This window comes from Bufo gargarizans, chromosome 1, assembly GCF_014858855.1.
Source record: "Bufo gargarizans isolate SCDJY-AF-19 chromosome 1, ASM1485885v1, whole genome shotgun sequence".
In the NCBI taxonomy this organism is placed as follows: Eukaryota; Metazoa; Chordata; class Amphibia; order Anura; family Bufonidae; genus Bufo; species Bufo gargarizans.
The window spans coordinates 332,862,836-332,934,924 of record NC_058080.1 but is presented as its reverse complement, the minus strand read 5'-3'; positions in this window follow the sequence as shown (position 1 = coordinate 332,934,924).

Sequence of the window (72,089 nt, the reverse complement as noted above, 5' to 3'; positions counted from 1 at the left end):
TAAATATCTTGGTCAAATGCCAACTTTGTATAAAAAAAAATGGGAAATGTTGTCTTTTGCCAATATATTTCTCTCACCCAGCATGGGTATATGTAAAATGACACCCCAAAACACATTCCCTGAGTACTGCGATACCGGATGTGTGACACTTTTTTGCAGCCTAGGTGGGCAAAGGGGCACACATTCCAAAGAGCACCTTTAGGATTTCACCGGCCATTTTTTACAGATTTTGATTTCAAACTACGTACCACACATTAGGGCCCCTAAATTGCCAGGGCAGTATAACTACCCCACAAGTGACCCCATTTTGCAAAGAAGATACCCCAAGGTATTCCGTGAGGGGCATGGCGAGTTCCTAGAATTTTTTTTTTTTTGTCACAAGTTAGTGGAATATGAGACTTCGTAAGAAAAAAAAATAAAAAATAAAAATCATCATTTTCCGCTAAGGCTACTTTCACACTTGCGTTCGGGGCTCCGCTTGTGAGTTCCGTTTAAAGGCTCTCACAAGCAGCCCCGAACTGATCCGTACTGCCCCAATGCATTCTGAATGGATAAGGATCCGCTCAGAATGCATCAGTCTGGCAGCGTTTGGCCTCCGTTCCGCTCAGCAGTCGGACACCCGAACGCAGCTTGCAGCGTTTTGGTGTCCGCCTGGCCGTGCGGAGGCGTGCGGATCCGTTCATAGTTACAATGGAAGTCAATGGAGACGGATCCGTCTGTCCTGGCTCCGCTTTGACACGGATCCGTTCGAAAACGTTCATGTTTCTGCGCATGCCCAGTAACTTCCCTCATCGTCGGCCATTTTGGATCATCGACATGGTTAGACTGGTTAGTGTATGAAGTTTTGTCTGTTTGTCTATCTTTCTTTTTTTACTATCTATCTATCTATCCATCTATCTATCTATCTATTTCTAGGGTGGGGGGCTGCTGGCTCTTGGGAAGGGGTGTGTGTGTCTGGAACAGTGGGAGCCGCTGGCACTGGTGGTGTGGGCTGCCTTTATGGGGGGCTTCTAGCACTGGGGGGGTGTGTGTGTGGCTGGAACTGTGGTTGCTGCTGGCACTGCGGGGGTGTTTGTGGCTGGAACTGTGCGGTTTGCTGGCATTGCAGGGGTGTTTGTGTCTAGAACTGTGCGGTGCTTCTGGAACTGCAGGGGTGTTTGTGGCTGGAACTGTGCGGTGCTTCTGGAACTGCAGGAGTGTTTGTGGCTAGAACTTTGTTTGCTGCTGGCATTGCAGGGGTGTTTGTGGCTGGAACTGTGCGGTGCTTCTGGCACTGCGGGGGTGTTTGCGGCTAGAACTTTGTTTGCTGCTGGCACTGCGGGGGTGTTTGTGCCTGGAACTGTGCGGTTTGCTGGCATTGCAGGGGTGTTTGTGTCTGGAACTGCAGGGGTGTTTGTGGCTGGAACTGTGCGGTGCTTCTGGCACTGCAGGGGTGTTTGTGGCTAGAACTTTGTTTGCTGCTGGCATTGCAGGGGTGTTTGTGGCTGGAACTGTGGGGGCTGCTGGCATTGGTGGTGCTGAGGGCACTGTGGGAAAGTTGTTTGGAACTGGGGGCCTGATGTCATTGCGGGGGGCTGCTGGCACTTTGCGGGGCTGCTGTCTCTGGGGGTGTTTATGGCACTTGGGGGGATTATGGCTCCTGTCGGATTTTTTTTTTTAATCATTTTATTATTAGGGTCGTTCCAAAAAAATATATATAATTGAAAGAGACATCTGCGGTGGGGAAGCCCAGATCTATATTTTAAAAAGTAAGTATTAAAAAAATAAAAATAAATTGTTGATATATGAGGAAATAGTGCTCTACAAGTTACTTTAACGTTATCTGCATTTTGTCTGGTATTCTGTTGCGTACAGATGTCAACAAAGAAGACAATAGACTGGAGTAACCCACCCAGAAGGCGCCGCCGTATTCAGTGGCCGTTAAGTATAAAATCAACACTTGGAGTTTTTACTGTTTGATTCGTTGCATTAATCAGTATGTGCTCTTATTATAGATTTCTTCATCATCATCTGCGGAGGGCTCTCCCGAAGTGGGCGGCGCTGCCGGGGGCAGCTCACCTGCTGCATCACCAGCATCCAGGGGAGGTGGACCAAGCCCGGACCGGGGCTGTCAAGTAGTAAGTATATATATATATCTATATATATATATACAGACGTGGACAAAATTGTTGGTACCCTTTGGTCAATGAAAGAAAAAGTCACAATGGTCACAGAAATAACTTTAATCTGACAAAAGTAATAATAAATTAAAATTCTATAAATGTTAACCAATGAAAGTCAGACATTGTTTTTCAACCATGCTTCAACAGAATTATGTAAAAAAATAAACTCATGAAACAGGCATGGACAAAAATGATGGTACCCCTAACTTAATATTTTGTTGCGCAACCTTTTGAGGCAATCACTGCAATCAAACGCTTCCTGTAACTGTCAATGAGACATCTGCACCTCTCAGCAGGTATTTTGGCCCACTCCTCATGAGCAAACTGCTCCAGTTGTGTCCGGTTTGAAGGGTGCCTTTTCCAGACTGCATGTTTCAGCTCCTTCCAAAGATGCTCAATAGGATTGAGGTCAGGGCTCATAGAAGGCCACTTTAGAATAGTCCAATTTTTTCCTCTTAGCCATTCTTGGGTGTTTTTAGCGGTGTGTTTTGGGTCATTGTCCTGTTGCAAGACCCATGACCTGCGACTGAGACCAAGCTTTCTGACACTGGCTAGTACATTTCTCTCTAGAATTCCTTGATAGTCTTGAGATTTCATTGTACCCTGCACAGATTCAAGACACCCTGTGCCAGACGCAGCAAAGCAGCCCCAGAACATAACAGAGCCTCCTCCATGTTTCACAGTAGGGACAGTGTTCTTTTCTTGATATGCTTCATTTTTTCGTCTGTGAACATACAGCTGATGTGCCTTGGCAAAAACTTCGATTTTTGTCTCATCTGTCCACAGGACATTCTCCCAGAAGCTTTGTGGCTTGTCAACATGTAGTTTGGCATATTCCAGTCTTGCTTTTTTATGATTCGTTTTCAACAATGGTGTCCTCCTTGGTCGTCTCCCATGTAGTCCACTTTGGCTCAAACAACGACGGATGGTGCGATCTGACACTGATGTTCCTTGAGCATGAAGTTCACCTTGAATCTCTTTAGAAGTCTTTCTAGGCTCTTTTGTTACCATTCGGATTATCCGTCTCTTAGATTTGTCATCAATTTTCCTCCTGCGGCCACGTCCAGGGAGGTTGGCTACAGTCCCATGGATCTTAAACTTATGAATAATATGTGCAACTGTACTCACAGGAACATCTAGTTGCTTGGAGATGGTCTTATAGCCTTTACCTTTAACATGCTTGTCTATAATTTTCTTTCTGATCTCTTGAGACAGCTCTTTCCTTTGCTTCCTCTGGTCCATGTCGAGTGTGGTACACACCATATCACCAAACAACACAGTGATTACCTGGAGCCATATATATAGGCCCAATGGCTGATTACAAGGTTGTAGACACCTGTGATGCTAATTAGTGGACACACCTTGAATTAACATGTCCCTTTGGTCACATTATGTTCTGTGTTTTCTAGGGGTACCATCATTTTTGTCCATGCCTGTTTCATGAGTTTATTTTTTTACATAATTCTGTTGAAGCATGGTTGAAAAACAATGTCTGACTTTCATTGGTTAACATTTATAGAATTTTAATTTATTATTACTTTTGTCAGATTAAAGTTATTTCTGTGACCATTGTGACTTTTTCTTTCATTGACCAAAGGGTACCAACAATTTTGTCCACGTCTGTATATATGTATGTATCTCTATATAGATAGATAGATAGATATAGATATATAGATTTCGTAAAATTCTTTTTTTATTTAAGTACAGTCTTCTAAATTTTTTAATTTGTATTAGCAATCTGCACCTAGAGCCACCAGCGAGGATCCCCCAGTCGCCTCCAGAGTCCACGGGAATGAGCGTGGCGGTCGTAGACGTGTAAGTATTGAATTTAGTAGTTTTAATTAGCATTTTGTATTACGATTTACATTAAATTTTGTATTTCCTTTTTTTCAGGGTTCCCTAGGCTCCACCAGGGAAGATGAGGAGTTCGGGGTTCCGAGCATAGATAACCTGCTCCTCATCCAACTGGTGGAGGCGCGTCCAGCATTATGGGACCACTCCGACCGCCACCACGCCGATCATCGCCGTACCCAGCGGCTCTGGAGCGACATCTCTGCTGAAGTTTTTGAGACCTGGGGGGATCTAGATGCGGCGGCTCAGGAGAAATATGGTAAGTAAAACAATATGTATTTTAATACATTAAAATATTGTTGTTTTCCTTTAATCATGCTGATTTTAGTTTTTATAGTTTTTTTCGATAGTCAAACTGGTTATAACGCGTTGGCAATCTATCCGAGACTGCTTCAGGAGGGATTACAACAAGGAGGTTCAGGCCCCGAGTGGCTCCGGAGGAACCTCAGGGGCCACCTACATCCATACGGCGCCCCTGGGGTTCCTACGAAAGGCAATGGCACCAAAAAGGTAAATATTTGTAACAACTGTTTAAAAAATAAATTGTAAAGGGGCTGTCTGAGACAGGGTAGCGTTTGGCTCCCCTGTTTTGGCCAGCCCCCCACAGTCAGATGGACAACTGTTCTCTCCGTCTGAGTGAAAGGGGCTGTCTGAGACAGGGTAGCGTTTGGCTCCCCTGTTTTGGCCAGCCCCCCACAGTCAGATGGACAACTGTTCTCTCCGTCTGAGTGTAAGGGGCTGTCTGAGACAGTGGAGCGTTTGGCTCCCCTGTTTTGGCCAGCCCCCTACAGTCAGATGGACAACTGTTCTCTCCGTCTGAGTGTAAGGGGCTGTCTGAGACAGTGGAGCGTTTGGCTCTCCTGTTTTGGCCAGCCCCCTATGGTATACGGTAGACATAGCATAGAACATGGATGTTTTATTTAAAGAACAATTCCTAACTTTCCTTTTTTATTTCTACAGAAGTGCCAGCAGCACTCGGTAGCCTGACCAACCTCCTGAGGCGGAACCGGAACAGATCGCCAGCCCTCCTGTCCCTCATGCATCGGCTCAGGATAATCTGGGTCCCCTACCGGGTCCCTCCGCTCAACAGAGGCTCTTGGGTTTCCGTCAAAATTTGAGAGCCCTGGTGAGCGGGCAGAGATCCGGTAGGCCAAGTCGAGCCGATTATGCGAACCTTGTAGAGGTCGTTTCCGACGCTCTAGAAGGTTTTGCCCAACATCAGATGGAGTTTGGTGCTGACTTGATTCGCCGCTGGGAGGGGGCGGAGTTGGCGTATCAATGCAGCCCAAACTACCATTATGGGCTAAACATGATCGGTTTGATGGACTCAATGACGCCCGAGCAGTTGCATGAGTTTAAGATCATGGTAGAGAACGGGTCATGGGAAATCATGCACCACCCCCAACCCCCACACCTACCCCCCATCCCACACCAGTGGCCAGTACCGCCAACCTTTCCCTTTCCACCCCCCGAGCATGTGTTTCCTTCTTCTTCTTTTTCTTCTCCTGCCCCTTATTTTCCTCCTATTTCTTTTCAAACTCCCTCCTCCTCAGACCCTTCCTTTCTCCACACCCCGAAATTACACCCTGCATCCTTTCCTGTGGCCCGTAGTTTAACCTCAGTGGCTCGCCAGGACAGGGGGGCTACCATTGCCAGCCCCAGACCATCAAGCCCACGACAGTCCACCTCCCCTACCAGTTATGAAAATTTATAAATAAAAAAATAAATAAAAAGTTTATATTTATTTACAGTAAAAAAAAAAAAATTATACTTTACTGCACTGTGTCTGTGTTTTTATTGTCCTGTACAGGGAACCTTGGCACTATAGCTGTGTTGAAATAAAAACTACCCTAGTCTCACTACTGTGCGTTTATTACAACACCCTTGGTAGTTTTTATATCAAAACAGCATTAGTGCCAATGTCGTAAGATCCATTAAAACCTGACCATCAATAATGAGCTAAATTTTGGCTCTATTGATCGTAGACCCTATGATTGGCACATGAACAAGCAAATGCTTGTTCTTTGTTCAATCTTGTGCCCTTTCATATGAGCCCTTGTGGGAGTCAGGGTCCGTCAGCATCATCAGGCATTCATAAATAAATTGTGATTTTAACGTTTAATGATTTCCCGATTACGCTAATATAACTAGTGTGATTACCACAAGGGACACGCAAGGGATATACAGTTTTTAAAGGGGTATTCACATAGACAATGGGGGGATTTCACTTGAATATGCCCCCATTGTCTGATAGGTGTGGGTAACATTGGTAGGACCCGCACCTATATTGAGAACGGAGCGGGGAGCACTGTTGCTGTAGGACACATTTCCCATGGTATGTCCACGCCAAGCGCTAATCCCCGCCTCAACCATAGAAATGAATGGAGGGCGGCAGCGCAGTGCGACCTCATCTACTTTCTTGGCTTCGTTCTCAATATATGTGAGGGTACCAGCCGTGGGACCCGCGCCTATAAGACAATGTAGGTATATCTTAAAGTGGTATGCCCCCATTGTATGAGATGAGAAAACCCCTTTAAGGCCTCTTGCACACGACTGTATGCCACAAGAGACATACGGTCCGTGAACGGGCCATATGTCCCATAGTGGCATTGATCGTGCACACGAGAGTACACAGCATCATAGTGTACAATCCTCCTGTGCAAGTAGAGCTGCCCACAAGGATATAGTCTTGCACGAATAGATCATATGAGTGCAGGACAATAGCCCAGTTTGCGGCACAACATGGTCAGCATCATGATGCTCTGTACTCCTGTAAGCACGATCATTGACGATCAGGGACATATGGCCCTCTAACCAACACTATACATCTTTAAGTGCATGTAGTCGTGTACAAGAGTCCGAAAGGTGTGGTCCATTATCAAAGTTGGACCAGCTTTGGAACTTCAACAAGAAATATAGGAGCATTACAACCCTATAGATCTCAATACATGAAGATGGAACCTAGAGATGCTTTTCCTTCCAAAACGGATCCGCTAAACGGATGCCAAACGGAAACCAACGTGACAAACGGATCAGTAATACAGACTGATCCGTGCAAACAGATCCGTCTGAATGGCTTCCGTTTGGCTCAGTTTAGTCAGTTTATTGACGGATCCGTTTGAAATGCCCTTCAAACGGATCCGTGGAACGCTAGTGTGAAAGTAGCCTTACTTGTGATAAAAAATTCTAGGAACTCGCCATGCCCCTCACGGAATACCTTGGGGTGTCTTCTTTCCAAAATGGGGTCACTTGTGGGGTAGTTATACTGCCCTGGCATTCTAGGGGCCCTAATGTGTGGTAAGTAGTTTGAAATCAAAATGTGTAAAAAATAACCTGTGAAATCTGAAAGGTGCTCTTTGGAATATGTGCCCCTTTGCCCACCTAGGCGGCAAAAAAAGTGTCACACATCTGGTATCGCCATACTCAGGAGAAGTTGGGGAATGTGTTTTGGGGTGTCATTTTACAAATACCCATGCTGGGTGAGAGAAATATCTTGGCAAAACACAACTTTTCCCATTTTTTTTATACAAAGTTAGCATTTGACCAAGATATTTATCTCACCCAGCATGGGTATATGTAAAATGACACCCCAAAACACATTCCCCAACTTCTCCTGAGTACGGCGATACCACATGTGTGACACTTTTTTGCAGCCTAGATGTGCAAAGCGGCCCAAATTCCTTTTAGGAGGTCATTTTTAGACATTTGGATCCCAGACTTCTTCTCACGCTTTCGGGCCCCATATAAATCCAGGGCAGTATAAATACCCCACATGTGACCCCATTTTGGAAAGAAGACACCCCAAGGTATTCAATGAGGGGCATGGCGAGTTCATAGAATTTTTTTTTTTTGGCAGGCACAAGTTAGCGGAAATGTTTTTATTTTTTTTTTGTATTTTCTCACAGTGTCTGCCTTTACGCTAACTTGGGACAAAAATTTCAATCTTTCATGGACTCAATATGCCCCTCACGGAATACCTTGGGGGTGTCTTCTTTCCGAAATGGGGTCACATGTGGGGTATTTATACTGACCTGGCATTTTAGGGGCCCGAAAGCGTGAGAAGAGGTCTGGAATATAAATGTCTAAAAAATGTTATGCATTTGGATTCCGTGAGGGGTATGGTGAGTTCATGTGAGATTTTATTTTTTTGACACAAGTTAGTAGAATATGAGACTTAGTAAGAAAAAAAAAAAAAAAAAAAAAAATCGGATCCGATCCATGTTTCTGTGGATGCGTAAAAAAACATACGGACGTCTGAATGGAGCCTTACAGGGGGGTGATCAATGACAGGGGGGGCGATCAATGGCAGGGGGGTGATCAGGAAGTCTATATGGGTGATCACCCCCCCCCCCTGTAAGGCTCCATTCAGACGTCCGTATGTGTTTTGCGGAACCGATCCATGTATCTGTGGATGCGTAAAAATCATACAGACGTCTGAATGGAGCCTTACAGGGGGGTGATCAATGACAGGGGGGTGATCAGGAAGTCTATTGGGGTCATCACCCCCTTGTCATTGATCACCCCCCTGTAAGGCTCCATTCAGACGTCCGTATGTGTTTTGCGGATCCGATCCCTGTATCTGTGGATGCGTAAAAATCATACGGACGTCTGAATGGAGCCTTACAGGGGGGTGATCAGGAAGTCTATATGGGTGATCACCCGCCTGTCATTGATCACCCCCCTGTAAGGCTCCATTCAGACGTCCGTATGTGTTTTGTGGATCCGATCCATGTATCTGTGGATCCGTAGAAATCATACGGACGTCTGAATGGAGCCTTAGAGGGGGGTGATCAGTGACGGGAGGGGGGTGATCAGGGAGTCTATATGAAGTGATCAGGGGTTCATAAGGGGTTAATAAGTGACGGGGGGTGTAGTGTAGTGTAGGTGGTGTTTGGTGCTACTTTACACAGCTACCTGTGTCCTCTGGTGGTCGATCCAAACAAAAGGGACCACCAGAGGACCAGGTAGCAGGTATATTAGACGCTGTTATCAAAACAGCGTCTAATATACCTGTTAGGGGTTAAAAAAAATCACATCTCCAGCCTGCCAGCGAGCGATCGCCGCTGGCAGGCTGGAGATCCACTCGCTTACCTTCACGCGTTCACACAAAATCTCGGGTATCGTGAGATGACGCGCCGATGCGTCGTTGAGCGCCCAGCTGCCGCCTCTGGACCGCAGATCTGCGTTAGGTGGTCCGGAGGCGGTTAAATATGCGCCTGGTGTTAATATCAGCTTTAATAACACATGCAATTTCATAATTATTCATGTCTATTGAAAATCATATAATACCTCCCGACGGTTATTTATTTCAATAATATTTTCATGAATATTATTTTCTTTACGCATACAATCATATTAATTGTGTTCGCAATCAGTTCGGCAAATCTAATTTCAGCTCGCAGATTGCCAGTTTTTACTAGAGAGAAATGACCGCCGGGCTCTTGATCCGGCGATAAATCAAAAGCGAACAAAGTGTAACCGTTCAAAAACTTGTGTTGATCGACGGATAAAGCGTTGTCGGCCTTGTGTTTCCCCGAAATATGTAATAGGGACATATATTCACGAACAGCTGATTCGTCATGGAAGTTAGGTTGAAAAGGTTTTGCCGGTATCTGTTGACCATCCAAATATAAGGCTGCATAATTCACATTATAGTGGTTGAAGCACAAAGGATTTCTTTGGTAACACCCGGAAAATGATTTGTTATCCACAAACGCTAGTATTACTGTTTTTGGTAGGTTTCCGAGGAAAAGATTCTCGTGGTTACATATGCGAGTACCGGCGGGTACGCTATACACTTTAAACGACGCCCGATCGATCGAGTACTTTGCGTTAGCTGTTAACAGAGAGCGACTGTGACCGATTCTTACAGCGGGCGATACTTGTACTCTTTTGACAAACAGGGAAGCGTGCTGTATTTGTACTTTAAAATGGGCCGCCTCGGCCGACATAAGGCAGAAAGTGTCTTTGTTTCTTGTCAAGTTTATCTTTAGATCTAAACCGTTCAGTATTAACTTCGGTTGATTAAATATATCGGCGTAAATGGGGCCCATTAATTCAACACTCCTAGATCGGGCTGAATACTTTGCTCTCTTGCTGAAGCCGTCATTACGCCCATCGAGAACCCGGTCATCATGATGTCCCGCTGTGTCTTTATAGAATAAACCGGCTGTAAATTGGGACGCTAAAGTTTGTGAATTATAATTTATTAGGGACTCTATATACGCTCTATACGTATAAAGGTTGTCGCTTCTTGAAATCAACGTGTCGCTGAGCATTATATCCAGTTGATTAAAAAGACTCGCTCGCTATAGGGTAGTTAATAAGGGCAACGCGGGATCCTTCTGGTATGGGTGTGTTATCAGGACTAACGATTTTGTAAGCGACGTGTAACAATGTGTTATTAAGGTCGTAATAATATTCACCGCTGCCCATGATGTAGAATTCCAAAGGGGCATTGTCAGTGATTGCTGCGATTGGCTGCACCTCTACATAAAGCGATTTTTCAATGCTTGTTTGGGTAGGAGGTATTTGAAAGATATCCAACTGCGTACTCGGCGGATGCGTCATGCACGAAAGCCATAGTGTCTGCCTAGAAGATGTCACTCGGTGAGCGACTTCTTGTTTTCTGGCGGCGACGTCTCTTAGGTTGTGCTACTTTATTCATAAAAGTTGGTAAGACCATGGCAGCGCGTTCACGTTTTATTTTACGCGTTTTTTTACGTATTTGTACGACACCAGAGCCCTTCTGGTTCTGCGCCGACCTATTTATACGATTTATAAAGGCGGTCGAAGCCGTAGTGACAACGTCTTTAGCGATGTTACGGGCGGCTGTTTTCACGTGCGGTTTTGCAAGCTCCACACCTTTCTTAAATAGGGGAACGACACGGCGGAGCAGACCCCGAAATAACACGGCGTACACTCTCTGGGACAACATTTTAGTGCGTCGTCACCGCACGCCGTCTAAAGTGTAATCGCACAATAGTCTTACCGTATTTGAATTTAACAGGTTTAGCCTGATCCGTCAGTATCGATATTGTTACCGTGTCAAAATGATGTTTACAAACGGGTATATAGTCCGGACGGTGATACTTTTGTGTGACTATATCGCCATTTTGACCGCCTGACTCGACAGTTCTTAAAAGTTGTACGTAACTATCGCCAACAAACAATGTATAAAAACCGGCTTTAATATCGGAATTAATTTTTTTCTCTTTTGATGAAACTAGAGAAAGCCCCTCTATACCACCAACATGATGTTCTAAAACAGGGAGAGTGATGTGCTCGGTGTCGACATTCTTGAGCGGCGGAGCTTTCGAATACCCCGTCAGCCCCAAAATATTCCCCAACTTCACACAAGGCATGAACTTGTATGCTGGTGAATTCAGTACATAAACGGTTCTGTCAATATCGTCGTATCTTAGACGCAATTGATCGGGGGGTATTTTTATAGATTCAAGTTTGCTATTAATGGCTTTGATGAGATCTTGCATATTGGAGTAATAACCTGATTTAACTAAAAGCTCGCTGATCGTCTCGTCACGCTGTGCGTCGTAGAATACACCATCTCCGGGGCCAAAGGTTTCCCACGTATGTGGATACTGAATCTCCACTAAAGCCACTTTGTAAGGGCCACGAAGATGCACCGCTTTTGCTAACTTAGTGGTGTAATCGGCGAGGCTGTTTTCGGGATAAAGTTTGGCGGAGGCGTTGCAGGGCAGCGTGATAAAAAACGATCCGTTCTCCATAGTTTACAGATGCATCAACTGTTTTTCAGGCACCCAAGAGTTAAACCTGTCAGGGTAACCTATCCACTTTACAAAACACAACGTTTTACCCCGAACTTTCTTCTTTTTCAGTATTTTTTCTATTCTGTAAATGCGTAGCTTGTCGAGAGTTACTTTTTGGACTTCTTCCGGGTAGAACGAGCCTTCAATGAACTCATCGGACAGGTCTTTCAGCTTATAAAGGGGTCTGAGGCCCCTAGTGTTTACAGCGTGAATTTTAAATATCTCGTCCATATAGGTTTGTTAATACCCCTTTGTAAAAACACCCTTATAACGAACAATTCTGACGTGATCACCTATTTTTAATACCCGTTTTAACTTAACTTTTTTAATAGTTCCGTAACACCCGTAGATATTTTTCCAAACAGTTAAAGAGTTTTTTTTGTCACATCGACGGGGCGCTGCCTTATAGTTCTGTGGTATGTGTGGTTATAACTATACACCAAGTCTTGTAACTTGTCGATGTACCTGTACGTGTTTTGTTCTCTAAGATAGCGCCACATTTTAGTTTTCAGCGTTCTATTAAAACGCTCGACCAACGCTGCCTTAACCGTGTATGTATTTTATAGGTTTCACAAAGGTTTGTTTATAAACTCACGGCCCCGATCAGTCTGGAGCTTTCGGGGGGTTCGGACGCTTAACTTAAATATCTGCTCAAAAGCGGTAGCCACGGTAGCACCGGACTTATTTGAAAGGCCGTGAGTTTATAAACAAACCTATGAGGTGTCTTTGTGAAACCTATAAAATACATAATTTTTTAACTACAAACGCAGTTAAGGCAGCGTTGGTTGAGCGTTTTAATAGAACGCTGAAAACTAAAATGTGGCGCTATCTTAGAGAACAAAACACGTACAGGTACATCGACAAGTTACAAGACTTGGTGTATAGTTATAACCACACATACCACAGAACTATAAGGTGGCGCCCCGTCGATGTGACAAAAGAGAACTCTTTAACCGTTTGGAAAAATATCTACTGGTGTTACGGAACTATTAAAAAAATTAAACAGGTATTAAAAATAGGTGATCGCGTCAGAATTGTTCGTTATAAGGATATTTTTACAAAGGGGTATGAACAAACCTATACGGACGAGATATTTAAAATTCACGCTGTAAACACCAGGGGCCTCAGACCCCTTTATAAGCTGAAAGACCTGTCCGATGAGTTCATTGAAGGCTCGTTCTACCCGGAAGAAGTCCTAAAAGTAACTCTCGACAAGCTACGCGTTTACAGGATAGAAAAAATACTGAAAAATAAGAAAGTTCGGGGTAAAACGTTGTGTTTTGTAAAGTGGATAGGTTACCCTGACACGTTTAACTCTTGGGTGCCTGAAAAACAGTTGATGCATCTGTAAACTATGGAGGACGGATCGTTTTTTATCACAGCCTCGCCGATTACACCACTAAGTTAGCAAAAGCGGTGCATCTTCGCGGCCCTTACGAAGTGGCTTTAGTGGAGATTCAGTATCCACATACGTGGGAAACCTTTGGCCCCGGAGATGGTGTATTTTATGACGCACAGCGCGACGAGACGATCAGCGAGTTTTTAGTTAAATCGGGTTATTACTCCAATATGCAAGATCTCATCAAAGCCATTAATAGCAAACTTGAATCTATAAAAATACCCCCCGATCAATTGCGTCTAAGATACGACGATATTGACAGAACCGTTTATGTACTGAATTCACCAGCATACAAGTTCATGCCTTGTGTGAAGTTGGGGAATATTTTGAGACTGACGGGGTATTCGAAAGCTCTGCCGCTCAAGAATGTCGACACCGAGCACATCACTCTCCGCTACAAAGGACCCGGCTTACCTGTTTTAGAACATCATGTTGGTGGTATAAACGGGCTTGCTCTAGTTTCATCAAAAGAGAAAAAAATTAATTCAGATATTAAAGCCGGTTTTTATACATTGTTTGTATGTACCGATATCGTCCAACATCAACTTGTTGGCGATAGTTACGTACAACTTTTAAGAACTGTCGAGTTAGGCGGTAAAAATGGTGATATAGTCACGCAAAAGTATCACCGTCCGGACTATGCAGGGAGTGTAGAATTATTAGGCAAGTTGTATTTTTGAGGATTAATTTTATTATTGAACAACAACCATGTTCTCAATGAACCCAAAAAACTCATTAATATCAAAGCTGAATATTTTTGGAAGTAGTTTTTAGTTTGTTTTTAGTTTTAGCTATTTTAGGGGGATATCTGTGTGTGCAGGTGACTATTACTGTACATAATTATTAGGCAACTTAACAAAAAACAAATATATACCCATTTCAATTATTTATTTTTACCAGTGAAACCAATATAACATCTCAACATTCCCAAATATACATTTCTGACATTCAAAAACAAAACAAAAACAAATCAGTGACCAATATAGCCACCTTTCTTTGCAAGGACACTCAAAAGCCTGCCATCCATGGATTCTGTCAGTGTTTTGATCTGTTCACCATCAACATTGCGTGCAGCAGCAACCACAGCCTCCCAGACACTGTTCAGAGAGGTGTACTGTTTTCCCTCCTTGTAAATCTCACATTTGATGATGGACCACAGGTTCTCAATGGGGTTCAGATCAGGTTAACAAGGAGGCCATGTCATTAGATTTTCTTCTTTTATACCCTTTCTTGCCAGCCACGTTGTGGAGCACTTGGACGCGTGTGATGGAGTATTGTCCTGCATGAAAATCATGTTTTTCTTACCTTGCAGACTTCTTCCTGTACCACTGCTTGAAGAAGGTGTCTTCCAGAAACTGGCAGTAGGACTGGGAGTTGAGCTTGACTCCATCCTCAACCCGAAAAGGCCCCACAAGCTCATCTTTGATGATACCAGCCCAAACCAGTACTCCACCTCCACCTTGCTGGCGTCTGAGTCTTACTTGAGCTCTCTGCCCTTTACCAATCCAGCCATCTGGCCCATCAAGACTCACTCTCATTTCATCAGTATATAAAACCTTAGAAAAATCAGTCTTGAGATATTTCTTGGCCCAGTCTTGACGTTTCAGCTTGTGTGTCTTGTTCAGTGGTGGTCGTCTTTCAGCCTTTCTTACCTTGGCCATGTCTCTGAGTATTGCACACCTTGTGCTTTTGGGCACTCCAGTGATGTTGCAGCTCTGAAATATGGCCAAACTGGTGGCAAGTGGCATCTTGGCAGCTGCACGCTTGACTTTTCTCAGTTCATGGGCAGTTATTTTGCGCCTTGTTTTTTCCACACGCTTCTTGCGACCCTGTTGACTATTCTGAATGAAACGCTTGATTGTTCGATGATCACGCTTCATCCCTCTGCAAGATATCTCACTATTTTTGACTTTTCTGAGCCTGTCAAGTCCTTCTTTTGACCCATTTTGCCAAAGGAAAGGAAGTTACCTAATAATTATGCACACCTGATATAGGGTGTTGATGTCATTAGACCACACCCCTTCTCATTACAGAGATGCACATCACCTAATATGCTTAATTGGTAGTAGGCTTTCGAGCCTATACAGCTTGGAGTAAGACAACATGCATAAAGAGGATGATGTGGTCAAAATACTAATTTGCCTAATAATTCTGCACGTAGTGTATACCTGTTTGTAAACATCATTTTGACATGGTTACAATATCGATAATGACGGATCAGGCTAAACCTGTTAAATTCAAATACGGTAAGACTATTGTGCGATTACACTTTAGACCGCGCGTGGTGACGACGCACTAAAATGTTGTCCCAGAGAGTGTACGGTGACCCGGACGCATATACGCATTATTACATAACGCAAGCCGGTGATGGCTTGGACGCTTTCACGGTACTGAATTCCTACATGGTTCTGGACTCGCCGGGTTATTTTAGGGGTCTGTTCCGCCGTGTCGTTCCCCTATTTAAGAAAGCCGCCCGTAACATCGCTAAAGACGTTGTCACTACGGCTTCGACCGCCTTTATGGATCATATAAATAGGTTGGCGCAGAACCAGGAGGGCTCTGGTGTCGTACAAATACGTAAAAAAAAGTGCAAAAGAAAACGTGAAAGCGCTGCCATTGTCTTACCAACTTTTATGAATAAAGTAGCACAACCTAAGAGATGTCGCCGCCAGAAAACAAGAAGTCGCTCACCGAGTGACATCTTCTAGGCAGACGATATGGCTTTCGTGCATGACGCATCCGCCGAGTACGCCAAATCAGGGTTGGATATCTTTCAAATACCTCCTACCCAAACAAGCATTGAAAAATCGCTTTATGTAGAGGTGCAGCCAATCGCAGCAATCACTGACAATGCCCCTTTGGAATTCTACATCACGGGCAGCGGTGAATATTTTTACGACCTTAATAACACATTGTTACACATCGTTTGCAAAATCGTTAGTCCTGATAACACACCCATACCAGAAGGATCCCGCGTTGCCCTTATTAACTACCCTATAGCGAGCGAGTCTTTTTAATCAACTGGATATAATGCTCGGCGACACGTTGATTTCAAGAAGCGACAACCTTTATACGTATAGAGCGTATATAGAGTCCCTAATAAATTATAATTCACAAACTTTAACGTCCCAATTTACAGCCGGTTTATTCTATAAAGACACAGCGGGACATCATGATGACCGGGTTCTCGACGGGCATAATGACGGCTTCAGCAAGAGAGCAAAGTATTCAGCCCGATCTAGGAGTGTTGAATTAATGGGCCCCATTTACACCGATATATTTAATCAACCGAAGTTAATACTGAACGGTTTAGATCTAAAGATAAAATTGACAAGAAACAAAGACACTTTCTGCCTTATGTCGGCCAAATACAGCATGCTTCCCTGTTTGTCAAAAGAGTACAAGTATCGCCCACTGTAAGAATCGGTCACAATCGCGCTCTGTTAACAGCTAACGCAAAGTACTCGATCGATCGGGCGTCGCTTAAAGTGTATAGCGTACTCGCATATGTAACCACGAGAATCTTTTCCTCGGAAACCTACCAAAAACAGTAATACTAGCGTTTGTGGATAACGAATCATTTTCTGGGAGTTGCCAAAGAAATCCTTTGTGCTTCAACCACTATAATGTGAATTATGCAGCCTTATATTTGGATGGTCAACAGATACCGGCAAAACCTTTTCAACCTAACTTCCATGACGAATCAGCTGTTCGTGAATATATGTCCCTAGTACATATTTCGGGGAAACACAAGGCCGACAACGCTTTATCCGTCGATCGACACGAGTTTTTGAACGGTCACACTTTGTTCGCTTTTGATTTATCGCCGGATCAAGAGCCCGGCGGTCATTTCTCTCTATTAAAAACTGGCGAGCTGAAATTAGATTTGCCAAACCGATTGCGAACACAATTAATGATTGTATATTCAGTTCATGAAAATATTATTGAAATAAATAACCGTCGGGAGGTATTATATGATTTTCAATAGACATGAATAATTATGAAATTGCATGTGTTATTAAAGCTGATATTAACGCCAGGCGCATATTTAAAGGTGTATTCCCGTGTGATTTATTACCGGGGGGTAAAATCATAGACAGGCCCGCAGCCTACATTGTAAATACGGATAATTTGTATCAGCGGGGGAAGCATTGGATTTTAATTATATTATACCCGAATGATATATCTATTTTTTTTTATAGTTATGGTTTATCCCCCGCAAATGAAATATTTCCGGACGACTTTATGCAGTTTTTATATAAAAATTCTAAGACTATAAGATATCAAAACAGACAAATACAAGACGCCGTTAGTTCCGTCTGCGGCCATTACTGTATCTATATCTTACAATGTCTCTCTAAAGGAATATATTTTGAAAATGTTTTAAAAATGTTAACTAACGATTTTAGAAAAAATGACCCTATTGTGCGATCATTTGTAACAAAACGCATTAAACGCTTATGTATACGATGCTGTAATTACAAGCAAACGTGCCTGTCCCTACGGGAATGTTGCAAATAACAAAATGAATAAAGCTTTTTAACCGAATTATATTTGTCATCGTTTGATTATTTTAAAATATCAGGCACTATACATTTTAATATCAAACACTATACATTTTAATAGCTAGCCCTATAAATTTTAAAAGCAAACAATATAAATTTTTATAGCAAACACTTTAAATTGTAATAGCAAACAATATACATTTTAATAGCATACACTATAAATTTTAATAGCTAGCACTATAAATTTAATATCATGCGATATAAAACTAGTATCAAGCTATATAAACCTAATATCAAGCGATATAAAAGGGGGCGTGATACCTGTCACTTTGACGAAACATATACCCTCTTACTACTTGTGTGCTTGGCTGCTGAAGGCATCTGAGCTGGTTCCATGTTCATATATACCTGCATGGCTGAGAAACATTTTACATTTATGCAAATTAGCCTCTAGGAACATTGGGACGTTGTTGTTACTCCTAGAGGCACTGGTCTGTCTGCAACTGCCACACCCTCTTCACTTTGATTGACAGGGCCAGTCAGTGAAAACCTCATCACGCCTGATCTTGTCAATCAAAGTGGAGAGGACATAGCAGTTGCAGAGAAAGCTGAGCTTCTAAGAGTAATGGCAATACGCAAGGGTGGACTGGGAATTTTAAGTGGCTACTATATTCGTCCTAGGAGGCGAAATGTGGGCCACAGCAGTTGAATTCAGGAGGGCATGTGCGGTCAATGATCAGGTACATAGGTACCTGATTCTCACAGCATTAATTAACCCTGAGAAGTCATTATGTATCAGGCCAGCCATAGAGAGGAGGGCTTGTGCGACTCACTGGACATTGGCCCACCGGGAAATTTCAGGGGAGTTTATACACCTCCAGGCATATCTATATATACAAACTGTTTGTAATTATGTGGATTATCACATCCACATAATTGCTATCTTGTGTAGGATGTCTATTGTGGTACTTGTGGTTCGCTGCAGGCATCCTCCACTGTATGCATTTTTGCTGGGGATCGTCATTAGCAACGGGCCACAAGTGCAGGATTTGCTCCCCAGTATATATATGCACAACTGCATGTGGGTTTGAGCACTTCCTGCTTGTTTAATACCACGCCATTCTTTTCAGTTTGTATGTATATAGAGATGCCTGGAGGTGTATAAACTCCAATTTAAATGTGCCTGCTTTCCATCTACAGGCTACATTTAGGTGCACCTGTGAGGCCTGAGCCATATCAGCCAGTCTTCAGTGGGACTCGAAGACTCCTCCCTCCTCTCATTGCTAGCATGGTTACATGCTGGAGGTAACTATTGAGTGCTCGGGCTCAGACATGTCCTACACCGTAGGACATGTTGGCTAATCTCTCAGTTTTAAACTCAGTTTGAGGGTTTAGTAAGACCGCAGAGTGCACCTGTCTTTGCTATTATTTTGTTACACCGGGAAATTTCCCTGTAAGGTCTTTGGCCAGTCCACCCCTGCCAATGCCCCCATTGTTCCTAGAGGTTAATTTGCATATATGAAGACATCATTTTTCTCAGCAATGGGGCATGTATGAACATGGGATCAAAATAGATGCCTTCAGCTGTCAAGCGCGCATGCTACAGGTCAACCAGTTTCATAGGTACAAATCTGCTGACAAATGCTCTTTAAAAGAAAACTTCTGAGTAACCTTTGAAATGTGCTAGCATAGTGTACCTAAAACGTTGTCACTTAAATACTTTGCTTTGTTGATGTGTGGCTAACTTACGGCAGCTATTTGAAGGAATTGCAGCACTCATGTTAATGCTGCTTCCTCTTTAAAGTTTACCTGTATGCCGTCTCCATTTTAGCAGTAGTGCATGTACTTTACAACTGCTTGTCCCGTTCTCTTAAAAGGTATGGATCAGTTGTCATAACACTGCTCCGCTACTACATAGAAGACGATGTGTAGGTGATTTTGGAGAAACCATTAGAAACAGCTGATCTGTGGGTGTGCCAGAAGTCAGACACCTGCAAAACTGATATTGATATGGTTTATTGATATCATGAAAGAAAGTAGCAACGTGTATATGTGCACATGATTTGTGTAATCTCATACACTTTGTTAGTACTGTATTACCATATTTTTTGCCCTGTAAGAAACACTGTCTCATAAGACGCACCTAGGTTTTAGAGGAGGACAATAAGAAAAAATATTTTCATTGGCCTCAGGTCAGACCAGCAATCAGACCCCCAATGTTAATCAGACCTTCAATCAGGCCTCAGATCAGACCCCAATGTGAATGACCCCAATCAGACCTCAGATAGGAGCCCCATGCCTCTCATCAGCCCCCAGCCACAGAGCACATAAATAAAAAGAAAAAACACTTAACGCTCCGGATGCTGCCAATCTTCACTGCCCGCAATCTTCTTCCTCCTGCCGTCGGCTGTGCTGTGACCTGACGTGCACAGGGTGAGGTCACAGAGCACCCTCACGCTGTGCACAGCCGAGGGCCAGGAAGAGGTGAGTACAGAGCCTTCACCGCATCCCAATCCTCCATCACTAATGAGCGCTTTTATGTGAAGGTTTTCTTTATAGTGATTTTCCAGTAATGCATTAATTGACGACAACAAAATAACACACCAAGGAGGAGTCATTTGAATTGAATTAAACTTTAAATGCGTGAATGTAATAATAACATATGTAAGTGATTACAATATTAGAGCAAACGTTATGTTTATTGGGGAGAAAAAATGGGAAATGAGTCTCTGCCTGCATCTATCATGGATACAAGATGAGATAAGGTTGGCTATGGAATTATACAGGTTCTTTATGGTATTCTGCTGCAAATCTGCCTGTAGATCCTGCACACTGGTAGATTGCCGAAGCTGATATTCCAGTCCTTCTCCCAAATGGTTGATTCACCATTAATCTGGCGACCAGGCAGGCCAAGGAAGTGACAGAAGCTGGTGAAGACATTCATAGGAAACCCTTTCTGCATTTCCAGACTCGTCTCTTTCCGATGCAGAGAAATATGCAAACATGGGAAGAAAAAATGGGAAAAATTACACTTTCACAAAGATTGACATAGAAGCGCCAAAACTTTGAAGCTGCAGAGGGCTCACTAGCTAAGCTTATTGCTGCATTTTCAATGATTTATCTTATTCGATTTTAAAACAATACACAAACATACCAGACACACATCCCCACCGGAATGAATCAGAAAAATAACCATTTGACAAAGATTGACTCACTATCCTCAAAGTTTTGGTGTTTCTATCGACTCACTAGTTAATCAAATTGCTGCATTTGGACTTGAAAACTTTTCCCAGTGAAGGCAAAAGCAGGCTAGCATACATCCCCATAGAACGAGAAAATTGACACATTGACAAATGTTGACTTAGAAACACCAAAACATTGTGGATAGTGTGGACTCACTATCTGTGCCTATTTTCATGGACCCCACTCATTCCATGTGGAGAAATATGGATACATACCACACACATGTCCTTATAGGAGTTAATGGAAAACATTACCCTTTCACAAAGGTTGACTTAGAATCACCAAAACTTTGTGGCTTGCGTGTGCTCACTAGCTTGAGATTATTGTTGCATTTTCAAGTACACATGTTATTCCTGTGCAGAGAAATACGCAAATATATCAGACACTCATCCCCAAAGGAAGGGGAAAAATGACCCCATGACTCAGAAACACCAAAAGTTTGTGGATAGCGTGGGCTCACTAGATTTGCTTACTGTTTGATTTTTTTTTTAACCACTTCAACCCCGCTAGCTGAAACCGCCTTCTTGACCAGGCCACTTTTTACACTTCTGCACTACACTACTTTCACCATTTATTGCTCGGTCATGCAACTTACCACCCAAATTAATTTTACCTCCTTTTCTTCTCACTAATAGATCTTTCATTTGGTGGTATTTCATTGCTGCTGACATTTTTACTTTTTTGTTATTAATCGAAATTTAACGATTTTTTTGCAAAAATAAATAATTTTTTCACTTTCAGTTGTAAAATTTTGCAAAAAAAACGACATCCATATATAAATTTTTCGCTAAATTTATTGTTCTACATGTCTGATAAAAAAAAAATGTTTGGGTAAAAAAAAATGGTTTGGGTAAAAGTTATAGCATTTACTATGGTACAAAAATGTGAATTTCCGCTTTTTTAAGCAGCTCTGACTTTCTGAGCACCTGTCATGTTTCCTGAGGTTCTACAATGCCCAGACAGTAGAAAACCCCCACAAATGACCCCATTTCGGAAAGTAGACACCCTAAGGTATTCACTAATGGGCATAGTGAGTTCATAGTACTTTTTATTTTTTGTTACAAGTTAGCGGAAAATGATTATTTTTATTTTTTATTTTTTTTCTTACAAAGTCTCATATTCCACTAACTTGTGACAAAAAATAAAAACTTCCATGAACTCACTATGCCCATCACAAAATACCTTGGGGTGTCTTCTTTCCAAAATGGGGTCACTTGTGGGGTAGTTATACTGCCCTGGCAATCTAGGGGACCAAATGTGTGAGAAGAAGTTTGCAATAAAAATCTGTAAAAAATGACCGGTGAAATTCGAAAGGTGCACTTTGGAATGTGTGCCCCTTTGCCCACCTAGGCTGCAAAAAAGTGTCACACATCTGGTATCGCCATACTCAGGAGAAGTTGGGGAATGTGTTTTGGGGTGTCATTTTACATATACCCATGCTGGGTGAGATAAATATATTGGTCAAATGCCAACTTTGTATAAAAAAATGGGAAAAGTTGTCTTTTGCCAAGATATTTCTCTCACCCAGCATGGGTATATGTAAAATGACACCCCAAAACACATTCCCCAACTTCTCCTGAGTACGGCGATACCAGATGTGTGACACTTTTTTGCAGTCAAGGTGGGCAAAGGGGCACACATTCCAGAGAGCACCTTTCGGATTTCACAGGCCATTTTTTACACATTTTTATTGCAAACTACTTACTATACATTTGGGCCCCTAGAATGCCAGGGCAGTATAACTACGCCACAAGTGACCCCATTTTGAAAAGAAGACACCCCAAGGTATTCCGTGAGGGGCATGGCGAGTTTCTAGAATTTTTTATTTTTTGTCACAAGCTAGCGGAAAATGATGATTTATTTTATTTTTTTCTTACAAAGTCTCATATTCCACTAACTTGTGACAAAAATAAAAACTTCCATGAACTCACTATGCCCATCACAAAATACCTTGGGGTGTCTTCTTTCCAAAATGGGGTCACTTGTGGGGTAGTTATACTGCCCTGGCATTCTAGGGGCCCAGATGTGTGAGAAGAAGTTTGCAATCAAAATCTGTAAAAAATGACCGGTAAAAATTCAAAAGGTGCACTTTGGAATGTGTGCCCCTTTGCCCACCTAGGCTGCAAAAAAGTGTCACACATCTGGTATCGCCGTACTCGGGAGAAGTTGGGGAATGTGTTTGGGGTGTCATTTTACATATACCCATGCTGGGTGAGAGAAATATCTCGGCAAAAGACAACTTGGCATTTGACCAAGATATTTATCTCACCCAGCATGGGTATATGTAAAATGACACCCCAAAACACATTCCCCAACTTCTCCTGAGTAAGGCATGTGTGACACTTTTTTGCAGACTAGATGCGCAAAGCGGCCCAAATTCCGTTTAGGGCATTTTTAGACATTTGGATCCCAGACTTCTTCTCACGCTTTAGGGCCCCTAAAATGCCATGGCAGTATAAATACCCCACATGTGACCCCACTTTGGAAAGAAGACACCCCAAGGTATTCAATGAGGGGCATGGTGAGTTCCTAGAAATTTTTCTTTGGGCATAAGTTAGCGGAAATTGATTTATTTATTTTTTTTCTCACAAAGTCTCACTTTCCGCTAACTTGGGACAAAAATTTCAATCTTTTATGGACTCAATATGCCCCTCACGGAATACCTTGGGGTGTCTTCTTTCCGAAATGGGGTCACATGTGGGGTATTTATACTGCCCTGGCATTTTAGGGGCCCTAAAGCGTGAGAAAAAGTCTGGAATATAAATGTCAAAAAAAATTTACGCATTTGGATTCCATGAGGGGTATGGTGAGTTCATGTGAGATTTTATTTTTTGACACAAGTTAGTGGAATGTGAGACTTTGTAAGAAAAAACAAACAAACAAAAAAAAAACTATTACCGCTAACTTGGGCCCAAAAAATGTCTGAATGGAGCCTTACAGCGGGTGATCAATGACAGGGGGGTGATCACCCATATAGACTCCCTGATCACCCCCCTGTAAGGCTCCATTCAGACGTCCGTATGATTTTTACGGATCCATGGATCGGATCCGCAAAACACATATGGACGTCTGAATGGAGCCTTACAGGGGGGTGATCAATGACGGGGTGATCAATGACAGGGGGGTGATCAGGGAGTCTATAAGGCTCCATTCAGACGTCCGTATGTGTTTTGCGGATCCGATCCATGTATCCGTGGATCCGTAAAAATCATACGGACGTCTGAATGGAGCCTTACAGGGGGGTGATCAATGACAGGGGGTGATCAGGGAGTGTATATGAGGTGATCACCCCCCTATCATTGATCACCCCCCTGTAAGGCTCCATTCAGACGTCCGTATGTGTTTTGTGGATCCGATCCATGGATCCGTAAAAATCATACGGACGTCTGAATGGAGCCTTACAGGGGGATGATCAATGACAGGGGGGTGATCAGGAAGTCTATATGGGTGATCACCCCCTTGTCATTGATCACCCTCGTGTAAGGCTCCATTCAGACGTCCGTATGTGTTTTGTGGATCCGATCCATGTATCCGTGGCTCCGTAAAAATCATACGGACATCTGAATGGAGCCTTACAGGGGGGTGATCAATGACAGGGGGGTGATGAGGAAGTCTATATGGGGTGATCAGGGGTGATCTGTGGTTCATAAAGGGTTAATAAGTGACAGGGGGGGGTGTAGTGTAGTGGTGTTTGGTGGTACTTTACACAGCTACCTGTGTCCTCTGGTGGTCGATCCAAGCAAAAGGGACCACCAGAGGACCAGGTAGCATGTATATTAGACGCTGTTATCAAAACAGGGTCTAATATACCTGTTAGGGGTTAAAAAAAATCACATCTCCAGCCTGCCAGCGAACGATCGCAGCTGGCAGGCTGGAGATCCACTCGCTTACCTTCTGTTCCTGTGAACGCGCCCGCCTGTGTGCGCGCGTTCACAGGAAATCTCGGCTATCGCGGGAGGACGTGTATATATGTGTCCACCGAGAAGAGCAGGGCCGCCGCCAGGATGCAATCCTGCGTACGGCGGTCCTGTAGTGGTTAAGGAACTCACTTTTTCCAAAGTGGAGAAATGTGCATGCATACATACCAGACAAACGTCCCTACTGGAATCAGAGAACTGACTATTTCACAAAGGTTTACTTAGAAACACTAGAACTTTATGAATAGTGTGGGCTCATTAGCTGAGTATATTGGTGCATTCTTTAAAAATATATCTGGATAAATATGCAAACGTAACAGACAAGTCCCCATTAGAGTGAATGGGAAAAAATCGACCCATTTACAATGGTTAACTTTGAAACAACAAAACCTTGTGAATAGTGTGGGGTTACTAGATGGGCTTATTTTGCATTTTTAAGGATATATTAGTCCAGTGCAAAGAAATCTGTAGAAACATCAGAGATGTCTCTACAGGAAGGAAAAAAAAAATACCTTGTGACAAAGGTTGACTTAGAAGCACCAACACTTTTTCAATAGTGTTGGCTCACTAGTTTAAATTTTAACTATGTATCTTATTCCACTGCAGAGAAATAGGCAAAAATACAAGATATAGGTCTGCGTAGGAATGAATAGGAAAAATTACCTTTTCACAAAGGTTGACTCCACCAAAACTTTGTGGATAGTGTGGGCTGACTAGCTTTTACCTACTGTGACTAAAGGTGTCTTTAAAAACAAAACTAAAGTTTCTGGAAAATGTGAGTTCACAAGTTAAGCTTATTACTGGATTTTCAAGGACATGTCCTATTATAGTGTGCGGAAATACGCAACCATAACAGACACGCTTCCTATCAGAAATGGGAAAAATTACCCTTTCATAAAGTTTGACTTAGAAACAGCAAAACTTTGTGAATATTGTAGGTTTAACAGCTGTTCCTACTGTTGCATTTTCAAGGATCTCACTCTTTCCAATGAGAAATATGCAAACATACTAGACATGTCCCCATTTCACAACTGTGATTTAGAAACACCAAAACTTTGTATGGTGTCGGCTCACACGCCAAGCTTATTGTTGCATTTTCTACAACGTGTTTTTATTAAAGGGGTCGTCTCACTTCAGCAAATAGCATTTATCATACAGAGGGAGTTAGTACATTAGTAAGTAGCTTGTATTGTTATCCACATTGTACACTACTTATTTCCATGGTTATTAACACCCTGCAATCCATCAGCCGTGGCCATGCTTCCACAGTATATGAAAAGGCACCAACCTTTCTGGTGGTCGGGACAGTGTCACTGCACTTAGGCTAGTGCTTTTACCTATAGTGTGCAAGCATGACCACCACTGATGGATTTGCAAGGTGGCTGTAACCATGGAAACAATGGTTAAAAAAAAAAAATGAATCAAGCCAGCAAAGGAGGCAATATGGACAATCACAATACATTGGTAAGCGGCTTGTATTAACTTCCTCTACATAATAAATGCTATTTAGTGAAGTGAGACAACCCCTTTAAAATTCTGAGAAATATGAAAACATAGCAGACACTTAAATTATCCTTTCACAAAGATTGACTTAGAACACTAAAACTTAGAGGATAGCTGAGATTATATACCGTACCTGAAAATGCAACAATATCTTATTCCAGTTGGAGAAAAAAGCAAACATACTAGATGCACATACGCACAGAAATGGGAAGAATTACCATTTTCCAAAGGTTGATTTAGAAACACCAAAACTTTGTAGACAGTGTGGGCTCACTAGCTGAGATTCCTGTGAAAGCTAATTTAAGCATCTTTCCTAGAGCACCACAAGGGCATCGCCTGATCTTTATTAACATACACGTACTCTGGATAATAGGAGTTTTCCATCATGGGCAAACAGAAACAAGACATGAACCAATATAAAAATAACACCAAGGTCTAGAACACGTGTATATACAGAGACCCAGCAACAAAGATGGAAAACATACTATGAAACCAACAGAGATCAAACATACTAACAATATGCAGACTGATGATGGAGAGCACAGAACCCATAGAAACCCTGCATTATTTTTTGACAGCTGAGTGGCAAAAGATTAAACATGCTCATGCAGCAAAGCTAAGTAGCCTCACATCACAAAGCAGCTCTCAGGAAAAAAAAAATGCCTTTCTCAGAGCAAACCAGATTGCAACAGCTTTTCAAGTTCCAAGGCCTTGGGGAAACCTCTGCAAGTTTACTATTTCTATTATGGAGACTTTCTTTTATTTATTTGCTATTTGAGGATATATTATTGTAGGCTAGATGAAACTCTTCTTCATTTCTGGGAAACACATATGCAAATAATCATGTCTAATATCTGATGCCTTCAGACAGGCTTGGGAAAGCAAATTTGAATATCTTTTCCAGATTATCACAGGGGCATAGCTTACCTTACAATACCATGCACATACTGCTATGCATACTTGGGGCTCTCCCTAATGAAAAAGAATACCCCTTTAAAGACACATATATACGGTATGGTTGAGAAACACAGGCTGAAGTACCAGGAGGTTTCTCTCTCACTCCTATTTTATTAGAAAGACATGCATCATTAAAGGATAACTGTTACATTTAGACCCTGATTAAAATTTTCATATATGTAGTTACTAATAACATAATATTCCAGAATCAGTTACTAATAGACTGACTTACCCCATATTTAATAAGATTCAGCCCTTAGCAACCAGTCTGCATAAAACTGCAATTTCACTATTCAGTTAAGATGGCCGCCACTGCCCTCACCCTGAGGCTAATCCCGCCTGTCCTTACTAGCCAGTAACAATAGCCCCCCAAAAGTGTCAGTAACCAGAGCCCTCCCCCTAAAGGGTTAATCTCCTGCATCACAAAGGGGTCCTCTTACCACATGTTGCTTTCATTTATACACTGAGCAGATGGCAGATCTCCCTTCCCTGGTCTGCGCTGCTTCCACTCTGCATTCTTCAGCTCTGCTGAGTGAGGGAGCATCTGCCAAGTGCAGGGACAGGGAGAAGTGCACACAGCCCAGGCACTGCTGGGGAGGACCTGGCTTTAATCATTTAATCATTTACTTACAGTCCCTGTATGTCAGTAATGTGAGCCTGCACGCAGCCTGCTTCTGCGTGCTCCCTCTATCAACACATAGATGGACCCTGCATAGCAACCCTATTTTAAGCACAGGTAAAAGTAGGCAGTACAGGGAACAAAAATGTGGAATTAAGTGGTAATTGAATACACAGTGAAAAGTTGAAATAGGGCCACCAAGGTGATAATAATCACCACAATCCAATACTCCCAAAAAAAATATATACGACAGTTATCCTTTAATAATGTATGCTAGGGAAAATTACTCTTGATTTCTAGAGTAATGATATGTAAATTAACATCTGCTGACGTGGGTTTTAGTAAATCTAATTTGCATATATTTCCCAGAATACCACTGGGGCATCGCCTTGCCTACAATAGCGCACATGTGTAGTCTGCATATTAGGGCTTCTCCATTATGGGGGATCCACAGAAAAGAGACCTGAACCAATGTAATATATAAAGAGGTCCAAAACATCTGTATATGCTGCGATCCACAAATGAATGTAGAAAACATGAGCTTAAATTTATAGAAATGAGACCTGAGCTGTTGTAATACGCAACCAGGTGCAGGTTAAAAGTAGTTAGAGCACAGAACCCATCAGAGGGGTGCCTTCCAGCCTAAACATGCTTATTTCCCATGTCCAACATCTACTGCCTTCAGATAGGCTTAGGAAAGCTAGTTTGAGTATATTTCCCAGAACACTACAAGGGCATCACCTGATCTTCACACGCATGTACTCTGGATAATAGGAGTTTTCCATCATGGGGAAACCACAGAAACAGGACAGAAACTAAGATAAGAAAAAAAAAACACCAATGTCCAGAACACCTGTATATCCAGAGACCCAGCAACAAATATAGAAAACACAGCATAGTTAAGTTGTGGCCGCGGCCACGGTCAGTAAGGTGACGGGAGGGGGCTAGACAGTGGCTGGTGTGTGCCTGGAGCCACGGGACGTGGGCCTGCCTAAAAGAGGGCCAAAGAGACACCAGGTAGGAGAAGTGCTGCTGTTTAATGCGTGTGGAACAGGGTTACAAAGCCAAGGAACGGAATACCTGTCGGGTTTCAGTCAGCGGATCCGGGATGTATCGAGAAAAACAGGCAGATCTCCACCTACCCATGTGACGGATGACGTGCGGAGGCGTCCCGTGCTTGGAAGCCGCTGAAGCCGCTCCGATGCGGAATGAATGTCCTGATATGGTTTTGGGGTCCACCCCCAACCCTGCGACCAGGGATCTGATGTGGGAGACAAACTGTGGCGTGGATAGGGGTTTCCCCTGGAATGGCAGCAACGGAGACTCTGGATCTGGAGATGGTGTGGAACCCAGGAGATGTTGGAGTACCACCACCGGACACCAGGCGTTCCCGGACTTGAAGAAACGGATCAGTACGGGAGGACCGGTCTGGGACGTCTTGGTGGAAGGCAGGCTTAATACCAGATGATCCTGGCTCCAGGATAGCTGTTTCTTTTTCAGGAAGACCGTTTTCAGGGAAGGAACTGAAAATTCTCCTGGACGAAGGAAGCCGTAGAAGCTTAGGTACATCGCGGCTTTGATGACCAGGCTAGTGAAATGGCCAAAAGGATTGCCATCTAGGGCTGCAGACAGCTGCCTAAACAGCTCACCGGAGACCGGCCGACGGGACGGGTTGGAGTCTTTACTGTTTTTCTCAATGCCTCTGAGCATGGCCTTGACGGCTTGGGATGTGAACACTGCGCGTACTTCTGGGTTCTGAAGGGCTAAGAAGTGCTGCGCCCCGGCCAGGTACAAACGTATGGTGCTGGGTGCCAGCTTGAGGTTGACATGGCAATGGGCCATGAAAGCCATGATGTACGCAATGAAGGACATCTCCTGTTGGGGATGGACCCTGGAAAACGCCTGGAAGTGGTTCCAACCAGTGCCGTAGTTGCGAGCCGTGTTGACCGAAAGGGATCGGTGCCTGAGGTCCTCGGCGGTTGCCAGCAGAGACCTCAGTCCAACATCAGGTCGCTGAAACCGGGAATTCGGGCCCCGGTCCGGTCTGCTTCTGGACATACCTGAAAGAAGGTGTGAAAATTGAACCTCGATAAGGCATCGGCCGCCGTGTTGCTGGTACCTGGGATATGGGAACATGAGAAATGAAAGTTATGGGTCATGGCCAGCCAGACCAGTTTGCGCAACAGGGACATGACCCTGGCCGACTTAGCTCGGCCTTTGGAGATGATGTCCACGAGGTCCTGGCTGTCAGACACAAACATGACGCTGGAATTCGCCCAGAGGTGACCCCAGACAGAAGCGGCCGCCACGATGGGGTAACATTCCAGGAATGGTGATGAGCTGAGGGACTGAGGGTCGGAACTGACCTGAGGAGGCCATGGGCCAGCCAGCCACTGGGACCCGAATATGGCCGCGAAACCCCGGGATGCTGCGGCATCGGCAAACACCCTGGTAGATGACTGGGACCATGAGGGGACAAACAGGCTGACCCCGTTCCAAGATAACAGAAAGCTGTCCCACATGCGTAAGTCTGCCATGGCAGCCCTGTCCAAGTGGACAATGCTGCTGGATTCGGAGGCTGAGGGAAGGAGCGAGAGCAGCCGGGAAATGAAAGCCCTGCCCTGGGGCATGACCCTTAAGGCAAAGTTCAGCCGACCCAGGATGGACTGTAGCTCGACCTTGGTCACCTGGGACGAGGTGATGGCCCTGGCCACGACTTCTCGTATCTGGGACAGCTTTGCCTCTGGAAGCCTGGCTTCCATTCTGTCTGAGTCCAGGACAATGCCCAGGAAGGTGATGGAAGTGACCGGCCCCGCGGTCTTCCCCTGCGAAATTGGGATGGAAAGGGCGGCAAAGATCTCCAGGAGTGAGAGCAGCCCTGATGGTCGACCTAGCGGAGGTTCAATGAGGAGGAAGTCATCCAGGTAATGGATGACCGCTGGGGCGCTGCCGTGGTGGATCAGGATCCAGTGCAGGGCCTGCGCCAATTGGTCGAATAACCACGGGCTGCTTTTTGAGCCGAAGGTCAACCTGTTGGCAAAATAGAACCTGCCCTCCCACCTGATGCCATAGAACTGCCAAAGGTGAGGGGCAATGGGCAGCAGTTTGAAGGCGTCCGCAATGTCAGTTTTAGACAACCAGGCGCCTTTCCCGGCGCTAAGGATGAGGGCAATGGCCTCGTCTATGGACGCATAGGTCATGGAAAATTCTTCCGAAGGGATGAGCGAATTGATGCTGGGGATGACGGAATCATGGGGGGCGGAGAGATCATAAATCAAACGTTTTTTATTTGAATCTTTTTTGGCCACGATGCCTATGGGACTGATCCGCCAGCGAGAGAAAGGAACCTGGTTGAAGGGGCCCAGGAGGAACCCTTTCTCCACCTCCGAATTCAGGAGTTCCTGTACAGCGGTGGGATCTGACCTGGCCGACTGCAGGTTGCCGCACTCCCAGGTGGAATGGGGTAGTGCCACCAACCCTGTGTCAAACCCGGAGCAGAGGCCAGTGATCAGGAAGTCCACGAACCCTGGCACCGGATGGTCCCGTAACAGGAGAGCCAGGAGGTCGATGTCGCAGTCGGCTAGTCATAGGCGCTTGTACCCCTTCTTGGGACATGTGGACCTGGGGTGAGCCCTGAAGCAGATGGAGCAGATGTGCAGGGCCCTGCAACCAATAAAAACACATGCACCAAAGTTAAAGTTGTTGCAAACTTGGCTGTTGCCAAGGTAGACAATGGGTCTGCCCAGCTTATCGGTGGTGGAGGGACTGCGGGAGACCCCAGAGGGGCCAGGAATGGCCTTGTCTGGTTGGGCCGTGGCCGTTTGAGGACACCACTCAGTAGAATGGAAAATCGACTGGCAGGTCGAACAAGCGGGGGCCCGGAGGCCGGCGAAATGCTGGCAGAACAACTCCATGTCCAGCGTGGCCCAGTTGACGGAGAACTGGAACTGGGCAAGCGCGGCGGCGGCCTTGGCTGAGAAGGAGCGGTGGTAGTCATAAAAAGCCGTGCCGCCGTACTTGTGCCCCAGTCCAGTAACCCTGTGTAGATACGTGTCCAGCTCCTCCCGGCGGGCCGGGGAAGCGGAGCAGAGCACGTCTCTAAACAGGCCGAAGGCCAAAACAAACTCGACGACAGAGAGCTTGCGGTTGAGACGTCCATCCTTGGCCCGAAGGACCACCGAGACCTCCCCGCAGTCAAAAGTCTTGCTGTCTGCGGCATCGTGGGACGCAATCAGGATGGACGCGAGATTCACGTCCTTGCCCGCCAAGATGTCCCTCCTGATGTGGTCGGGTACCAAGTGCGCAGGAGCCACCACCGGAGCAGCCTGGAACGTACCTGGAGCCGGAAGCTGCAACAGAGGGGGATCGGAGACGGGGACCACCGCCTGGGAAGACGCCGGTGTTCTGGACTCCAAGTCCACCACCCTGGTCCTGATGTCAGCAACGGACGAGATGAGCGAATCCAAGGAGGCCTGCAACAGCACCAGGGACTGCTGGATGGCTGGAGGTGGATCTTCCCCTTCAGGAGCGCTGGACTGGGTCATCAACAGGCGGTATAACTCGGCCTTCCTGGCTGACGCTGGGTGTCTGATGCCTCTCTTGGCCAATTCCGCAACGAGCCTCGGCACAGTCCATCTTCGGAGGGCAACTGGGCCGCCTTGGCTGGAGACTGACGTACCCGGGAGGGACAACATGTCGTCGACGTCAGAGACCTGTGACATGGCTTCAACGATGGCAGAGACCTTGCAACACCTGGAATTAAAGACAACAATACGGCCGCTGGAGAGGTCATGGGGACGTGCACCCCGACTAAAAAGGTCGTGGATGAACGTAAAAGATGACGTACCTGGGAGCGTTGGGTCAACACCCTTGTCTTACCGTCAGAGGATGGACGGGAACGAACCGGCTGGACCTGGGAACTGGAAAGTTGGGAGTGACATGAGAAAAAAGCCGCGCGAGACTGGAACTATCGTGGGTGCGCGTGGACACCGTGACAGAGAAGACACCTGAACGCCTCAGGCAAGGATGGACAGTGAAGACACCTGACCGCTTCAGGGTACCTGGACGGAGAAGACACCTGAACGCTTCAGGGTGCCTGGACAGAGAAGACACCTGAACGCCTCAGGCAAGGAAGGACAGAGAAGACACCTGAACGCTTCAGGGCGCCTGGACAGAGAAGACACCTGAACGCCTCAGGCAAGGAAGGACAGAGAAGATACCAGAACGCTGAGGGTACCTGGACGGAGAAGACACCTGAACGCTTCAGGGTGCCTGGACATAGAAGACACCTGAACGCCTCAGGCAAGGATGGACCGAGAAGACACCTGAACGCTTCAGGGTACCTGGACAGAGAAGACACCTGAATGCCTCAGGCAAGGATGGACAGAGAAGACACCTGAACGCTTCAGGGTAGCTGGACAGAGAAGACACCTAAGTGCCTTAGGCAAGGAAGGACAGAAAAGATACCAGAACGCTTCAGGGTACCTGGATGGAGCAGACACCTGGACGCCTTGGGAAAAGATGGACAGAGAAGACCCATGAACGCTTCAGGGTACCTGTACAGAGAAGCCACCTGCACGCCTCAGGCAAAGATGGACCGAGAGGCCCCTGAACGCTTCAGGGAACCTGGAGAGAGAAGACACCTGAACGCCTCAGGCCAAGATGGACAGAAAGAACACCTGAACGTTTCAGGGTACCTGGAAAGAGAAGACACCTGAACGCCTCAGGCTAAGCAGGACAGAGGAGACACCTGAACGTCTCGGGTTGAGAGCGAGAACACATCCCCGTGTGCCTCCTGGGAGGCAACCCGGGATGTCGGGAGGAGGGACTGCCAGAAGCAGCCCCCGATTACCTACCTGAACCCTCAAGTATGAGTTTTCCCGCGAGCGGCCGACAGCGATTTCCTGCAGGACCTAACCTGACGTCGGGAAAGTCGGAATAAGGTACGACGGGAACCACGAACGCTACTGGCACCTGGGAAAGGAACACACATGTGAACATGGAGAGCACCAAGGCCGGAGCCCCCAGGGGCCCCGCTGGGAGGCCGTGGGTAGGCCGGGGCATGAATGACCTGGAGCGCCCCTGACCTGACCTGAACGTGTGTGACGGAACCGTGGCGTGTGCCGGCCTGGCAGGAGCGGGCCTGGGGGTGGGCATGCCGGGCCCGGCACGGCGACCTGAAGGGGCAGTGGGATGTGGAGGGGATGTGGCCCGTGAATTGCCCATCTGGCCACCTGTGGCGGGCAATTTACCGCGTGCCAGGGCTCAGACCACCCAGTGTCGGTCATGACCAGGGGGCCATCCCAGGCTGGGCCCTGAGCAGGACGTGGCCCAGGCCACATGAGAGACCGGAATGTGGCCGCTGGACAGCGCGGGTGGCGGCTGCCTGAGCCCCCCGGCTGAGCAGTGGCAGCCCCACCGGGGCGGGAGGACTGAGTGCCCGCATGCCTCAGCCCCCACCGGGGCATGATCCTTTTTTTTTTTTTTTTTTTGCACATGAGAAAAGACTGAGGGACACAATTGTGACACTGTCTAAAGGGAAAAATGCCTCCGCCCACGGCAACCAATCACACCACAGCCTCCAATCTCCATGAGCAGAATTTGGAATGACAGCCGGGCCGTGACTGGTCGCCATGGGCAACAGCCAGCCTCCCCCCCAGACAGCTCCACAATCCACCCGACTCCTTTGGAAGCTTTGCCAACGCGCGGCTGCAGTGTCCAGTCAGATTGCAGCGAAATGACACACCTTTGTGGCCGGCAGTGTCCCCCCCCGGCGGCCCGCGTGCGGCCGTGAGCGAGTGCCGTGGTGCCGCGCATGCGTCCTGCCTCTCGCGAGAGGACGGGCGGCCCCGGACGGCGGAGAGGGGAGAGAGGGGAGCCTGCGGCGGCCGAAGGCGGGTGGAGGAGTGAGCCGGCGGTCGGACATGGCCCGGCAGGCGGGAGACCGGAGCCCACCATGGGAGCGCGTGGCGATACTTACCCGGGGCGCGTGCTTGCCGGAAGTGGCGTGCTTACCGGAAGTGACGTTCACATGAAGTGCGGTTGGCGGACGCGGTGAAGGTGAGCTGTGCGGGGGGGTTTAAGTAAGGGGACCTGGCCCCTCCCACAATAACAGGCTGCATGCAGCCTTAACTATTAATCACAGAAAATAATGCACTATAATAATAGATGCAAGCATAACATTTGGACTAAGCCCTCACTCTATTGATAAAATCTGAGACACTTGGTCAATACATTCTGATCAAAACACATCTAAGCCCACCTACCAAGCGACAATGTGGTCTCAGTTATGGCGGGTCCTACGCTAAACCTGTCTATGCCGTTATGCATTTATGTTCAGGAGCGCAGACCCTGAAGGCAATGGCAGAAGGTGCCAGGCGAGTGCTGGCATTCACGGTAGTATCGGACTTTGTTACCTTCAAAAGCTATGTCTGTGTGTCTGCGTTCAGATTTTGTCCTGTACACCATTCACTACTAGAGCTGCGCTTATACGTCCGCTGTTACATTACATTAATACACTGCTCACTTTCAGATTGCATTCATACGGCTGCTTTATACCATGCTCCTCATGCTCGTACTCAGAGCTGTGCCCATACCATGTTTTTAGGGACCACTCACATCCAGAGCTGCATTTACCCACTTGTTCTTGCATCATGTGTTATACTCTGCTTCCACTTAAAGCTGCATTTCTTTTCATTGCTACATAATGGTTACTCAGTATTCTTACTTGGGCTATCAGCATACCGCTCTTCCACTAAACATAGCTGCTTACGGTTCTTTCCCCGGTGGTTTGTTACATTCCTTAGGCCTACCTTTTTCTATTTACTTGGGGTGGTGTTCTTTAGTCCTGGTTTGCATTCACTCCGACTGGTAACACTACAACCATGCAATGCCTCTGGCTCTTGTTTTTCTCCCATCTGTTTCAATTTTGCGGTTGATTTAATGTTTCGTTCATGCAAGTGGTTCGGATCTCTAATGTCTATGCATTTTCCATTAGGTCTGGCTCACGTTTTAATTACTTATCGTCACTGTAAGGTCATCCAGGTCAGTGTCTTGGCTTCGGGGAGCCTCATGGCTTCGGGGGACGGTGACCATTCTTCATGTTGTTCGTTAGGGGTACAATATGGTTGTAGGCTGGTTAGCATCCTAGGTTTATTGTCGGAGAGGGTTATGGTTATGCAAGTCCCCAAGTCATACTGGTGCTGCATAAGTGGTTTAAAAAAATAAAATAAAATTTATATAAATCCGCCATTAGTCTCGCTTCTCCCCTTTTAGTGTTACATATGACTCCGCCATTAGAGTCTCTCACGCAGGGCTCCGCCATTAGTCTCTCACATATGGCTTCTCCCTTTTATTGTTACATATGACTCTGCCATTAGAGTCTCTCGCGCATGGCTTCTCCCTTTTATTGTTGCGCATGGCTTGGCCATTAGAGTCTCTCGCGCATGGCTTGGCCATTAGAGTCTCTCGCGCATGGCTTGGCCATTAGAGTCTCTCGCGCATGGCTTGGCCATGCGGACATCATCTTCTCCCAGGCATGCTTACTTCATCTACAAACTTGGGCCGAGGGTGTTGGTGTCCGGCCTAAGTCCTGGGTATTGGCCGTCTTCCAGTAGGAGGTACAGTAATAAGGCGCAGTTTACAAAGTCTGTCATGTCTTCATACACAACAAGTCCTATCACGACTACAGGCGGAGCATACATAGTTTATCACGACCTTAAGCTTATTTTCTGTCCCAACTGCAGGTATTATGTGTATGTTCTGCCCTTATTACTGGCAACATTAGCTCGTTAATAGATATAGCCATGTATTCCTGTGTATGCTTCCCCAGGCCTGGTGAGTTTACACATTTCACTTAATTTACTACTACAGTAAGATGGAAGACGCCATGTTCTAACTTTTGGGCCCTTAATAGAAAGTGTGGCCTGGGGAATAAGTAGAGGTAAGTATTTTGCCACCAGGAACAGTTGGTGCCTGATCAGGGCCCTTGGCAGATGGTTGGAGTTCATCTAGGCCTTCTGTCACGGAAGGTGTACAGAAAACTAGAAGACACAAAATGAAGATCCGACTGACTGGATCCAAAACTAAGGAACCAGAGGGAGAGCCCTGCCACAGACCTGGCTCTCTCCCTAACTGCTCAGCCTATGCAAAAATCTCAATGGTAGATAATCGCATATCCTCGTACCTCGACTGTATAACACCTGAACACCCTATAATAGTGAGGGGACACGACCACCGGCTCCCTACACTTGATACGGAGGGAGTCAGGGTCACCTGGGATCCAGCAAACAGGAAAACACAAATGAATGAACAAAATTTATCTGTAGAAGACTCAGTAGTAGCATCCAGCATGCACACACTCCAGGAAGTTGTATAAACCGCAAAGTGATGCAGTATGGGAAGGGATTTAAAGGGATGCAATCAGTGCAACTACATGCCAGCTGAGAGAGGCTAACAAGAGGAGAAAACGAAAGCAAAACAAAAGGAACCTCAAGGAGGAGGTTCTGAAGATCGTCTGTCAGAGCTTCTCAGATGTCTGGTGGTGACACCTTCCAACAGATTCACCATTGTTTCAGTCTGCAGCTCTCAGGAATCAGACCTTCTCGTTATAGGGTCATATGTTAGTCAACATAGGATTAAATTGTTTCTGGTTACTGGCCACTCTTTCAATCGCATCAGCATTTACCATCTCCAAGAACGATGTGGTGGTGCACATAACAAAAAGGTAAGGTAGATAGAAGTCACTGATATATACGGTATATTCCGCACCTTCATCGTGAAATATCTTTTCCGTTCAAAATCTGGTGTCGTAACAGTATGTATATATTACTCTAAACTAAGGTCTGCTCTTTTTGTCCCGTTTAGGCTGCCCTACCACAGCAGTTATAGCATAACTCTACTGCTTGTTGTATATAGGGTTAGATAGGTTAGGTTCACCTTTCTGATAGCCGATCCGACCACAAGTATTAAGCAATGTATTGCTGCATTTGTGGGAGGGGAGGCTGATTACAAGGCTAATTATACACACCTGTGGGCCAGGCTGGCTGATTACTAGGCTATTTACAGGCACCTGTGGGTCCAGGCTGACACTGATTCAGCTGATTTTACCCACCCACACCTTCTTGCAGTCACTTCTCATTAGGGTGGCCCCCTTTAGGCTGCCCTACCATAGCAGTTATGGCATAACTCTACTGCTTGTTGTAGATAGGGTTAGATAGGTTAGGTTTCTGATAGCCAATCCGACCACAAGTCAAACAAATCACGGAAAAAATATATATAAACCATCCTGCACAATATGATAATGAATGTTGCGGGTGTACATGGCTACATTTTTACAGTCACAGAAAAAAAAAATGCACAGAAAACAAGACCTTGGGGGAACCTCTGCATGTTTACTATTTCTATTATGGAGACTTTTTTTTTAAATATGCTATGTAATAATATACTATTGTAGGCTAGACGACACTCCTCTTAATTTCTGGGAAACGCATATGCAAATTATCATGTCTAACAGTTGCTGCCTTGGGAAAACTAATTTGAATATCTTTCCCAGAATTCCACAGGGGCATTGCTTAGCATACAATGGCATACACATGCATGTACTATGCATACTTTGGGCTCTCCCTCGCTCTCATATTTTTGGGGAAAAAAATACAGAATTAATAATGTAGGCTAGACAACATTCCTCTTGATTATCTAGAGTAATGATCTGAAAATTAACATCTGACAGGTTTTAGTAAAGCTAATTTGCATATGTTTCCCAGAATACCACTGGGGCATCATCTGGCCTACAATAGCACATGTGTACTCCGCACAGTGGGGTTACTCCATTATGTGGGATCCACAGAAAAGAGACTTAAACCAATATAATATATTAAGAGATCCAAAACATCTGTACATACTGCGATCCGCAAATGGATATAGAAAATAGGGGATGGGGGAGGTCATACATTACTGTTTACAAGGGTACCTTGTATATAGTTGTGTGTGTCCTATGTGTACACTGTGACACCTCCCCCCCTTCCCTGTTCATTGTATATAATGATAATAATGTGATCTTCCAGTGCAGGGGGTCACACAGTGACAAGTGGGGTAGTTCACATATCAGCATATACAGTGGTGTAGGAAGGGGAAGGTACGTATTTATAGATGGTGACACTGCTGCTGATATCCCAGACCTTAGTTATTACAGCCATACCGACCGCTCAGAAGGCAATAAAGCTCCTGACTTTTTTGGTGTGGCTGGAATAAACATGTCTGTAATAAGATCACAGTGCAGGGGGGCCATAAACAGGACAGACACTTGAATTTCTCAAAGATTGTGGTCCTCAGCACTTCCCTGGCTCTGCTGTGTCCTCACATGCCAGCAGGATTCTCAGTACAGGAGAGACAGAGGGGCTGGAGCCTGCAGTCAGTCTCTATATTTGGCAAATGTAATGGGCTCAGTGTTTGCAGACCACAGAGGCAACGGAGGCAGACGGTGAACTAACATACTGGGAGCCGCTACATCTTTCCACAATGGTACATCATTTTTACTGGATTCCTTTTATGTTTACATTCATCATTGCAATAACCAATTTTGCCTCCATTCATCTTAAAGATCCATGCCTGGTGACGTCACCGTACTGCAGGGGTGGGGCTCAGCACAATGTCGGCCGGCCTAGTTACCGCCCCTCTATCCTCTCTGCATAATTACCTACGCTATCAGTGACATCACCGGGCTCCCTGCTAGGAACCCAGTACATCACTGAAGACTAGAAAATACTCACTTCCGGCCAAGAATTTACTGGATGAATACGGGGCTTGAGAAATATGTTCAAAAGGTAGTGCATGTATGTTTGTAATGTGTATGTCAGTAGATTACTATTAGACCAATGTCCCCAATCCCGGACAACTCCTTTAACCGCCCAATCATAGCTATCATCCATTCATGTCTCAGTTATTCCCAATATACAGTATCTCACAAAAGTGAGTACACCCCTGACATTTTTGTAAATTCTTTATTATATATTTTCATGTGACAACATATAAGATATTACATTTTTGATACAATGTAAAGTAGTCAGTGTACAGCTTGTATAAGAGTACTTTCACACTAGCGGTTTCCTTTTCCGGTATTGAGTTCCGTCCTAAGGGCTCAATATCAGAAAAAAACTGATCAGTTTTATTCTAATGCATTCTGAATGGACAGCAATCCGTTCAATATGCATCAGGATGTCTTCAGTTCAGTCACTGTAAGTTTTTTTGGACTGAGTAAATACTGCAGCATGCTGCGGTATTTTCTCAGTCCAAAATTCCAGAACACTTGCCGGATCTGGCATTATTTTACTGTATTTTTCACCCTATAAGACGTGGGGGAAAATAGCAGTGCGTCTTATGGGGCGACCGTCCGGTGAATATGCTGAGAGGGAGGAGGGGTTTGGGACTCACTACACTCACTGCGCTTGCGCCGCTCACTTTATGAATGAAGCAGGCGTAGTGAGCTACGCTATGAGTGCCTCCCCCTGCCCGGCCTCCTGACTGCCAAGAAGTTGTAAGTAGTACAGCGCTGGATTTAAGATGATTGGAATACTTTAAACAATACCCACAAGTTGGATATGATTACCGTATACTACAGAGAGCGGGGCCCGGTGTAGTAGAATACAGTGACAGCATTGGGCCCCGCTGCCATTAGAGAAACAGATGCCAGCCCCCATTTACTACACAGGGAGACTTATGGGGGATCTGTGGATGACACAAGATGCTATATATGTGCCATCCACAGATGCCCCCCATAACAGTGCCATCCACAGACTACCATTACGGTAGTTCAAAACCCACCAAAAGAACACCTTTTGGTACAAAATATATTTTTTCTTATTTTCCTCCTCAAAAACCCAGGTGCGTCTTATGGGCTAGTGCGTCTTATAGGGCGAAAAATACGGTACATCGAAATGCATTAATGCCAGATCCGGCCCTAAGTGTTCCAGAAAAACGGATCCGGTTTTGCAGTCTGCGCATGCGCAGACCTTTAAAAATGTGAAAAAGATAAATACCAGATCTGCTTTTCCGGAGACAACAGGAGAGATGGATCCGGTATTGCAATACATTTGTGAGACTGATCCGCAATCGGAACTGCCTGCAGGAATCCAGCAACGCTAGTGTGAAAGTACCCTAACAGTGTAAATTTGGCGTGCCTTCAAAATAACTCAACACACAGCCTTTAATGTCTAAACCACTGGCAACAAGAGTTAGTTCACTCCTAAGTGAAAATGGCCAAATTGTGCCCAATTAGCCATTTTCCCTCCCTGGTGTCATGTGACTCATTAGTATTACAAGGTCTCCGGTGTGAATGGGGAGCAGGTGTGTTAAATTTGGTGTTATCACTCTCACACTGTCTCATACTCGTCACTGGAAGTTCAACATAGCACTTCATGGCAAAGAACTCTCTGAAGATCGGAAAAAAAGAATTGTAACTCTACATAAAGATGGCCTAGGCTATAAGAAGATTGCTAACACCCTGAAACTGAGCTGCAGCACGGTGGCCAAGACCATACAGCGGTTTAACAAGACAGCCTCCACTCAGAACAGCCCTTGCCATTGTCGACCACAGAATGAGAGTTTACGTGCTCAGCGTCATATCCAGAGACAGTCTTTTCAAAATAGCTGTATGAGTGCTGCCAGCATTGCTCCAGAGGTTAAATGGGTGGGGGGGACAGCCTGTCAGTGCTAAGACCATACACTGGCCATACACTGCATCAAACTGGCCTCCATGACTGTTGCCTCAGAAGGAAGCCTTTTCTAAATATGCCCACAAACCATACAAGCAGACTAAGGGCATGGATTAATGGAACCATGTCCTGTGGTCTGATGAGACCAAGATAAACTTAATTGGTTCAGATGGTTTCAAGCCTGTGTGGCTGCAACCAGATAAGGAGTACGAAGACTATACTAGACTTAGGAAAATGGGCTACAGGGCAGTATTTCAACAAAATAACGACCACTGCCTTGCTAAAGAAACTGAGGGTAAAGGTGCTGGACTGGCCAATCATGTCTTCAGACCTATTGAGCTTTGCCCAAGGTCTCTAACATCCACCAGCTCCTTGATGTCATGGAGAAGTGGAAGTGGATTCCAGTGGGAACCTGTGAAGCTGTAGTGAACTCCATGCCCAAGAGAGTTAAGGCAGTGCTGGAAAATAATGGTGGCCACACAAAATATTAACACTTTGGGCACAATTTGGTCATTTTCACTTAGAGGTGCACATTTTTCCCTAACAGTTTAGACATTAAAGGCTGTGTGTTGAGTTATTTTGAGGGCACACCAAATTTACACTGTTATACAAGCTGTACACTGACTATTGTACATTGTATCAAAGTGTCATATCTCCAGTATTGTCCAATAAAAAGATATAATAAAATATTTACTAAAATTTGAGGGGTGTACTCACTTTTTGGAGATGGTGTATCATAGTCCCCCTTAGAAATTACTACTTCCAGTTCACCAGTTTTATTAGTATACATACAATTAAGAGGTTTTCGGATATTTTTTACACTACAGTTTCCTTCTGAACTGTTCTAGCCCCTCCCTTCAATCCACCCCCAGTTCCATTACCTTGCTCCAGGTTACTATCTTCACTATCTTACCCTTCTATAATGTACTTACCCTCCCCTGTCCCTATTTGGTAAGGCTCGTGGAAAATACTACCTTTAAGGTCCTTGCCCTAAGCTTGCGACCTAAGTTGCTAAAATAGTTTTTAACCCTTTCACGACTGCCATAAGACTATATACGTGCTATTGTCACATACCCTGTGCAGATAGCACGTATATAAATGTTCTCACAGTGTACAGTCTGGAAATGCCGGCAAGGGACCAATCAGAGTGGTCCCTTGACTGGGATCACTCCAAATGGTTAGCCTAAGCAGACTAACCAATTGGAGCATGACAGTAATGCCGGAAAGGGATTACTCTGCAGATCAGAGCCTGAAATCAGGCTTTGTGACCCCCATTTGTGCCCGCCTGTCCCTTAACCACCTTAGGACCGCCGTACGCAGGATTGCGTCCTGCCGGCAGTCCTGCTCTTCTGGGTGGACGCATATACGCGAGAGCCGAGATTTCCTGTGAACGCGCGCGCACAGGCGCGCGCGCTCACAGGAACGGAAGGTAAGCGAGTGGATCTCCAGCCTGCCAGCGGCGATCGCTCGCTGGCAGGCTGGAGATCCGAATTTTTTAACCCCTAACAGGTATATTAGACGCTGTTTTCATAACAGCGTCTAATATACCTCCTACCTGGTCCTCTGGTGGTCCCTTTTGTTAGGATCGACCACCAGAGGACTCAGGTAGGTAAGTACAGTAGCACCAAACACCACACTACACTACACCCCCCCCCCCTCACTTATTAACCCCTTATAAACCCCTGATCACCCATGATCACCCCATATAAACTCCCTGATCACCCCCCTGTCAGGCTCCGTTCAGACGTCCGTATGATTTTTACGGATCCACGGATACATGGATCGGATCCGCAAAAAGCATACGGACGTCTGAATGGAGCCTTACAGGGTGGTGATCAATGACAGGCGGGTGATCACCCATATACACTCCCTGATCACCCCCTGTCATTGATCACCCCCCTGTCATTGATCACTCCCCTGTAAGGCTCCATTCAGACGTCCGCATGATTTTTACGGATACATGGATCGGATCCGCAAAACACATGCGGACGTCTGAATGGAGCCTTACAGGGGGTGATCAATGACAGGCGGGTGATCACCCATATACACTCCCTGATCACCCCCCTGTCATTGATAACCCCCCTGTAAGGCTCCATTCAGACGTCCGCATGTGTTTTGTGGATCCGATCCATGTATCCATGGATCCGTAAAAAATCATGCGGATGTCTGAATGGAGCCTTACAGGGGGGGTGATCAGTGACAGGGGGGTGATCACCCTGATCACCCCCTGTCATTGATAACCCCCCTGTAAGGCTCCATTCAGAAGTCCGCATGCGTTCTGTGGATCCGATCCATGGATCCGTAAAAAATCATGCGGATGTCTGAATGGAGCCTTACAGGGGGGGTGATCAGTGACACGGGGGTGATCACCCTGATTACCCTGATCACCCCCTGTCATTGATAACCCCCCTGTAAGGCTCCATTCAGACGTCCGCATGCGTTCTGTGGATCCGATCCATGTATCCATGGATCCGTAAAAAATCATGCGGATGTCTGAATGGAGCCTTACAGGGGGGGTGATCAGTGACAGGGGGGTGATCACCCTGATTACCCTGATCACCCCCTGTCATTGATAACCCCCCTGTAAGGCTCCATTCAGACATCCGCATGCGTTCTGTGGATCCGATCCATGTATCCATGGATCCGTAAAAAATCATGCGGATGTCTGAATGGAGCCTTACAGGGGGGGTGATCAGTGACAGGGGGGTGATCACCCTGATTACCCTGATCACCCCCTGTCATTGATAACCCCCCTGTAAGGCTCCATTCAGACGTCCGCATGCGTTTTGTGGATCCGATCCATGTATCCATGTATCCGTAAAAAATCATGCGGATGTCTGAATGGAGCCTTACAGGGGGGGTGATCAATGACAGGGGGGTGATCAGGGAGTCTATATGGGTGATCACCCCCCTGTCATTGATCACCCCCCCCCCCCCCCCCCCGGTAAGGCTCCATTTAGACATTTTTTTTGGCACAAGTTAGCGGAAATTTTTTGATTGTTTTTGTTTTTTCTTACAAAGTCTCATATTCTACTAACTTGTGCCAAAAAATAAAATCTCACATGGACGCACCATACCCCTCACGGAATCCAAATGCGTAAACATTTTTAGACATTTATATTCCAGACTTCTTCTCACGCTTTAGGGCCCCTAAAAAGCCAGGGCAGTATAAATACCCCACATGTGACCCCATTTCGGAAAGAAGACACCCCAAGGTATTCCGTGAGGGGCATATTGAGTCCATGAAAGATTGAAATTTTTGTCCTAAGTTAGCGGAAAGGGAGACTTTGTGAGAAAAAACCAAAAAAAATCAATTTCCGCTAACTTATGCAAAAAAATAAAAAAATTCTATGAACTCGCCAGGCCCCTCATTGAATACCTTGGGGTGTCTTCTTTCCAAAGTGGGGTCACATGTGGGGTATTTATACTGCCCTGGCTTTTTAGGGGCCCGAAAGTGTGAGAAGAAGTCTGGGATCCAAATGTCTAAAAATGCCCTCCTAAAAGGAATTTGGGCCCCTTTGCGCATCTAGGCTGCAAAAAAGTGTCACACATGTGGTATCGCCGTACTCAGGAGAAGTTGGGCAATGTGTTTTGGGGTGTCATTTTACATATACCCATGCTGGGTGAGAAAAATATCTTGGTCAAATGCCAACTTTGTATAAAAAAATGGGAAAAGTTGTCTTTTGCCAAGATATTTCTCTCACCCAGCATGGGTATATGTAAAATGACACCCCAAAACACATTACCCAACTTCTCCTGAGTACGGCGATACCACATGTGTGACACTTTTTTGCAGCCAAGGTGGGCAAAGGGGCACCTTTCGGATTTCGCAGGCCATTTTTTACACATTTTGATTGCAAGGTACTTCTTACACATTTGGGCCCCTAAATTGCCAGGGCAGTATAACTACGCCACAAGTGACCCCATTTTGGAAAGAAGACACCCCAAGGTATTCCGTGAGGGGCACGGCGAGTTCCTAGAATTTTTTATTTTTTGTCACAAGTTAGCGGAAAATGATGATTTTTCTTTTTTTTTCTTTTTTCCTTACAAAGTCTCATATTCCACTAACTTGCGACAAAAAATAAAAAATTCTAGGAACTCGCCATGCCCCTCACGGAATACCTTGGGGTGTCTTCTTTCCAAAATGGGGTCACTTGTGGGGTAGTTATACTGCCCTGGCAATTTAGGGGCCCAAATGTGTGAGAAGAACTTTGCAATCAAAATGTGTAAAAAATGCCCTGCAAAATCCGAAAGGTGCACTTTGGAATATGTGCCCCTTTGCCCACCTTGGCAGCAAAAAAGTGTGACACATCTGGTATCGCCGTACTCAGGAAAAGTTGGGGAATGTGTTTTGGGGTATCATTTTACATATACCCATGCTGGGTGAGAGAAATATCTTGGTCAAATGCCAACTTTGTATAAACAAATGGGAAAAGTTGTCTTTTGCCAAGATATTTCTCTCACCCAGCATGGGTATATGTAAAATGACACCCCAAAACACATTCCCCAACTTCTCCTGAGTACGGCGATACCAGATGTGTGACACTTTTTTGATGCCAAGGTGGGCAAAGGGGCACATATTCCAAAGTGCACCTTTCGGATTTCACCGGTCATTTTTTACAGATTTTGATTGCAAAGTACTTCTCACACATTTGGGCCCCTAAATTGCCAGGGCAGTATAACTACGCCACAAGTGACCCCATTTTGGAAAGAAGACACCCCAAGGTATTCCGTGAGGGGCATGGCGAGTTCCTAGAATTTTTTATTTTTTGTCATAAGTTAGCGGAAAATGATGATTTTTTTTTTTTCTCTTTTTTCCTTACAAAGTCTCATATTCCACTAACTTGCGACAAAAAATAAAAAATTCTAGGAACTCGCCATGCCCCTCACGGAATACCTTGGGGTGTCTTCTTTCCAATATGGGGTCACTTGTGGCGTAGTTATACTGCCCTGGCATGTTAGGGGCCCAAATGTGTGAGAAGTACCTTGCAATCAAAATGTGTAAAAAATGGCCTGCAAAATCTGAAAGGTGCACTTTGGAATATGTGCCCCTTTGCCCACCTTGGCAGCAAAAAAGTGTCACACATCTGGTATCGCCGTACTCAGGAGAAGTTGGGGAATGTGTTTTGGGGTGTCATTTTACATATACCCATGCTGGATGAGAGAAATATCTTGGCAAAAGACAACTTTTCCCATTTTTTTATACAAAGTTGGCATTTGACCAAGATATTTCTCTCACCCAGCATGGTTATATGTAAAATGACACCCCAAAACACATTCCCCAACTTCTCCTGAGTACGGCGATACCAGATGTGTGACACTTTTTTGCTGCCAAGGTGGGCAAAGGGGCACATATTCCAAAGTGCACCTTTTGGATTTCTTCGGTCATTTTTTACACATTTTGATTGCAAAGTTCTTCTCACACATTTGGGCCCCTAAATTGCCAGGGCAGTATAACTACCCCACAAGTGACCCCATTTTGGAAAGAAGACACCCCAAGGTATTCCGTGAGGGGCATGGCGAGTTCCTAGAATTTTTTATTTTTTGTCGCAAGTTAGTGGAATATGAGACTTTGTAAGAAAAAAATAAATAAATAAAATCATCATCATTTTCCGCTAACTTGTGACAAAAAATAAAAAGTTCTATGAACTCACTATGCCCATCAGCGAATACCTTAGGGTGTCTACTTTCCGAAATGGGGTCATTTGTGGGGTTTTTCTACTACCTGGGCATTGTAGAACCTCAGGAATCATGACAGGTGCTCAGAAAGTCAGAGCTGTTTCAAAAAGCGGAAATTCACATTTTTGTACCATAGTTTGTAAATGCTATAACTTTTACCCAAACCATTTTTTTTTTGCCCAAACATTTTTTTTTATCAAAGACATGTAGAACAATAAATTTGGCGAAAAATTTATATATGGATGTCGTTTTTTTTGCAAAATTTTACAGCTGAAAGTGAAAAATGTCATTTTTTTGCAAAAAAATCGTTACATTTTGATTAATAACAAAAAAAGTAAAAATGTCAGCAGCAATAAAATACCACCAAATGAAAGCTCCATTAGTGAGAAGAAAAGGAGGTAAAATTCATTTGGGTGGTAAGTTGCATGACCGAGCGATAAACGGTGAAAGGAGTGTAGTGCCGAAGTGTAAAAAGTGCTCTGGTCATGAAGGGGGTTTCACCTAGCGGGGCTGAAGTGGTTAATGTGTCCTGCCTGATGCCCCTCCTGATATCGCTGTGCCTCCTGGTTCAGTGCCACTGTATCTGATGGCGGTGGCTTAGTTCAATTGTATGCTGACACTCTGCTGTAAACAGGCGAAATCAGTGCTGGCACCGATCTCGCACGTTTAACCCCTTAGATGCTGCGGTCAGTAGACACCTGCGGAATGTATGGGGTTAATAGAGGTAGGGGGCTCTCTCTCTCAACCAACGGGCTGCCGTGCTGCAATGGCAGTGGCCCATTGGTTACCAAGATAACTGGACACCTTGCAAAGGCATCCAGTGTTGTTATGTATCAGTGTAAAACTATAAAAAGTGTAAAAAGTATTGTACTTTGCAATACAAGAACATTGCATAGTATAGCCATCAGACCCACTGGATATTGAAGCTCCAAGTGGGACTTGATAAATTTTTTTTTTTTTTTTTTAAATAGTAACATAGTACATAAGGCCGAAAAAAGACATTTGTCCATCCAGTTCGGCCTGTCATCCTGCAAGTTGATCCAGAGGAAGGCAAAAAAAAAAAAAAAGTGAGGTGAGCCAATTTTCCTCACTTTAGGGGAATAAAAAAATTCCTTGCCAACTCCAATTAGGCAATCAGACTAACTCCCTGGATCAACAACCCCTCTCTAGTAGCTATATCCTGTAATATTATTACACTCCAGAAATACATCCAGGCCCCTCTTGAATTCCTTTATTGTACTCGCCATCACCACCTCCTCAGGCAGAGAGTTCCATAGTCTCACTGCTCTTACCGTAAAGAATCCTCTTCTATGTTTGTGTTCAAACCTTCTTTCCCTTACGTCCTAACCAGTGGCACAGATGGGATGTTATTCTGCCCCTGTGGACTGGTTAGGACAGGTGGAAGTTTTAATGAAACAATAAAAAAACTGATATACACATGCCCTCCCTGCCCCCAATAAAGAGGGGTGTGACCTGAGGATATCACTCAGGCCTTAGCTGGGGTTCAGCTCCTGGAGTTCAGAGCTCTATCCCTGTTGAGCTTACCTCATTTCGGGGCTGAAGCGGCGGTAGCGGCGTCCCACATGTTCGGCTGTGCGCCGCCATCTTGCGGAAGTGACGTCACTTCCCGGGTTTTCTCCGGCCGGGGGAGTTTTATTATTGTCTAAGGCCGTGGGGGGCCTTTAGATGTTTCAGGGTCCCTCTCTGGGGTCCAGAGCAAGGAGTTTGGTTATTCAGAACCAAGAAATAAACTTTAGAGGTTTACCCCGCCCCTTTTGTGGGCGGCGCTTTCTTTTGGTGCCTAAACAACCCTATTTAAACTTGGTGAAGCTCCAGGTTCAGTCTCCTCTAGTGCAGTTAGTTCTGTTAACCTTGAGTGTGTGGTGTTGGTGCTAGAGTTGTTTGCGAACCTCTGTGTGCTGAAAACCTTTTTTTCTTAAGCTTGCGGTTAAAGCTCTTTTTTTCTTGAATTATGCTTAAATTCATGTCTCTTCTATTTTTCAGCCATGTCTTCTACTGGGGACGGTGAGCGAGAGCCCAGCAGGAAGTACGCGGGCAAGAGGCGTCACCTGCAGTGCCATGACTGCGAGATCGTGCTGGGGGACTCCTATTATTTTTCCCGGTGCCCACCCTGTAGGGCCAAGACTCTCCCCCAGCTGGAGCCATCGGTCCACGACGTAGTCAATTGGGTGAAGGGGTATATGGAGTCTAATATGAGCCAGGTGAACGCCTCCATACAGGAGCTGAAGAATACCCTGGTTTCCAAACGCCATCGTCCCTCCCCCCCCCATCGGTCGATGGAGGTCACGGGGGGTCAGGAGGCGAGAGAAGGTTCAGCCTCCCTCCTCGGATGACCTCTCCCTCCTCGGGGGACCAGGACGTTGATCCGGGGGAAGCCTCATCCTCTGCCTCTAGGGGGCCTAGGGCCTTTAAAGCAGATGAACAGAGTGGAGAAAGCCAGAGAAGGGTCCAGTGTTGACCAAAAGATTCAAGGCTGTGTTTCAGAGAGGATCAATGGCAAGGGCTGTTCTGAGTGGATCCTCTGTGTCAATAAGGATCAAGTATCTTCCTGGGGGCCTGTCCCCAAGGTGGACATGGCAATCACAAAGTTATCTAGAAGGACCCTGATCCCATCAGACGACGGGTCAAGTTTGCAGGACCCAATGGACCGGAAGGCGGACTCCGCCCGTTTGGGATTTCTTCAGCCCCACACACTTTTACCAAAGTGGTGGTCTCTGTGGTGGCCGTGCTAAGGCTTCAGGGCCTGGGTATAGTTCCATACCTGGACGACTGGCTCCTCAGAGCTCCTTCCCAGGCGATCCTGTCCCAACACATCCAGCAGACTGTCACATTCCTGCATCGGTTGGGATGGATAATCAATTGGGTCAAACCCCAACTTAAACCAGCCACCTCAGTAACGTTCCTGGGGTTCATGGTGGATTCAGTCAGGATGACGATTCATCTCACTCCCGAAAGAAGGCAATCCATGCAACAGACAGCCCGTTCTCTTTCTGTACCAAGACAGGTAACGAGTCGAACATGGATGAAAATGTTGGGACTAATGTCCTCAACCTCTCAGGCGGTACCTTGGGCATTATGGCACCTACGGGGCATTATGGCACCTACATCCGCTCCAGTCAGAAGTACTAGCCAAGTGGAATCACAGTCCAGTGGGACTCAATTCCGTGCTCTCCCTGCCTTACAAGGTCCGATCCTCTCTAAGGTGGTGGTCCCACCTCAAGGACGGCAAGTCCCTGATCTAGCCCTCTTGGATCATACTTACTTCAGACGCATCCCTAGTAGGCTGGGGTGCACATCTGCAGGACATGACAGTCCAAGGTACTTGGACACCTCAGGAGAGGTTATTGTCATCAAAGCTCCTAGAGATCAGAGCAATCAGACTAGCTCTTTTTCATTTTGCTCCCTTCATTCGAGGGAAGGCAGTGAAGGTACAGTCAGACAGCATTACCGCTGTGCTGTACATCAACAAGCAGGGGGGCACGTGGTCACAAAGTCTCCTGAGAGAGATAGGGGTGATTTTGGATTGGGCAGAATTGAACCTCACCCACTTATCAGCCGTTCACATTCGCAGAGTTCTCAATGTGATTGCGGATCGCCTGAGCCTAGGTCTTCCAACCGGAGAATGGTCACTTCATCCGGAGGTCTTCAAGGAGATAACGCTCAGGTGGGGCATGCCAGAGATCGATCTCATGGCAACGAGGTTCAACACCAAGGTGGAGAGGTATTGCTATCTTTACAGGGAGGACAACCCGGTGGCTATAGAATCTCTGTCAATCCCATGGAGGTTCAGGCTGGCCTACATCTTCCCTCCAATTTCCTTGATACCAAGGGTCTTGATTATCATCAGGCAGGACCAAGCGTCAGTTATCGCCATTATCCCATACTGGCCGAAAAGAGCTTGGTTTACCCAACTCTTACAGATGAGTCGGGGTCAATTTCTGAGGCTTCCCCCAGAGAGAGTACTGGTGTCGGGGGACACTCAGATCTCCTCAAATGTTCAACCTGACGGCCTGGAGGTTGACCAGTCCCTTCCACGGATAGAAGGGCTATCAGGGTCGGTCTTGAGAACCTTAGAGCACTCCAGATCAGATAGCTACCAATAAGGCCTACTCCAGAATCTGGAAGATCTTTTCATCCTGGTGTACAAGGCATCAGCAAAGATCCGCTGAAGCTTCCATCCCGAGGATTCTCCAATTTCTTCAAGGCGGTCTGGACAGGGGGCTATCACCAGCTACCCTTAAAGTGCGGATTTCAGCAATCTCTGCTTGTCTCAACAGAGCTATTTCTCAAGACCCACTTATCAAGAGATTCCTGAAGGGAGCCTCAAGATTAAAGCCTACAGTAATCGGACCTATCCCGGTTTGGGATTTGTCTGTCGTGCTCAGGGGGTTATCATCTCCCCCCTTTGAGCCCCTAGAGGAGGCGGGACTCAAGTTCCTGACCTAGAAGATCACCTTCTTGTTGGCTGTTACCTCTGCAAAGCGAGTTGGGGAACTCCAGGCTTTTTCTGCCTTTGAGCCTTATACGCAGTTCCTTCAGGATCGGGTACTTCTCAAATTTTTACCTACCTTTATCCCAAAGGTTCCTTCCTTTGACAATATCAAACAGGTGATCTCCCTGCCAACATTGGCTCCACCCCCCTCCTCTGAGGAAAGAGGGCTCCATACCCTCGACATTGCGAGATGTCTTAGGATTTACCTGGAACGTTCCAAGGTATTTAGGAAGGATGAAAACCGCCTTATCCTTTTTTCCGGTACCCATAAGGGGAGGAAAGCCTCTAAGCCCTCCATCAGTCGCTGGATTAAAGAGGAAATTCGGGAGTCTTATATGTCTAGGGGGCTCTGAGCCCCCTGAATTTGTAAGGGCCCACTCTACTCGAGCAGTGGCCACTTCTTTTGCAGAGAGAAGCTCGATCCTATTGGACGTGATCTGTAAGTCAGCTTCTTGGAGTTCTCACTCCACTTTTATCTCACACTATAGAGTGGATACTAGAATACATAGTTATTCCTCATTTGGCCAGACAGTGTTATCTTCCGCCAGGCATGAGGACCCTCCCATGGGGGTTTCTACTTGCTAAATCCCCTAAAGCTAAATCTGTGCCACTGGTTAGGACGTAAGGGAATCGTTAATTTCTAACGATAATTTGTTTTCCCTTAGTCCTAACAGTGGCACACAAATTCCCCCCCCTTTTTTTTTATTAATTGTGGTTATTTTGTCTACTTGTAATTACACATGGTTCTGAGGGTCACACCCCTATTTCATTGGGGGCACGGAGGGCGTGTGTATGTCAGTTTTTTTTTATTGTTTCATTAAAACTTCCACCTGTCCTAACCAGTCCACAGGGGCAGAATACCCCCCATCTGTGCCACTGTTTAGGACTAAGGGAAAACAAATTATCGTTAGAAATTAACGATTCCTCTAGACCAGGGGTGCACAACCTGCGGCCCGGGGGCCACATGCGGCCCTCGATATCATTCTGTGCGGCCCTCAGCCATCTAGTGACAGACATGTATGTCTATGTCTTGTGGCTGCTCACATGCATTTTTCATGTATTCTCCCATTTAGATGGGAGTCCTGGATGTGTAAGCAGACATTTATGGTGTATACTGTATGTACAATATGCAATAAATACAGTATATCAGTTGGTAATACCCCTTTAACTTTTATTTTCGGCCCATGGGATTCCTTCAGTCTGACAATGTGGCCCCCAACCAGAAAAGGTTGTGCACCCCTGCTCTAGACGCAGAGGATGTCCCCTTGTCACAGTCACAGTCCTGGGGATAAACAGATGATGGGATATATCTCTGTACTGACCCCTGATATATTTATACATAGTAATTAGATCTCCCCTCAGTCGTCTTTTTTCTAAAGTGAATAACCCTAATTTTGATAATCTTTCAGGGTACTGTAGTTGCCCCATTCCAGTTATTACTTTAGTTGCCATCCTCTGGACCCTCTCCAGCTCTGCTATGTCTGCCTTGTTCACTGGAGCCCAGAACTGTACACAGTACTCCATGTGTGGTCTGACTAATGATTTGTAAAGTGGTAGGACTATGTTCTCATCATGGGCATCTATGCCCCTTTTGATGCAACCCATTATCTTATTGGCCTTGGCAGCAGCTGCCTGACACTGGTTTTTGCAGCTTAGTTTGCTGTTTATTACAATTCCTAGATCCTTTTCCATGTCAGTGTTACCGAGTGTTTTACCATTTAGTATGTACGGGTGACTTGCATTATTCCTTCCCATGTGCATAACTTTACATTTGTCAGTGTTAAACCTCATCTGCCACTTATCTGCCCAACCCTTCAGTCTATCCAGATCACTCTGTAGTAGTATACTGTCCTCATCAGTGTTAATTACTTTACATAGTTTAGTGTCATCTGTGAAAATTGATATTTTACTATGCAAGCCTTCTACAAGATCATTAATAAATATATTGAAGAGAATAGGGCCCAATACTGAGCCCTGAGGTACTCCACTAGTGACAGTGACCCAATCTGAGTATGTACCGTTAATAACCACCCTCTGTTTTCTATCATTGAGCCAGTTACTTACCCACTTACAGACGTTTCTCCCAGTCCGAGCATTCTTATTTTATATACTAACCTTTTATGTGGTTAGTAAAAAAGAAATAAACAAATTGTAAATTAAAAATAAAATAAATTACCTTTTCCCATATCAGATCATTTATAAGATGAAAAAAATAAAATAAACTACACATAATTGTGTCTGTAATGACCTGATCTATAAAATGATCATGGTACTAATCTCGTGTGGTGACCGCAGTAAAAAATAAAAATAAAAAAAAAGGCGGAATTGCTGGTTTTTTTTTTGTCTTACCTGTGAAAAAATGTAATAAAAAGTGATCAAAAAGTCATATGCATCCCAAAAATTATACTAATAAAAACTACAGCCCATCCCACCAAAAAAATAAGCCCTCATACAACTATTTTGAAGGAAAAATAAAAAAGGTATGTGTCTTAGATTTTGATGGTGCAAAAAAAAAGTTTTATAAAATGTGATCAACCCACGAAATAAAATTATTATATCAAATATACCACATGGAGAACCCCATAAAAAATAAAAATAAAATAACTGGTACCATTAAAAACTACAGCCCGTCCCACAAAAAATGAAACCAACACAGCTCAGTCAACTATTTATTTATTTTTTAAGTTATGGCCCTCAACTCCCCTAGCTTAAACACCCTTAATGACCAGACCACTTTGTACAATTCTGCACGACACTACTTTCACCGTTTATTGCTCGGTCATACAACTTACCACCCAAATGAATTTTACCTCCTTTTCTTTCATTTGGTGGTATTTCATTACTGCTGACATTTTTACTTTTTTTGTTATTAATCGAAATTTACCGTGCTGGATAAGAGAAATATCTCTCTAAAAGTCAACTTTTCACATTTTCTTTATACAAAGTTGTCATTTTAGAGAGATATTTCTCTCACCCATCATGGGTATATGTAAAAAGACACCCCAAAACACATTGCTCAACTTCTCCTGAGTACGGAGATACCACATGTGTGACACTTTTTTGCAGCCAAGATGCGCAAAGGGGCCCAATTTCCAATGAGTACTTTCAGGATTTCACAGGGCATTTTCTACGAATTTGGATTCCAAACTACTTCTCACGCATTAGGGCCCCTAAAATGCCAGGGCAGTATAACTACCCCACAAGTAACCCCATTTTGGAAAGAAAACACCCTAAGGTATTCGCTGATGGGCAGCGTGAGTTCATAGAAGTTTTTATTTTTTGTCACAAGTTAGCGGAAAATGATGATTTATTTATTTTTTATCTTTTTCTTATAAAGTCTCATATTCCACTAATTTGTGACAAAAAATAAAAAGCTTCCATGAACTCACTATGCCCATCACAAAATACCTTGGGGTGTCTTCTTTCCAAAATGGGGTCACTTGTGGGGTATTTATACTGCCTTGGCATTTTAGGGGCCCTAATTTGTGAGAAGTAGTTTGAAATCTAAATGTGTAGAAAATGCCCTGTGAAATCCTAAAGGTGCTCTTTAGAATTTGTGCCCCTTTGCCCACCTAGGCTGCAAAAAAGTAAAAAAGTGTCACACATGTGGCATCGCCGTATTTAGAAGAAGTAGGGCAACGTGTTTTGGGGTGTATTTTTACATATACCCATGCTGGCTGAAACCAACACAGCTCAGTCAACTATTTTTATATTTTTTTAAGTTATGGCCCTCAACCACCTCAGCTCCCCTAGCTTAAACACGCTTAATGACCAGACCACTTTTTACAATTCTGCACGACACTACTTTCACCGTTTATTGCTCGGTCATACAACTTACCACCTAAATGAATTTTACCTCCTTTTCTTTCATTTGGTGGTATTTCATTGCTGCTGACATTTTTACTTTTTTTGTTATTAATCGAAATTTACTGTGCTGAATAAGAGAAATATCTCTCTAAAAGTCAACTTTTCCCATTTTTTTTATACAAAGTTGTCATTTGACACAGATATTTATCTCACCCAGCATGGGTATATGTAAAAAGACACCCCAAAACACATTGCCCAACTTCTCTTGAGTACGGCGATACCACATGTGTAGGAGCAGGGCCGGTGCAAGGATTTTTGCCAACACAAGCGAAGCTACATTTTGGCTCCCCCCCACCCCCCATGCTTCTCCTCTCTGTGGTCCTGGTATCTTCTCTCTGCTTTAGACAATGGCTGGTTTAAGGACCATATTTTTCGCCCTCTGAGACACACCTAGGTTTTAGAGGAGGATAATAAGAAAAAAATATTTTCCATTACACCTCAGGTCAGACCAGCAATCAGACCCCCAATGTTAATCAGACCTCAGCTCACAGCCCCAATCAGACCCCCAATGTTAACCAGACCTCAGATCAGAACCCCATGTCAGACATCATCCCCCAGCCATCAGCCCCCAATGTCAGCCATCAGACCCCCATGTCACATTTCTCCCCCTCCATGTCTCATTTTTCCGCCCTCCCCCAGGGTGCTCCCTAAGGCGGCCGCTTGGTCTGCCTTATGGTAGCACCGGCCCTGTGTAGGAGGGGAAAGGCGTCTGCCAGGACTTAGGAGCTCCGCCCAACATCCATACCCATGGATGAATAAATCATTGCCGTGTTTTTTTTTGTTTTTTTTTGTTTTTTTTATATACAAAGTGTTTGCCAAAGCATATGAACACCACCGCCCCCTCAGCTCATAAGCATCGGCAAACATATCTTTTTTACTGCAGAGGAGAAATCTCGTCTTGCAGCGCAGCATACACCGACTTTTAGTGTAATCTGACAGCAGTGCAATGCCTCTGTCAGAATGCACATCAGTGCTGCAGCTGGTCGATCGGTTGGTCCACCTAGAAGGTAAAAAAAAAAAAACAGGCCGCAACGCAATAAATTTATTAACATGAACTTTATAATAACTTTTGAACAGAACATTAACTTTTATGAACTTTGGAAACAGAACATTAACCTTTTTTGCTTACCGATGCTTTTTTTTTTTTTTTTCTTACCTTTTATAGGACAAACCTCTCCTTCCCCATGGGACAATGTGCAAAGCACAAATCGCCCGGAGATGAGGCGAAGTACATTATGCACTTTGTCCCAGGTGAGAGGTTTTGCATCAGCTCTATGTGAATGGGCCCTAATAGCCCTGTGTGTCTGTCCCGTTAGATGCAATCCCTATGCTAAGTGTACCTGTGTGTGGTACTTCCAGAAACACCCCCCCCCCCCAAGCATAGGGCAGGGTGGTGAGGGCAGTCAGGACAGAAATAGCGGGTGTCACACATTTTTTTCGGGGTGGCGGTTGGTTTGAGGTTCCTGCAACGACAATGGTGGTTGGGGCCACGGAACCTCCTGGATACAGGAGGTTCTCGATCTCTTCCTTAAATTTGAGGAAGAATATTGTTCTCCCAGCCTTACTGTAGAGAACAAAATTATTATATACAGCCAATTGAATCAAATGTACAGACACCTTCTTATACCAGCATCTGGTTCTGCGGGAAAGTAAATAGGGAGCCAACATCTGGTCATTGAAGTTCACCCCTCCCATGAGCGAATTATAGTCGTGGACACAGAGGGGCTTTTCAATGACACTGGTTGCTCGTTCAATTTGGATTGTCGTGTCTGTGTTAATGGAGGAGAGCACGCTTGTCTCTCCATTTCACCGCGAGCAGTTCTTCGTTACACAAGGCAGCCCTCTCCCCCCTTGCAAGATGGGTGGTAATGAGCCGTTGGGGGAAGCCCAGGCGACTAGGTCGCGCAGTGCCACAGCAGCCAATCTGTTTTAGGAAGAAATGCCTGAAGAGGGGCACACTTGTGTAGAAATTGTTCACATAAAGATGGTACCCCTTGCCAAATAAGGGTGACACCAAGTCCCAGACTTCCCACTGCTCCCCAGGTAGTCAGGGCAACCGACCGGCTCCAGGGTCTGATCTTTACCCTCATAGAACCGAAATTTGTGGGTATAGCCTGTGGCCCTTTCACAGAGCTTATACAATTTGACCCCATACTGGGCGCGCTTGCTTGGGATGTATTGTTTGAAGCCAAGACGCCCGGTAAAATGTATAAGGGACTTTTCTACGCAGATGTTTTGCTCAGGGGTATACAAATCTGAATTTGAATCAAATTTGGTGTTAAAGTGGTCTATGAGGGGCCGAATTTTGTGGAGCCGGTCAAAAGCTGGGTGGCCTCTGGGACGAGATGTGGTGTTGTCACTAAAGTGCAGGAAACGCAGGATGGTCTCAAATCGTGTCCTGGACATGGCAGCAGAGAACATGGGCATGTGATGAATTGGGTTCGTGGACCAATATAACCGCAATTCATGCTTTTTTGTTAGGCCCATGTTGAGGAGAAGGCCCAGAAAAGTTTTAATTTTGGAAACTTGGACGGGTTTCCACCAGAAAGACTGGGCATAAAAGCTTCCTGGGTTGGCGGCTATAAATTGAGTGGCATATCGATTTGTTTCTGCCACAACTAAGTCCAACAGCTCCGCAGTCAAGAACAGCTCCAAAAACCCCAGTGCCGAACCGATCTGAGCTGTCTCAACCCGAACTCCAGACTGGGTGGTGAAAGGGGGAACTACTGGTGCGGCTGAAGTTGGGGGCTGCCAATCAGGGTTTGCCAACACCTCAGGGACTCTAGGGGCTCTACGGGCCTGTCTGTGCGGTGGCTGCGACGGGGGAACTACTACACGTGCCACCGTACCAGCTTCAACTGCCCTTCTGGTGCTCGCTACTTCACCATGTTCTACGGCAGTGCTGGTACTAGGTCCAGGATGGGCTGCGCTGCTGGTGTATGCCTCACCACGTAATCCGACAGTGCCAGCCCCTCTGCTGCCCTTGAAGCGGATCCTGCGCAACCTGTGGTCTACCAACACGGAGACGGGTACGCCTGGTGGTATCAGGGACCTCAACCTCCTCTTCCGAACTTTGGGTCAGACTGCCACTGCTTTCTACAGGTTCATATTCTGACCCGCTAGATTCGTCAGATGAGGGTTCCCATTCCTCATCCGACTGGGTCAGAAGCCTGTAGGCCTCTTCAGAAGAATACCCCTTATTTGCCATTTCGATTACTAATTTTAGGGGGTATTCCCGGAGACGATGCAAGAACAAAAGCAAGCCTGTCTTACAAATGGGAGGCTAGCAAAGTTTCGGATGCCGCTGCGATTGATAAAAAATATCAAAACAGATTTTTTTTATCACCGCAGCGCTTGTAAAGTGATGGTGCAGTGAACAAAATAAAAAAATATTTTTGTCACTGCGGCGGTTCGGGCGTGGGTGAACGCACGTGTGGGCAACCGATCAAGCCTGATCGGGCAAACACTGCGTTTTGGGTGGAGGGCGAGCTAAGGTGACACTAATACTATTATAGATCTGACTGTGATCAGTTCTGATCACTTACAGATACTATAACAGCACAAATGCTGAATAGCGATACGCTAATCAGCGAATCAGTGACTGCGGTGGGCTGGGCGATAAACGATCGCTAACTACCTAACCAAGGGGCCTAAACTATCCTAAAACTATCAGTCAATAAGTTTACACTGATCACTTTTTTCCCTTTCACTAGGTGATTGACAGGGGTGATCAAGGGGTTAATTGGGGTGATCTGGGGCTAAGTGCAGTGTTTGGTGTGTACTCACTGTGATGTCTGCTCCTCTGCTGGAACCAACCGACGAAAAGGACCAGCAGAGGAGCAGAGAAGCCATTTAACACATTATATTTATAAATATAATGTGTTAGATGGCTACTGATTTGATTTTTTTGAAAATCGTCTGCCTGCCAGCGACGATCATTGGCTGGCAGGCGGATGATGAAATTGTGCTTTATCTTTTGCCGGCCCGCGATGCGCATGCGCGGGCCGGCTCTGACCGAAATCCCGGCGCGTCCAGGAGGAATTACAGGGCCACCGCAAAGCCGCATTCCTGCGTGCAGCGGTCCTGAGGAGGTTAAAATCTATTTCAGCAAATTCCATGTTAGAAAATGCAGATGCTGCTTCTTTCCTTTTTGTATTCTGCTGTCTGCTCATACAGCAGCTTACGACCACATATGGAGTGTTGCCGTGTTCATGAGAAAATAGGTAACAAATTAAGGGGTGTATTTCCTTGTATTTTGTCTGAGGTCTATGAGAAAACATTCTGCTTTACAATCAACATGAGATTGGGAAGGAGAACTAAGCTGTCACTATTTGCAGCCTGCAGTCCCTGGTTGGGAGGGGGAAACTCACACTTAGATGTTCCTCCAATAGCTCTCACACAAACAGATGAATCTTAACACTCTATGTATCTTATAATCTAAATATTGGTATGCGTCAAACCAAGGTAGGTCAGTCTCCCTGAGACTGTTCTCTTACATGTACCCCTGGTACTAAGAAATCTTTCGACAGTTAGATAAAGTAAATAGATCTCCTGGAGATCCTATGGTGTGTCCCTGACACAAACCAACTTACGGATAGATCTCCCTGAGACTCTATGCTGTGCGTGGCACTCCAAGTGCCGGCCTTATTCATGAAAGTACTCCAAGTACTTATTATAAACTCTGAGTCTATTTTTAAGGCTTAACAATGTATCCCAGATACATAATAAAAACTCACGGGTAGAGATGTGGCCAGTGCCCTCGGACCAGGCAGTGGACAAAAGGGATGTCTCTCTTGCCGGACACGAGGATGGCCTTCTCTATCCCGGACGGAGCCCCCAAACTGAAAGGATTTGGACCTTTCTGGACCTCTACAACAACCTTAGTTTGAGACACTGACGTGAGGAGAGATGTTTCTCAGTTGCAAATAATAGACACACACAAGTATCACTGAGAAACACTCTAACTTTATTATGCTATTGCTTGGCCTTATATAGGCAGTAGGAAAGTTTGCATAACAACAGCGTTAAGCCAATCATAAAGATAAACATTAGTGCTCATACAGATACTACCAGAACATCCTTTTATGGTATGTATACGTGCAGTAAATAAGAAGAATAGGTTTTAATCACTCAGATATAAGAATGTACGCAGTTGTGCCAAATGACCCTGAATGAAACGAGAACGTTTGTTCTAGTTCTAGCATATTCCCAGAATCTGTCCTGAGACAGATAAGTGAACCTAACTCACAGCGGGGGGTTGTGAAACAGTGTGTGGGTGAGATTTTATAGCGATTCTTTACATATATAGAGAAGACAAGATGGAGTCACATTTCTCTTCAGTTACCACACAGACAAGGGCCCTCAGTCATGAGGAATGCTCTCTGCAACATCTGGACATAGCCAGCGGCCGTTTGACGCCCCTGCACTTCCTGAAGCTCCATTGTTCCCCTGAAGTAAAAAGCACCCCAGACCATTATGGCGCCCCCTCCACTGTGGCGCGTAGAAAACATCTCAAGTGGGATCTGCTTGTCATGCCAGTAACGTTGGAAACCATCAGGACCATCAAGGTTACATTTTTTTCTCATCAGAGAATAAAAATTTCTTCCACCTTTGAATGTCCCATGTTTGGTGCTCTCTTGCAAAGTCCAAACGAGCAGTTCTGTGGCGTTCAATGAGACGAGGTCTTTGAAGAGGTTTTTTTTTTTAAGCCCTTCAGTGTCAGATGCCGTCTGATGGTTATGGGGCTGCAGTCAGCACCAGTAAGGGCCTTAATTTGGGTCGAGGATCATCCAGTGTCTTGACGGACAGCCAATTGGATCCTCCGACTCAGTGCTGATGACATTTTTTTGGGTCGTCCACTTGACTTTTTTGTTCCATAACCCTCAGGATCATTTAAGAAATTCCAAATGACTTTCTTACTGCGTCCTACCTCAGCAGCGATGGCGTGCTGTGAGAGACCGTGCTTATGCAGTTCAACAACCCCACCACATTCAAAAAGGGAGTTTTTTTGCCTTTGCCATCACAACATGTGACTACCTGACAGAAAATGACAATGAATCCACATCTTTGCACAGAATTGGCCTTTTAAAGGCATATGGTCCTAAAATTTGGATCAGCTGAAAAACAGCCTGTTTAATCGTTATTTTCAATTAATTGAATGCTCAAAAAATGTTTTGTCTCACTCTCATTTCTTCTTGTTGCATGTTGAAGCTCTACTTGGAACCTTGTTAAGATCCAACAATGTAAAATATGATTTTTTTTGCCATTTTTCAAGTGGTCTTAAACTGTAGATCAGGACTGTATCAGAACAGTACTCGCTATACAAGATTACCTGGTCCAAAACCAAAATCACAGAGGTTATCCAGCCTTGCCGTCAATCGATGCAGAAAAGGCTTTTGATAACGTTAACTGGCAATGGCTTGGTTGGGCCTTGGATGCTTTTGGGATTAGGGGTTCGTTCAGGTCTGCAGTTGAAATCATGTATAGAAACCCCCAGGCGAGGGTTAGTTTTCCATTTTATTTTTTTTGTCAGATCCTTTCAATCTTGCCCCCTCTCCTTTTCAATTTAGCCTTAGAGCCATTAGTGATATATTTGTTGCAGTCAGACACTTTTCAGGGAATAGGGGTGGGTAGGAAAGAAGCAAAATTAGTCTGCTTTGCAGACAATATCTTGATATTCCTTTATTCCCCTGCAGATCACGTGGGAAAAGTACTGGCAACCTTGCATTACTATGTTAAAGCTACTGGATTTAAGATCAATGTGAGTAAGAGTCAGCTACTCTATTTACAGGGGCAGGCGGGAAATCCCTCTAGTGTTTACGGGGTAGATGTGATGACATACCATTTGACATACCTGGGGATTAAAATAGGGAAACAACCAACATTCTTATACGCTTTAAATTATACTCCTCTGATAAAGATAATTGAACAAGAACTCGAGAGATGGGCCAATCTGCCACTTTCCCTTTTTGGGAGAGATCACCTAATAAAGATGATTAGCTTTGCACAGCTACTTTTCCCTATGCATACAGTTCCTTTGTTAATAAAACACTCAGACGTGAATAGACTGCAAAGAGCCTTCTCCCAGTTTCTATGGAACAAGAGAAGGCCAAGAATAGCTTACGAAAAACTATGTCTGACAAAATGGTAAGGGGGACTGCAGCTACCAAACATTAGGAGATATAACTTGGCAGCACTGGTTAGACATGTCAGAGACTGGATCGGGAACACAGTACACTTCTCTAATATTCAACTGGAGAAAGAGTTGATGGCCCCTTGGGACCCAGTGGCACTTCTACATTCCAGATTAAGAGATATGCCGCCCCTAGTCCAAAATTTTACTCTGATAAGAGACACTACAGCTGCATGGAGAACAATTAAGAAACTGTATAAACTACTGTAACGGATCTCCTTGCACCCCGACCGGGTACCTCCGTCAATAGATGCTCCTAGTGCTTTCCGAGGACTCCAAGCACTCCACTTGACACCGTACGCCCTGCAGACCCCACAAACCGCCGCAGCTTTGTTGGGGTCTCACCGTCCTCCACCCACGCTGGACCTACGACAAGGCTCCAGGCTCCAGTGGGTGAACCTCTCCTACAGCCAGAGAGCAGGAACAGCTCTTACAAGAGCTAGTAGTTATGCCAGGGGAGTATAGCAAATCTTCAGCGTATAGCAATCCCCCAGTTTGATCAGTTATCCAAACACCAGTCTCAGCATGATGAAGGATAAAACAGGAACACTTTATTGAGGGCTACCCGCCCGTATTTATGCAGGTCCCCATCTGGTGGCCACGCCCCCAGGGGACCAGAATGGAGACTGCGACACAGTACAGATATGCAGAAATTCAGGATACACAGACACAACATATCCCCACAATGCATCATGGTTTCCTCCTCTCTGCCTGGCGACACCCGAGGAGCAATCCAATTATGTCTCAGGACAAAGGGAAAACACCAATACACATGTGGGAACAACAGGACAGGAATCACCACCCAAACACACAATGTCACACCCCCACAGCAAACACAGACATTTAACATATCCCCAGATAGCTCAAGTCTGAGTGCATATCATTAGGTGAATGGCACTGAGAATACACGAATACAATAATATTAGCTATCTGGGTGCCCTCAAATAACATACAATTTAACTGAACGCATAATAACATAAAACACAATTCCAAAGACAGATTTAAGCTGTGCGGCCGGCCTGTTTTCTTTAAAGTTAGTATGGGCCATAATCCTGAGGCAAGAAGCTAGCAACCAGCCCCCTCCAAAACACCGTGGCGAGGTTGGTTTCGTCACACATCTCCCCCTTCCAGGGAAGACTAACCAGATACCTGACCTCACGGTCAGTACCTGAGTTAGTCTGGCAGTCCAACCACAACCCCATACTGGACCTGTTGAATTTTGGGGCCTGGCTCTGTTCCGTATGTCCCCAGCTGTTGAGCGGGCATCTGCGACTCCTTGCTGCCTTGTGGTTCTCCAGCTTGGAGCTGTAGGTACTTGGTGGGCAGAGGCCGACTGCGCTCTGCCCAGATGCCAGCTCTTCCGCTGGGGTCGCTTGTGGGGAGTCCGGCTCTGAAGAAGAGGATAGAGGAGGGCAGAGGCCGACGGCGCTCTGCCCTGATGCCAGCTCTTCCGCTGGGAAGAAATCAGTGGGTAGCACAGGCTCATCCCCTGCCCCCAGAACTCTGTTGGGAAGTAGCTGGGAAGGGGAGGGCTCGCTTACCTCCTCCTCCTGGTATCCCTGCGGAGATGGATGGGGATCTGGACCGACTGTCCAGCATCCCTGTAGGACTGGCACCGAGCCCGCGGTCTCATCTGCGCCCATGCAGAGGGGCTTGTGTTCCCCTTTTCCTGGTATCTCCGGCTGCTGGTGGAAGGTGAGGCCGGTTGCCTCTCCTCCCCAGGACTCTGGTTGCTGTAAGGCAGAGGGACCCCGCATCTCCTCCCCCTGGAACTCAGGTTGCCGCTGGGAAGAGAGACCGGTTGTCTCCTCTCCCTGTGATATGTACTGCCGCTGGAGATCTGGGCAGGCGGCCCAGCATCCCTGTAGGGCCAGTAGAGAGACCTCGGTCCCATCTCCACCTGCCATCTGTGGGTCCTCCCAGGACCAGTCTGTGAGGTCCCTCAACATTTGCGAGTCAGGATCACCTGCGTCCACACCTGGCAACTCCGGCTGCCGCTGAGGGTCTGGGCCAGCATCCCAGCATCCCGGTGGAGAGCCCTCGGTCCCTTCTCCACCTGCCTGTTGTGGTTCCTCACAGGACCAGTCTATGAGGACCCCTACCTCTGTAGCTGGTACTGAAGCAGGGGATACTTCAGTCGGGTCTTCCCAGCTGTAGGGTTGTAGGTCTGGGACTGCCACCCAGCTCTCTGGCAGTGTATATTGGGACCGAATTGAGCTGAAGAAGTATTGGTAGTCCTGCTCCAGCTCCCACTCCTTTGTGACTAGAGATGCCAGGTCTTGTCTCACCTCTCTCGCTGTAGCCCAATCATGCATAGCCTCTCTGTAGTCATAGATATCCCAGAACCGGGACCCTCCAGCATCTCCGAACTCTGGTTCTGTGAAGGCCTCAAACAACAGGCCAGGGCCATCATAATCCTCACCCTCGGGTCTGTCGTGCTCAGCCATCCAGGGAGAGTGCCGAATCACATACCACCAGAGTGCCTGGTAGGCGTCATCTAGCCAAAGCTCCTTCCATACCAGGCTCTCCAGTTCTGTCACCCACTCATTCAGGGGCTCCTCTCCCAGAAGGGGCATTCGCAGGGCCACTCGCATCCGCAACTGCTGCTCCTCACTGGGGAGACACTCGCCCCGCCGACGCTGTACATCTTCCAGGGCCTCGTGCCAGACGCCTTTCCGGACTGCATCCCTCCAGTCCGGGTCATCATCCTCCTCGTAGTGGAACGCTGTTCGAAGACTAGCCGATTCCATCCTGCTGTAGCCAGGGGCGCTGTACGGATACTAGCGTTGCCCTCAATATACTCCACGAACGGTGTCTCCGAGCTGCTTCTCCTCACACTAGGACGCCATCCCACTGCTTGCCACCAATGTAACGGATTTCCTAGCACCCCGACCGGGTACCTCCGTCGATAGATGCTCATAGTGCTTTCCGAGGACTCCAAGCACTCCACTTGACACCGTACGCCCTGCAGACCCCACGAACCACCGCAGCTTGGTTGGGGTCTCACCGTCCTCCACCCACGCTGGACCTACGACAAGGCTCCAGGCTCCAGTGGGTGAACCTCTCCTACCGCCAGAGAGCAGGAACAGCTCTTACAAGAGCTAGTAGTTATGCCAGGGGAGTATAGCAAATCTTCAGCGTATAGCAATCCCCCAGTTTGATCAGTTATCCAAACACCAGTCTCAGCATGATGAAGGATAAAACAGGAACCCTTTATTGAGGGCTACCCGCCCGTATTTATGCAGGTCCCCATCTGGTGGCCACGCCCCCAGGGGACCAGAATGGAGACTGCGACACAGTACAGATATGCAGAAATTCAGGATACACAGACACAACATATCCCCACAATGCATCATGGTTTCCTCCTCTCTGCCTGGCGACACCCGAGGAGCAATCCAATTATGTCTCAGGACAAAGGGAAAACACCAATACACATGTGGGAACAACAGGACAGGAATCACCACCCAAACACACAATGTCACACCCCCACAGCAAACACAGACATTTAACATATCCCCAGATAGCTCAAGTCTGAGTGCATATCATTAGGTGAATGGCACTCAGAATACACGAATACAATAATATTAGCTATCTGGGTGCCCTCACATAACATACAATTTAACTGAACGCATAATAACATAAAACACAATTCCAAAGACAAATTTAAGCTGTGCGGCCGGCCTGTTTTCTTTAAAGTTAGTATGGGCCATAATCCTGAGGCAAGAAGCTAGCAACCAGCCCCCTCCAAAACACCGTGGCGAGGTTGGTTTCGTCACAACTACCAATGTATGTTTCACCTTTCATGCCCCTGTGGACCCTCCCAGCTTTCCATCCGGGAGACAATCTATGATGTCTTCCTGAGGCTTTCTATACTAAGTGGGCTTCTTATTAAGTCGAGTTAAAGAAAAGGACTTCTGGTGCTGAGTGTGATTTTGTGGGAGTGATTGCAGGGGAGTGGCCTGGGAAACCAGGTGCTATAAATTGAACCACTGAACTCTCCCAGAGCTTACTCTTCCTGAGGCTTGCTGTACTAAGTGGGCTTCTTATTGAAAGTATTCTTTCCTTCTCAATGCACCCTGATTCCTTCTCCGTCTCCGAAGACAGGCCTGGAGAACTATCAATGACACATACAGTATGATGTCAGAAACGGCTCTGTTTTAATCTTGACCATACGGGCCTTTTATACATCCATCCATACATACAAGAAACAGCTGCGGCTCACATTACAATAGTGCTGCTGACTAGAAACAGTTCCTTATACGGACAGAAGGTCAATGTAAATATATTCACCCTCTAGTACGATGTCACCTAACCTCCTGTCTTCCATACAGATCATATAGCTTATTCTATTTAACCCTTCAATCCCCTCTTAAGTCATGAATATGACTTATCTTTTTTCTCTCATACAGAGGTAAGTAGCATATGATTGTCCAGGGTCTGTGGGTTTTAGACACATTACACAAAACATCTGTATGAGGGAAGGGATACATTGGATACAACAACAAATGACAATCAAGGAAGCAATTATAATTATTATACTGATCAATAATATTCTTAACCAACTCAAATCTGGCAGCCAGCTCAATAACCAGTTCCACCAAAGAGGATGAATCAACATCTTTCTTGATATTATTAGCAATTTCATGTAATGCTTGAATATGGGACTGGATTGATCTGAAATGGTCAGATAAATTAAAGCAACACATTCCTTTAAAATCTTGACATCCTATATTATGTTTAAGTAACAGATAATCCAAAGCAAATCTAGTTTCTAGCACTGCTCCTCTTACGCCTTGTATATCTAAAAGCATGTCTGATAAGGCGATAGAGGTAGGTATGATTCAGAGATTTAGCCAAGTCACATGAAATAGAATTTATAGTACGAGTATTATATCTAGCCAGTCCAGGCACTCCTAATATAGAGGCGCCCAATACGCCAGTACGGCTGAGAAGGGGTAAAGTAGAGTCACAGTCTTCTGAGAAAGTCTTGGTAACTGATCTGTATGCTCTCCTGATTGGGGGTTGACTGGGAAGGGGCAAAGTCAGCCTGGATAATGCACAGGGACCTCCAATAACATTAGCATGAATGCAATTCTAAGTGTTGTTACCACAAGACAAAAAACATCCCTTAGGGAGCATTATATTATAGATAAAACTAGGAGTCACAATGGTCTTATTACAACTCATGGAATTATCCAGGAAGCTAGCAAGCCTACTATTCTTTTCACAAGTGTCGTCATTATAATCATATGCACTATTCTTAGGTAATCCACTTTTTATGTCTCTATTATCACAATATACAGTAAAGTCATATCCTGGGAAAAGGTAAAACAAGTCTCTGCTGCAGTCACGTTAATAGTAGTTATCCTAATATTATCCCTGCTCATTCCTAATTTCTGACACTCCCCACAGAAGTCAAACAAGGGAATAAAAGATTGGGTATTGTTATCCTTTGACCAGACTTCAAGGAGGGATTCATCAGGTGTAGGCACAGCAATAACACATATTTGTATAAGATCCCGTGGGCTCTGTAAGTCTTTAAGGCACAATGAAGTAACATTTAGGGCATTTGCCATCCTGACTATACAGGGAGTGCAGAATTATTAGGCAAGTTGTATTTTTGAGGATTAATTTTATTATTGAACAACAACCATGTTCTCAATGAACCCAAAAAACTCATTAATATCAAAGCTGAATATTTTTGGAAGTAGTTTTTAGTTTGTTTTTAGTTTTAGCTATTTTAGGGGGATATCTGTGTGTGCAGGTGACTATTACTGTGCATAATTATTAGGCAACTTAACAAAAAACAAATATATACCCATTTCAATTATTTATTTTTACCAGTGAAACCAATATAACATCTCAACATTCACAAATATACATTTCTGACATTCAAAAACAAAACAAATCAGTGACCAATATAGCCACCTTTCTTTGCAAGGACACTCAAAAGCCTGCCATCCATGGATTCTGTCAGTGTTTTGATCTGTTCACCATCAACATTGCGTGCAGCAGCAACCACAGCCTCCTAGACACTGTTCAGAGAGGTGTACTGTTTTCCCTCCTTGTAAATCTCACATTTGATGATGGACCACAGGTTCTCAATGGGGTTCAGATCAGGTGAACAAGGAGGCCATGTTATTAGATTTTCTTCTTTTATACCCTTTCTTGCCAGCCACGCTGTGGAGTACTTGGACGCGTGTGATGGAGCATTCTCCTGCATGAAAATCATGTTTTTCTTGAAGGATGCAGACTTCTTCCTGTACCACTGCTTGAAGAAGGTGTCTTCCAGAAACTGGCAGTAGGACTGGGAGTTGAGCTTGACTCCATCCTCAACCCGAAAAGGCCCCACAAACTCATCTTTGATGATACCAGCCCAAACCAGTACTCCACCTCCACCTTGCTGGCGTCTGAGTCGGACTGGAGCTCTCTGCCCTTTACCAATCCAGCCACTGGCCCATCCATCTGGCCCATCAAGACTCACTCTCATTTCATCAGTCCATAAAACCTTAGAAAAATTAGTCTTGAGATATTTCTTGGCCCAGTCTTGACGTTTCAGCTTGTGTGTCTTGTTCAGTGGTGGTCGTCTTTCAGCCTTTCTTACCTTGGATCCCTAAAAATTACCACTTCCTTTTTGGGCCGAAATGAGGAATTTTTTAAAATCAAGGACAAACTAAATTGTGGATCATCCAATATCATCTACCTTATCACATGCCCCTGCAATCTCCGTTACGTAGGACGCACCATCCAGACCTTGCGTAATCGACTAAACAAACACAGATCCAATGTGAAGAAGAAATTCCTCCAGCATAGCATCTCTAGACATGCTACTGTCCACCATCAAGGCTCTTTTTTGGGATTCACAGTGACCCCGATCGAACAAGTCCGTTCAAACGGATACAATATCATCCAAACTTTGAGGAAACGCGAGATGTTCTGGATTTACAAATTAAATTGCCTCAACCCATATGGCCTTAATGAGGCGTTCAAAATCAACTTATGAAACCTACTCCCCCCCCCCCATTTTAACCTCTACCTTAGCCTTAATAACCCTTTCCGCGCTCAACCTGTGCCGTGTTCCTTTCACCCCTTATATTATCTGTGCACAATCATTAATCCGCCAATCTATTCCCCCCCCATCCCTTGTCACCAAATAAACCAGACATTCAGTAATATAGCAATCACATTTATTATATTCCCCTTGTGTCCGTTCCTTTCGCTATCCTATGAAATGATTACAAGTGTTACACACTAATTATACATATTTATCCTATTTTATTGATTTTATAGAGTTTTCACAACTCAGCTTATTTCCAAATTACCATATGTATGATCACTATCTGTCTTAACTGGACAATTTTACCTTCCTATCTTTGACTTTTTTCTTAATATAGCACCACATAAGTCCTAGTGGTTTTAAATACTATTGATCCATTCTTATTTATCTAATATCTATTTTTGTTAGCCCAAATCTGGTCCCTTCAATAGGTCCCATCGCTTCTAGTTCTCCAGCGCTATTGCACCGCTCTGCAGTGAGCCTGGTCCGACACTCCCCCTCTTTGATGTATTAGCAGCGTCTGGTTGCCATGTTACCGACGGCTGCGTCTCTTACTATGCGTCTGGTTGCCATGGTATCGAGCAGCAGTGTCGGATACCATGTGACCGACCTCTGCCTCATGTGACCGCCCATCGCTCCCAGCAGCCACTTCCTCCAGACGTCCGCGATCCTCCCCCTGACGGCGGTCACATGGTACAGTCATGTGACCGCATCACATGACTGTACCTGAAGGTCCTATACAACCCGAAATCCCATATCTAAATTTTGCCATATCGCAAGCCAAAACGTAAATCGCAATAATAGATAAGATCTCCCTCTCATTAGGGATATCAAGCTCTTATATTAAAAATAAGTTTGTTAGGTATTAAAGAGTTTTTACTTTTCACATTAGCTTTGTTAACCCTTCCAGTACCGCCCACTGACCCGCCTCCACCCCGCCCCCTGTGTGTTTTTGGCGGTTTTTTAACTGTATTTAAATGTATGCATTTTTAATTGTATGTATGCAAGATAATTGTACCTGAAGAAGGGGTTAAACCGCGAAACGCGTTGTACCACTTGGCGTAATAAACAAGAATCTCCGTTACTCCAACTTCTGGGTGTTTTTGCGCCGTGGGATACCCTTTCCATTATTTGACTTACATAGCCTGGACACAAAAGCTGGGCCATTATCTGAGTCAATTTGAACAGGACACCCCATCTGGGGATGATCTCTTGTAACAATTTTTTTTTACCACAATTTGTGTGGTTTCATAGGTTGTAGGAAAGACCTCCGGCCATCTAGAGAACATATCCACAATTACAAGGGCATACTCCTGCTTTCTTACTGTCTTTGGGATATGTGTGAAGTCAATTTCTAAGTGAGTGAATGGCGAAGTCGGGTAATTCAGATGCTGATGTTGGGCCTTCTTTGAATCATTTGGGTTGTTTCTGAGACATATAATACACCGTGAAACATAAGATTGTACCTTTGATCTAATCCCTGGTATAACAAAATCTCTCTGAATGAGGTCAGTGGTTGCCTGTGCTCACCTATGGCCAAGACCATGATATTGTGCAATTAAAATCGGAGCGCTTGCAACTGGGATACATAGTTTCCCCTCTTTGCAGATAAGACCAGTATTAGGGTCTTGTACTGCACCTACCGACTGCCATTCTATTTTGTCACTACTGGTAGCCAAATCCTGGAGGCTGAGCAATAGATTGTCAGTAAGGGTAATGTCTGGAACTAGGGAGGACATTTGAACTGTTGCTGCCGTTCTAATAGCAGCCTCTTTTGCTGCCTGATCATCTAGGGCATTCCCTTTAGCTATGTGCGTTTGGAGACCAGTATGTGCCTTACAATAGATAATAGCAACTTTGCTTGGTAATTGGATAGCGGCCAGGAGATCATGTACTAGGGTGGAATGTGAGATTTGTCTCCCATCTGCAGCTATGAAGCCTCTCCTCTGCCAGATTACCCCATGATCATGTACAACACCAAAGGCATACTTGGAATCAGTGTATACATTTACATCTTTCCCCTCAAAAAGACAACAAGCTCTAGTGAGGGCAATTGGTTCAGCTGCTTGGGCTAACTGAAAAGGTATAGGATTTGATTCCAGTATAACATCAGGGAGCTGAACCAC